The 72,089-nt window shown below is 36.0% G+C and overlaps 2 protein-coding genes and 3 pseudogenes across 2 annotated transcripts; 1 reads left to right on the forward strand and 4 right to left on the reverse strand.

Moving 5' to 3' along the window:
• Window positions 1-4,575: 4,575 nt before the first annotated feature.
• On the reverse strand, window positions 4,576-5,524 carry LOC103547509 (olfactory receptor 5P76-like). Its single transcript, XM_070626734.1, has one exon. The coding sequence runs from the start codon at window positions 5,518-5,520 to the stop codon at window positions 4,576-4,578; it is 945 nt and encodes a 314-aa protein (XP_070482835.1). The 5' UTR covers window positions 5,521-5,524.
• Window positions 5,525-14,472: 8,948 nt separating this feature from the next.
• Window positions 14,473-16,131, forward strand: LOC139084277 (olfactory receptor 10J4-like; annotated as a pseudogene).
• Window positions 16,132-29,367: 13,236 nt separating this feature from the next.
• LOC103547230 (olfactory receptor 5P76-like) lies at window positions 29,368-30,312 on the reverse strand (annotated as a pseudogene).
• A 23,021-nt stretch (window positions 30,313-53,333) lies between these two features.
• Window positions 53,334-54,278, reverse strand: LOC103547222 (olfactory receptor 5P76-like). The gene has a single exon (XM_008514309.2). It carries the CDS (start codon window positions 54,276-54,278, stop codon window positions 53,334-53,336), a length of 945 nt encoding a protein of 314 aa, XP_008512531.2.
• Window positions 54,279-66,455: 12,177 nt separating this feature from the next.
• Window positions 66,456-67,418, reverse strand: LOC103547502 (olfactory receptor 5P76-like; annotated as a pseudogene).
• Window positions 67,419-72,089: the final 4,671 nt, after the last annotated feature.

Below are 72,089 nucleotides of genomic sequence, written 5' to 3' on the forward strand. Positions count from 1 at the left end.
TTTGCCAAGTGGTGCCATGTCCGCACCCAGGATCCGAACCTGTGAACCCCAGGTCGCTGAGAAGTGGAACGGGCAAACTTAACGCTGCACCACCGGGCCGGCTCTGCTTCTATCCCCTTTTAAGAGAACATTCTTGGTATTTTAGCAAACCCTCTGTATGATTCTGATGTATGCTACAGTTTGAGAATGACTGCCTCAGTGTCTCAACCTCAACTGAACATCAGAATTACCTGGAAAATTAAAATATGCTCATATATCAATCTCATCTCAAAGATTTTGATCTAATTGATTTGTAGTGTGGCCTGGGCATTGGGATTAATAAGTTCCTCAAGTGATTTTGTATGCAGATAATGATGCAAACCACTGATTCTGTCATTCCAGTTTGTAAAGCTGGAAAAGCACTGTATGCAGACTCCTCTTTCTTCTGCCTCAGAGGTTTGGTTAGTGGGAATTCCTTCTGGAGTAAAAGATCATTGACCAACATTATCACTCCCCCAGCTAATGGAATTCATGACCCCCTTTTCATGCTTTCATGATTATTTCAGAGGGAAAACTGTGAGAGAATCCTGACACATGTGTGACTCACCTGCTGTGATTGTAATCCATAGTCTTGAACTGATACTTGAAGTGGGTCATGGAGAAATTCAATAGGTGGGAAAAGTACTTCCTCTATTCATTCATTCATTCATTCATTTCTCAGATATCTATTGAATGTTGACAGTGTTTCAGACTGTCTTCCAGGCAGTGGGGATAAAATGGTGAACATGACAGACAAAGTTCCTGCCCCCATGGAGCCTATATTCTAGTGGGCAAGGCAGATAGTAACCTATAAACAAATGTGTAATAAGACAATGATCAATTACAACGGCTAAGGAAGAAATAAACATGGCAGATTCTTATAATAAGTAACTTTCTGTCACAGCATTTTGAATTCACTCAGAAAGCCAAACTCCCCCATATATATGTATATATGTATATGTGTGTGTGTGTGTGTGTATATATATGTATACTTAATACATATCAAAAAGACAGCAGTGTTCAAAATAAGGCAAACACAGAGAAGTTCAATAATCTGTCTGAGGTAACATAGAAAATGACAGGACTGGGATCTGAATGTTAAAAGTTTGATACTGAAAACTGAAAACTACGTTCTTAACACTTTCACCAGTGCTTCGTCGAGTGTACCTTTCATCATTTGAAAATTTTTTGTGTGTTGTTTTAAACAATTTTTGTCTTAAAGCATATTTTACTCTAAACATATTTACATGCTTTATTATTTTATAATTTACTCAGTGATATATTTTTTAACCATTTATTTTCCACCTTCCTCTTCCAAGTTACAACTAACCTTCCAAGTTTTCTTTTATTCTCTTTTTCTTCACAAGTTTTTGGGAAGATATATATCCTAGTTCTAGTAGTCTAAGATTATATTATGACAAAGAGCAGTAGATTTAACATAACCATTCCCACAACCGCAGCAGAATACACATTCTTCTCAAGTGCACATGGAACATTCTCAAAGATAGACCTATGCTGGGAAATAAGGCAAGCCTCAGTAAATTTAAGATGATTGAAATCATATCAAGCATCTTTTCTGACCACAATGCTATAAAAGTAGAAATCAACTATAAGAAAAAAGATGAGAAAGTCACAAATATGTGGAGACTAAACAGCATTCTACTGAATAACCACTAGTTCAGTGAAGAAATCAAAGAAGAAATTTAAAATACCCATAGACAAATGAAAATGAAAATACAATATACCAACTCTTGTGGGATACTGCAAAAGTGGTCCTAAAGGGAAAATTCATAGCAATACAGGCTCATCTCTACAAATGAGAAAAATATCAAGTAAGTAAACTTAAACTACTACTAATAGAACTAGAAAAAGAAGAACAAACCAAGCCCAAATTCAGCATAAGGAGGGCAATAATAAAAATTGGAGCAGAAATTAATCAAATAGAGACTCAAAAACAATAGAAAGAATAAATGAAACTAAGAGCTGGTTCTCTGAGAGATAAACAAAATTGACAAACCCTTAGCTAGACTCACTGAGAAAAAAAGACAGAAGCCTCAAATAAATAAACTTAGAAATGAAAGAGGAGAAATTACAATGGATACCACAGAAATACAAAGGATTATAAGAGAATATTATTAAAAACAATATGTCAACAGCAGATTTCATCAAGTAGAAGAAAGAATCAGTGAACTCAAAGTCAGGTCATTTGAGATTATCCAGTCAAGGAGAAAAAAGAAAAAAAAATTAAAAAGAGTTAAGAAAGGCTGAGTAATTCATAGAACAACAGAAAAGGAATGACTACAAGCAATATGAGAGTCAAAGGAGAAGAGAAAGAAAAAGTGGCAGAAATATTAGTTAAATATTAATAGCCAAAACTTCCTAATTCTGGGAAGGAAATTAAACATCCAAATTCATGAAGCCCCCAAAATTTACAAATATGAAATAATCCAAAAACTCTACACAAAAATACATTACAATAAATTGTAAAAGTCAAAGACTAAGAGAGAATTTTGAAAGCAGTAAGAAAAAAGCAACTCATCACATACAACAGAGCACCCCTAAAACTGTCAGCAGATTTCACAGAAGAAACCTTCCATGTCTGAAGGTAGTGGGGTGATATATCCAAAATTCTGAAAGAAAAAACTGTCAACAAAGAATACCATTCCTGGCAACACTAATTTTAAAAAAATGAAGGAGAGATGTAGCCTTTCCAGACAAACAGAAGATGTGACAATTCATCACCACTAGCTCTACCTTACAGGAAATGCTAAAGGGAGTTCTTCAAGTAGAAATATAAAGACACTAAAGAGCAACTCAAAAGTATATAAAAGTATAAAACTGACTGGTAAAGGTAAATATGTAGACAAATAAGGAACTGTTATACTATAATGGTGGTATATTAATCATTTTTTATTATAGTACAATAATTAAAAAGCAAAAGCATTAAAAATAACTATAACTAAAAAGGCATGCTAATACATACACTATATAAAAAGATATAAATTGTGACATCAATGACATAAAGTGTGGAGAAGACAAGTTAAAGTATACAGTTTGTATGAGCTTAAAATAGTTTGTATGAGCTTAAAATAGACTATTATCACTATAAGATTTTTGTATGTAAACCTCATGGTTGACTACAAAGGAAACACGTATAGGAGATACATGAAAGAAAAAGAGGATGGAATCATAGAATTTCAGTACAAAAATCAGCAAATCATAAAGGAAGTCTTCAAAAGAGGGAAAGATGGAAAAAGAATTATCAAGCAGATAACAACAAAATGTAAATAGTAGGTCTTTATGTATCAACAGTTACTTTAAATAAAAATGAATTAAACTCCTCTCAATTAAAAGACATAAGAGTAGCTGAATGAAATAAAAAGCAAGATGGAGCAATATGTGACCATGTTCAACATTACTATCAGTGAAATGCAAATCAAAAGCACAATGAGATATCTCCTCACTCCCATCCAAATGGCTATAATTAACAAGATAGGAAACAACAAGTGTTGGACAAGATGTGGAGAAAAGGGAACCCTCATACACTGCTGGAGGAAGTGCAAACTGGTGTCGCCACTATGGAAAACAGTATGGAGATTCCTCAAAACATTAAGACTAGAACTGCCATAAAATGCAGCTGTTCCACGGCTGGATATTTATCCAAAGAACATGAATGCACGAGTGTGTAAAAATGCATGCTCCCCATCTTCATTGCAGGATTATTCACAATAGCCAAGATTTGGAAGCAACATAGGTGCTCATCAAGGGATGAATGGATAAAGATGTGGTACATATACGCAATGGAATACTACTCAGCCATAAGAAATGATGAAATCCAGCCATTTTGACAATATGGATGGATCTTGAGGGTATTATGCTAGGCCAAAGAAACCAGAGCGAGAAAGTCAAATACCGTATGATCTCACTTATAAGTAGAAGATAACAACAATCAATCACATAGAGACATGTATTCGATTGGTGGCTACCAGAGGGGAAGGGCAGAGGGAGGAGGGCGAAAGGGGTGATTAGGCACATGTGTGTAGTAATGGATTGTAATTAGTCTTTGGATAGTGAAAATGATGTAATGTACAAAGAAACTGAAATATAATGATTTACACATGAAATTTATGTAACGATATAAACCAATGTTACCACAATGAAAAGTAAATTTAAATAAAATTAATAAAAGAAATCCCAAAGGGAAAAAGAAAGATTATTTTAAATGCACCTCCTTTAAAAAATAAATATTGACATTAAGTGGCTTGAAAAAAAGAGATATGAATAAAATTTTAGGATTTTTGGCAGATTAAGTAATTCTTCCTACTAATCAAATTTTGTTGCTAATTATAAATTTATTTTAATTTTACTAAAGGTTATTAACTCTTGCCCTCTGATTTACAATTTCACACTGAAACTCCATCCCCCACCTTTACCAAAAATCTCCACACTGGCTAGTGACATATGGACTGAAATACTTAGATCAAAGCACTCAATTTCCTTTTATTATTACATTTATGGTACATTATTATATCAAAACCTACCAAAAACTAGGCTTCACTAAGAAAATATTTTTCTAGCAAGCTGTCTCTTCAGAGCCCCCTTAATCTCATTGTTCCTGAGGCTGTAGATGAGGGGGTTCAACATGGGGATCACCACCATGTAGAACACAGACACTACCTTGTTCTGGTCACTTGAGTAGCAGGACTTGGGTGTTACATAAACGAATGTGATGGTCCCATAGTACAGAGTGACAGCTGTGAGGTGTGACGCACAGGTGGAGAAGGCCTTGTGGTGCCCCTCAGTGGAGCGCATCTTCAGGATGGTGATGAGGATGTAGATGTAGGAGACGGCTATGACAAACACCGTGAGCACAATGATGGAGCCAGAAGTAAATGAGGGAACAACTGCAGAGATACTGACATCAGAACAGGACAGTTTAACTAAAGGAGCTAAATCACAGAAAAAATGATTGACTTGGTTTGCTCCACAGAACAGTAAAGTAAAGAAGGATATAGCAACAGTGCAAGCATTGAGAAAACCACCTCCATAAGCCACTATGAGAAATTTAATGCAAACTTCTGTGGACATTTTAGTGGAATAAATCAATGGGCTGCAGATTGCCATAAAGCGATCATATGCCATGGCAGCCAGAAGGAAGCATTCAATTGTTCCAAAAAGAGCAACAGAACCAAGCTGGATGCCACATCCAAAATAGGAGATGGTGTTTCTCTCCACCAGGAAGTTTACAAGCATATTGGGTGTGACAGATGATGATAAGCCCATGTCAGCAAAAGCCAAGTGGCTCAGAAAAAAATACATAGGATGATGGAGCTGAGAAGATATTCTAATAAGAATGATTGTGCTGAGATTGCCAGTTGTGGTCACCAGGTACATAAACAAGATGGTCATGAAGAGGATGATTTGAAGGATTGGGTCATCAGTTAAGCCCAATAAAATGAACCCTGCCACTTGAGTGTGGTTTCCATGTCCCAGGGCATCCATGTCACAACACAGCTTCTATCACAACAAACCTGTAATGAAATATTACATTAAAGAAGTTGTAAATTTGAAGATTTCATTTTCCTCATTGATACACATAGAGGTTATTAAAATAAATAAAATGTTCAAGTTAAGTTTGGACCTTTTTTTTACTTCAGAGTCCAGCGTTTATATATTCATGTGTAATGAATCTTCTATATTTTAAAAGTTGTTTTTAGCAGAAACATGAGAAAATCTACTTTAAATAATGCATATTTATTTTTCTTTATATTATACATCTAAAAATGTACTTAAATTGGCTTTAAAGCTAAAGATGAAAAACATAAGCATTATGAGAATAACAAAAATGAATGACATATTAAAAGTGATAAAAGTGTATAAATATAGAATTATTCAATGGAGATTTGAGTAATAACCAACAGTTATTGAATGCTTACTAAATTGTATGGGCACAGGCTGAAGAGTTTTATATTTAGAGTTCTATTTAAATTTCCATGAAATAATATTAACTAACTTAATGTTATTTATACGCGAAGAAACTGACTTTGACAATGGTACGAAATTTATCTAAATTTACATAGTACGTTGTGGAATCGAGATGTGAATCCCAGGTAGTTTGAATCCACTCCATTCCTTTAGTAAATGTGCTGTAAACGAAATTGAATAATATGAGGTCAAGTCTCTTGGAAATTGGTGGATAATAAATGAACATTTCTACTTTCTTGCAGCTATGTATAAAAGAGGTGCCTAGTAAACCACAAATTTACAATTTATGTCAGAAAAACAAGACCATTTTTTAAGGAGAGACACAATTTTCCTAATTGGTCAAACAAGAAATAGAAAGGAACAGAAATAGAAAGGAATTGAAATTAGGGTTCTGAATGAAGGTACCTATTGTAAATTTATTATAGATTTTTACTATTGACAATTAAAATATTGTTTTGTAAAGTAGTTTGAAATATCAATCTAATTACAATGCAAAATATTAAATGTTTAATATCTAATGTTTAATATCATGGCACTGCTCATTTATTCAACAAAATCAAAACATTTCCTAATGTAACAATCTAATTATGTGATAGTTTTCTAATTGGAGTAATATAGACCAAAATAATATTAGTTTCAACAAAATATACAACTGGATAACTTTCCAGGATAAAAAGTTAAGAATTTTACCATGGGGCCAGCTCTGTGGCAGAGAAATTAAGTTCACATGCTCCACTTTGGCAGCCTAGGGTTTGGCAGTTAGGATCTAGGGCATAGACCTATACACTGCTCATCAAGCCATGCTGTGGCAGCATATGACATAGAAGAACTAGAATGACTTACAACTAAGATATACAACTATATGTTGGGACTGTGGAGAGAAAAAAAGAGGAGGATTGGAAACAGATGTTAGCTCAGGGCAATCTTCCACACCAAAAAAATTTTTTTAAAAAGAAGCTTACCCTGGTTCACCCAGCAAGTGGCCAGGTTGAGTCTCACCTCCAAGTTTTCTGACTTTATATTCTCGACTTTGTCCAAAGTATCTGGTTGCCTGTAAACTACAGCATTCAGAACAATAAACAAAGAAAGTCTTTCCGCATGATATTTACTAACAGAAAGTCTCCAAAACATCTCAAAGTTAGTGAATTTATTAACTCTATGGCTGAGCACCAAGTTTAGATAGTGTAGAAAGACCATGTGAGTTTTTGCTCTATTGGGTGGAAAAATGAGGAATCCTGATATCTTCAACTGTGCTTCTTTTAACACACTCAGTAGACTGTAGAAAGTTAGGCTAATTCAGCTAGGGTTCCTCGCTAGCTGATGCTGGTTTACATCTGCCTTGTTTCTCAACTATGGCTGTGAGTACAGACACAAATGTAGAGAATAAAGTCTTCTCAAATGGCAAATGATCATCAATATATCAGATTAACTCACAATAGCCAAAATCTTACCTCTTGAAATAAGAATTCATTCATCTTGCACCAACAAATTCAAAGTCATTGTTGTTATATTGCAGCCACATTATCCTATAACTGTTTGGCTTTGAGGATAAATCTCTGAAGATTCTAGAGCTTCAAATGTGAAGTCAAAATCACCCGGGATCATTATCACATTCTCAAGTGAATATTGAGCAGTTCACTTCACACAAACATAGCTAATCTTTAAGGGTTCTGTCAATTCTCATGTGATCAGTAATTTTTCCTTTCTTCTAAATGTTGATACCCTTTCATTTCATAATTATTGAGAGTATAACATAATACCTCATACTTAAATATTGGTTCTAAGTTTAATTTGATATTTCAGGTTAAGGAACTTATATTCTAGAGGGCAACGCAGATAGTCATGGCATTCTGAATTCACTCAGAAACCCAAATTTCCCCAAAAAGACTATATATTTATATATATTAATGATTAATACATATTAAAAAAAAGAACTTAGCAGTGATGAAAATAAAGTGAACACAGAGAAGTACAATATCTGTCTGAGGTCACATAGAAAATTATGAGACTGGGACTTGAATGTAAAGGATTTCATCCTGAAGTCTGTATTCTTAACACTTCCAACAATTCTAGCCCACTGTACCTTTCATTTTTAAGAAATATGCTTTTGTGTTGCTTGAAACAATATTGCCTTAAAATTTATTTTGCACTATATATATTTCTATGCTTTCTTCTTTTATAATTTTCTCAGTGATATGTTTTTTTTAGCCATTTATCTCAACTTTCCTCTTACAAGTTCAAACCAATTTTCCAAGTTTTCTTTTGTTTTCTTTTTCTTCACAAGTGGTTGGGAAGATATATACCTATTTCTAGTATTCTAAGAATATTTTATGACAAAGAGCAGTAGAATTAACATAACCCAGGTCAAATTTATAAATGTATATAGTGGTTGTCCCACATGAGTCCTTCTTTCTGATAAGAATGGAAAGGAATTGGGGAAGGGATGTTAGCAAGATAGCATAGAAGGAAGTCTCAGCCTTTGGTTCTCCACAGAGACACTTTATTTTGGGAAAATTACAGACAAAAATATCTTTATAAGATGTCTAGAATCCAGTTGAGAACTTGCCATACCTTAGTCAAACACAAAACCAAGTACAGTCACACTGAAATGGATAAGAAGAGCACTTTTGCTTTCTCCCTGTTGTTCCCTCCCAAATGCTGTCACAGCTTAGTGCTGAAAAACATCATCGCAGCCCATAAGTTCTCACTGGTTAAAGGAGTAACTGGAGCATGCATACAGCCCCCTGGTCTTTCAGTGAGAGGCCTGAGGGTTTGGTTTCAGTCTTGTTTCATCCACAGCACTGATGGAAGTAAGATAGATTGGTGGGGACAGTTAACAACAAAGGAAAAGGCGCAGTCTTCTGACTGCACTTAACACAGCTCTTCAAGATTGGGAGAAGGTGTGGAAGCTGAATCTACTCCCATAGGAGGGAAGGAGAAGACTAGAGTGTACCTCCACATCCCAGACTTTCAAAGTGCTCCAGAATGATCAGTTTCTGTCCCTTCTGACCTTCAGTACAGACAGAGCCAGCACATTTTGTTGGGGGCAGCTAAGTACAAAGGAGAAGTTGTCGGATGATTGATGTTCCTGACAAAGCTCTGCTAGAATAGGAGCAGGTGAAGAAATTTAAATAACTTCCCCATGAGATATGGGAGAAAGGAAGCATGCATACAACGTCCTGACCTGTGTTACAGCAGTAAGACAGCAGAAGAAGCCAGACAGGACACATCCCTAAAAAGAGTTGGAACACCTTCCAGAATCTCCAGTCAGGCAGATGGGGGAAGGTCTTTCCCTGTAAAAGTCAGTGCACAGGGACTGGAAGCAGAGGCTCTTTCCTAAATTCTCAGACACCAACAAAGCCAAAAGGAATACAAAGAATCAGAGAAATATGATACAAAGAAAGGAAATATATCTCAAGTAATAGACCCTAAAGAAAAAGGAAATGTATGTATTGCCTGCCAAAAACTTCAAAATAATCATCTAAAAGAGGATGAGTGAGATACATGAGTTTGAACAATGATAGACAATAAAATGAAACATGAAAAAAAAAAAACACTAACAAAAGGAGAATATCAATAACAGATAGAAAATATGAAATAGAAGCAAAGAGATTTTCTGAAGCAGAATACTACAATAACAACTGAAATATTCAATAGTGGGTTCAACAGATGATTTGCTCAAAGAGAGGAAACAATAAGTGAATTCAAAGTCAGGTCATTTGAAATTATCCAGTCAAGAAGCAAAAAGAAAAAACATTTAAGAGTAAGGAACGCCTAAGGGACTAGTGGAACACCAGAAAGAGAAACAATATATGCAGTATGAAAGTGAAAGTAGGAGAAGAGAAAGAAGAAGGGGCCAAAAGATTAATTAAATATTAATGGCTGCAACCTTCTGAATTCTGGGAAGGAAATTAAACATTCAGATTCATGAAGCCCAAAAGATTTCCAAAGCTGAAATAACCCCTAAACATTACAACAAAACACAGTAAAATCAAATCATCAGTATCAAAGACTAAGACAGAATTTTGAAAGCAGTAAAAAAAAAGAAACACATCACACACAATGGTTTGCCTCCAAAACTGACAGCAAATTTTGTAGCAGATATGTTGCATGCCAAAGGGAGTGGGATGATATATTCAATGTTCTGAAATGAAAAAACTGTCAACCAAGAATACTATATCTGGCAGAACTGTCCTTTAAAAAGGAAGGATAAATAAAGCCTTCCCAGACAAACAAAAGCTGTGGGAATTCATCACCACTAGATCTACCTTACAAGAAATGCTAAAGTGAGTTCTTCAAGTTGAAATAGAAAGACACTAAAGAGCCACTCAAAAGCATATGAAAGAAAACTCACTGGTAAAAGTAAATATATAGACAAATGAAGAGTACCATTATACTATAGTAGTGTTATATTAATTACTTTTTATTATACTACAAAAGCTAAAAAATAAGACCATTAAAAATAACTATAACTTAAAAAGCATGTTAATGGATACACAATATAAAAAGATATAAATTGTGACATGAATAACATAAAGTGTGGGGAAGAGAAGTTAAAGTATACAGATTTATACAGCTGAAGTTAAGTTTGTATCAGCTTACAATAACTGTTATAAGATTTTTGTATGTGTATGTAAACCTTATGGTAACAATGAAGAAATCATCTATAGAAGATACATAAAAGAAAAAGAGGATGGAATCATAGCATATCAGTACAAAAATCAGCATATCACAAAGTAAGTCTGCAAAAGAGGGAAAGATGGAAAAAAGAAGTATAAGGCAGATAATTAACAAAATGGAAATAGTAAGTCTTTACATATCAACGGTTACTTTAAATAAAAATGGATTAAATTCCCTGAATCAAAAGACATAAGAATAGCTCAATGAAATAAACAGCAAGATTGACCAATATACCTCCGACAAGAGACACTGTAGATATAAGGACAAACATAAGCTGAAAGTGAAGAGATTAAAAGAGATAGTCCATGAAATAGTATCCAAAAGACACCAAAGTTGGCCATACTTACCAGCTAAAACAGACATTAAGTCCAAAATTTTCACAAGAGAAAAAGAGAGACATTTTATAATGATACAAGGATCAATCCATTAGGAAGATACAATTATAAATATATATACACCCAACATAATAGTCCCTAAATAAATAATGTAAACATTGGCATAACAGAAGGGAGAAACAGAAATCAATACAATAAAAGTAAGAGGCTTGAATACTTTCTTTCAATAATTAATAGAACATCCAGATAGAAAATTAATAAGAAAACAGCAATCTTGAACAACATCATAGATCAAATGGACCAAACACACATATACAGAACATCTCACCCAATAGCAGTAGAATACACCTTCTTTTCAAGTGAACATAGATCATTCTCCAGGATAGAACATATGTTGGCCATAAAACAAGTCTTAACAAATGTAAGAAGATTTAAATCATACCAAGTATCTTTTCTGACAACAATGAAATGAAAATAGAAATGAACAACAGAAGAAAACTTGGAAATCCACAAATACATGGGGAAATTAAACAACACAGAGCTGAACAACCAATGGGTCAGAAATAAATCAAAAGGGAAATTAGAATGTATCTTGAGACAGATGAAAATTAAAACACAACATACCAAAACTTATGGGGAGCAGCGAAAGCAGTACTAAGAGGCAACTTTATAGTGATAAATGGCTCTATTGAGAAAAACGAAAGATTTCAAATAAACACCCTAACTTTAAACCTCAAGGAACTAGGAAAACAGGAACAAACTAAGACCAATGTTAGCAGAAGGAGGAAAATGACAAAGATTGCAGTAGAAATAAATGACATTTAAAACTTCAATGAAACTAAGAGTTCTTTTTTGACAAGATAGTCAAAATTGACAAACCTTTACTCAGACTAACCAAGAAAAAAGGAAAGAACAAAGAAAGAAAATTAGAAGTTAAAGAAGGGACATTACTACAGACTTCACAGAAATAAAAAGTATCATAAGAGACTGCTATGAACAATTATAACCCACTAATTCCATAACTTGGAAGAAATGGATAAACTTCTAGAAACATACAACCTACTAAGTCTGATTCACAAAGAAATAGAAAATCTGTTCAGGCAAATAATGAGTAAGGAGATTAAAGCCATAATCAAAAATCTCTCTACAAAGACAAGTTCAGCACTAGATGTCATCACTCATGAATTCTACCAAACACTTAAATACAAATGAACTCCAAACCTTCTCAAGTCTTCCAAAAAATTGAAGAAGAGGGACTTCTTCCAAACTCATTTTATGGGGCCAGTGTATCCATATAGAAAACAAAACAAAACACTTCATAAAAGAAAACTACAGGTCAGTATCCCTGATTTACATTGAACATAGATTCAAAAATCCTCCACAAAATACTAGCAAATCTAACTCAACAGCACGTGAAAAAAAAAAGATCATACACCATGACCATACGGGACTCTCTAGGATGCAAGAATGGTTCAACATATGCAAATCAATTAATGTGATACACCAAATTAACAGAATCAAGGATAAAAATCACATGATCATCTCAATATACGCAGTTAAACTATTTGACAAAACTCAACGTCCTTTCATGACAAAATCTGAACAACTAGGTCCAGAGGAATTTACCTCCACATAATAAAGGCCATTTATGAGAAGCCCACAGCTGACATCATACTCAATGGTGAAAAACTGAAAGCTTTTCTTATAAAATTAGGAACAAGACAAGAATTCCCACTCTAGCCACTTCTATTAAACATAGAAGTCCTAGCCAGAGAAATTAGGCAAGAAAAATAAGTCATCCAAATAGGAAAAGAAAAGGGAAAATTATCTCTTTTTGTAGATGACATGATCTTATGTAGAAAACCATAAAGATTAAAAACATTCTTAGAATTAATGAACAAATTCAGTAAAGTTGCAAGATACAAAATTAACACACAAATATCACTTGATTTTCTAATCACTAACAGTAAATTATCTAAAAAAGAAATTAAGAAATCAATCACATTTATAATAGAATTAACAAGAATAAAATACTTAGTAATAAATGTAAACAAGAAGGTGAAAGACTTGTACTATAGAAGTTACAAAATGCTGATGAAAGAAATTAAAGACACAGAAACAGAAAGACTTGGTGTTGGTGGATTGGAAGAATATTGCTAAAATGTCTATACTACTCAAAGCTGTATCACAATTCAAGGTAATCGCTGTCAAAATCCCTATGAAATTATTTACAGAAATAGAAAAATCAATTCTAAAATTTGTTTGGAAACACAAAAGATCCTTAACTACCGAAGAAATCTTAAGAAATACGTATAAAGCTGGACATCAGACATCCTGATTTCAAATGTATTAGGAAGCTACATTAATCAAAACCGTATGGTACCAGCATATATATAGAAACATAAACTAATGAAATAGAACAGAGCCCAGAAATAAACTCACATGTGTACTGTCAAATGATCTCTGGGAAGAATGGCATGACTATAAAATGGGAAAAGAATTGTTATTTCAATAAATGGGATTGGAAAATGGATATCCACATGCAAAAGAATACAAATGGGCTCTTGTTCCATACACAAAAATCAGCTCAAAATATATTAAAGTCTTAAAAATAATACCTGAAACAATGAAACTGCTAGAAGAAAACACAGGGGGAAACTTCATGACTTTGATTTCTTCATGACTTCATGATTTCTTGGATATGCCACCAAAAGCACAGGTAAAAAAAGCAGAAATAAATAAATAGAACTACATCAGACTAAAAAGCTACTGTAAAGAAAAGGAATCAATCAACAGAGTGAAAAGATAATCTACTGAATGCTAGAAAATATTTCCAAAGCATATATCTGATTAGGGGGTCATTTCCAAAATATATAAGGAACTTCTACAAATCAATAGCAAAAAACCTAATACCGAAATAAAAACTGGACTTAAGCCTTGAGAAAATATTTCTCCAAGGAAGATCTTTGACAACATGCTAGTCAATAGGAAGATTTATGTGGCAGGGACATAAGAAAATATTACCTTTAAAAGTGACAGAATTTAAAATCAAAATTCTATAGAGTGTCTTCACATCACTTTTCTGCCCTTACCTCCCACAAGACTGGATGTTTAATGAAGAATCAAAATAGAAATATAATTTGCCAAAGTGTTCTGAGAAATATGGGTTGATTCTATTTAGTTCCGTAATGCAAAGCAAACCACATAACAGGTATACCGTCTAGAAAATGTCGTAGAAGTTCTGCTAAAAACCCTAACTTCATTACAACATAATGACCAGAATATGCCATTCAAGAATGACACAGTACCTTCAAAATCATTACTCCAAGCTCGTCTGTTATGTCACATTAGGCATCTGAAAAAGAACGTCAATAAGAAGTTTTCAAGAACTTAAAAATTATTGATATGTATTAAGAACTAATGATATTATGGATCTCAAGCTCCACTTATTACCATGGATAGGAACCCAGCAGAAGTTACAACATGGTAAAATCATGTATGTGGTCTAATCATTGTCACAATTATCACCTTTGTAGCTGCTTCATGGTGGTGCACTGATGAATATAGGATTGCATTGAAAGAAAGTCAAAGTTTGTTTGGAACATTTCACTGATCTTTATAAATTTTTTTAAATGTTGTATTCATTCTAAATGATTCAAAGGATTGAATTCCTTTCTTCATTCATACAATAATTTATTAAGCACTCCGAGTACCAAAGTACCATTAGATCCCAAAAGCAGTTGAAAAATGTGACATCACAGATCCAGTGGGTCAGAGAAAGCAATTTTATTCCTACTTTCCCTCTTACATGAAAATCCTGATTGGAAATGAGAGAGATAAAGAGTGGTTTTGTGAGTAGAATCCAAGAAGATCTTGCCCCCTCCTTGTCAGTTATGCAGATGCTCATGCTAGAATCATTCTCCTCGCTCTGATTCCCAAGCTTGACTTCAGGCAGGTGTATTTAGCATCCGTTTCTCAGGTTCTCTCGTGAAGAGTTGCCTGCAACGTACCTATGTGCCCTTCATTAAACTCCAGTGCATATGGATCTTTTTAAAATTATCTCAGAATCTTAACCTCAAGGATCTCTGCATCTTTGAAGCAAAGTTTCTCTGTCCACCAGGAGGATTGGCAATTATACCACAGGAAGCACATTCCCTCTGTGGGGTTTCTTTAGTTTCCCAGACCTGCAGAGTCTCCTCCTCCTTATGATTTTCTTCTCCCAAGAGACCATCTTAACTGCAAATGTGTCCATAATGGGAGTCATCCAGCTCAGTCACAACCTTCACACCCCCATGTACTTTTTCCTCTGTGGCCTGTGCTTTTCAGAAACTAGTACCACTATAGTAATTCTCCCCCATGTTAGCAGACTTGCTATCAGACAGCAAGACCATTTCTCTTCCTGAGTGTATCACACAGATGTTTTCTTAGGCTTACGTGGAAATAACTGCTTCATCATGGCTGCCATCCCCTATAACTATTACCCTACCATTCACAACCTACTGCGTTATGCTGTCCAAATGACCCATAAGATCTGCTTTCAGCTGATTTTGGCCTCTTGGATGGTTGGGTTTGTGGTTTCTCTGTGCGTCATCATCACCATATTCAACTTGTCTTTCTGTGACTCCAACACTTTCCACCATGTCTTCTGCAACATCTCGCCTCTGGTCTTCCTTGCTTGTGATTACATTTTGTATCATGAAATGGTTATTGTTCCCTGGTCCTGTGTTGGTGTCCAGCTTTATTTTAATTATGGTTTCTTATGTCTTCTTTGAGTCCGTAGTTTTGAAGATGTCTTCCGCAAAGAGGAAGTATAAGACCTTCTCTACTTACTCCTCTCACCTCACTGTACTGTGCATCCACTATGGATTTTCTTGCTTTGTTTATTTGAGGCCCAAGGACAGTGACTCATTCCATGAAGATATGCTGATGGCTGTGACATATACAGTGCTGACATCTCTATTTAATCCTGTCTTTTATGTCTAAGAAACAAAGAAATGCAGAAGCCCTAAGGAAGATATTAGACAATGCAAATATGTTTATCCCTCAGATCGAAAATAAAAGAACCCTTAACATTTTAAAAATTTACATAATTTTAATAAGTAAAAGTGGATAAAGCTGTGGGGGCCAGTCTGGTGATGTAGTGGTTAAGTTCATGTGCTCCAATTAGGAGGCCCAGGTTCGTGGGTTCAGATCCCGGGCATGGACCTAGCACTGCTCATCAAGCCATGCTGTGGCAGCACCCCACATGAAATAGAGGAAGGCTGGTGCAGATGTTAACTCGATGACAATCTTCCTCAACAAAAAATAGGAAAGATTGGCAGCAAACGTTAGCTCAGGGCCAATCTTCCCCACACATAAAGAAGTGGATAAAGTGGAGTACTTCACTAAAAATCATCACTTTGAGTACAAAGTAAACAGAGTATTACCTAATTACCTGATATTTCCTGGCATCACTATTTTTCTAGTACAAACAGGATATAGTTTTAAAATATTGTTAATATGTGGATGTGGATGCTTGTGTGCATGCTTGTATGTGTGTGTGTGTATAAATATATATGTGCACAGATATATATACATATAAGCAAGCAGGAAATAAATCAAAACACATTTTGGAACACAGTATTTTCAGAAGATTAGTTGGATAACCTTTCCATTTATGGGTTTTCTTCTTAGTATCAATTCCCAAAACTTTTGACTAGTCTTATATCTTCAATATTTTCTCCTCTATTTTCTGAAGGTATATAGTTTATAATTCTATATTTTACATTTAAGTATATGGCCTATTTTGAGTTATCTCTTGTATGAAGTGTGAGGCTCAGGTTGAGGTGCTTCCATCCTCCATGGATGTCTAGTTGTTAGAGCATCATTTTTGAAAAGTCTTACTTCTTTCAGTGGATTGTTTTGCACCTTCTGAAAAGATCAGTCAGGCATACTTGTGTGGGTCTCTCTCTGGGTTCTGCAGTCGCCCTCATTGATCTTCACTGATCTTGCACCACACTGTCCTGATGACTGTAGCTACATACTAAGCCTTAGCATCAGGCAGAGTGATTCCTTCCACTTGATTTTATATCTTCTCGGACCTTTTCTCTTTAGAAATGTAAGCATTTAGTGCAGTAAATTTCTCTCTCAGTACTACTCTACCTGAATATCATATGTTTTCATATGCTGCCTTTGAAAATTTTCATTCCATTCTATGTATTTTTTAAATACCAGTGTTCCAAGCCTTCTTTTTACCATTTACTTTCTGAATAAAGAACTTCCTTTAGCCATTAATTGAAGATAGATTTGTTGAGAACAAATTCTCTTAGCTTTCCTTCTTTGGAAATGTCTCGATCTCTCCTTCATTCCTGAAGGCTATTTTTCCAGATATAGAATTTACATTTGGAAATCCTTTCCTGTTAGTACTTGAAAAATCTTGTGTCACTTCCTTCTGGCCTTCACAGTTTCATGAGAAACCTGTTGTCTTTATATTGCTTCTTCTAATGAGGGATGATTCCTTTCCCCCTGGGACTTTTTAGATTTTTCTTTTTTATAACTTCAGTGATTGTATTTTCAGTTCTAGAATTTTCTCTGGATTATTTTTTTAACTTCTATTTCATTCATGTTAATATTTTATGTTTTTTTATTTGTATCAAAAAATTTAATGATAGATTGTTGAAGCACTTGGTTGATGGCTACTTTAAAACCCTTGTCAGATAATTTCAACATCCTATTCATCTTCGTGTTGGCATATATTGTCCTTTCTCATTGAAGTTGTAATTTTTCTGCTTTTTGGTATGACAAGTGACTCGTGATTGTATCATAAACATTTAGGATATTATATTACGAGACTGAACTATATTCAATCATTTTAGAAAGAAGTTCCCCTGTGAAGTGTCTATTCAACCACCAGCTTCCTGCTGAGCACTATTCTGACACAAATCTGGCAAAAATGAAGTGTTGACTCACACTGCCTCTTTACAGATAAGAGAGATGGAAGCTCAGCTCCCTCCTCTACCCTGTTGTCTCCTTCCTAGTGACAGTATTACCATGACTTCTATGCCTCAACGCCTCTAATAAAGCTCAGCTCCTTGTTGGGCCAGAATGCCACTAGGGAAGGGGGAAGTGGAGAGCTGGTTCACACTGCTTTGTTGTTGAATGGTGGAGGAGGAAGCTCAGTTCCCCACTTCTCGACTTACAGAGGTTTGAGGGAGAATGCTAGCAGAAGGAGCAGAGTACCAACTAGCCCCCCTTCACTCCCTCAAGTCTCATTGGTGCCACATAGCAGAGGAGGTTCATTTCCTCACTGGACCCCACTGACACTAACCATGGATGGAGAATTGGAGGGTGGGTGAGGTGAAGATCAGTTCCCTGCTTGGCCCTATTGAAACCTGGGGCTGGGAAGCATGTGTGATTTTTCCATTAGTGTTTGTCTTCTTTAGGGCAGGTACTGCCAAAAGGTCTTTTGTTCTCTTAAGGCCATCATTTTCCCAATTCTTTGGCTAGAAGGAATAGGCTTTTCTAGAGTTCTTCCTGTCTCTGTCTCTTGGTGGTTCAGGGTTGCAGGCTTATGCAGCAGTCTGTCCAGCATATACAGGAGCAAGAAGGAGACCGAGGGACTCATTGCTAAATGGTTCCTCAGGTCCTGAGGTCCTTAGGAATCCGCATTCCTTTTCCTTCTTTCAGAGTCTTCTTATGCTTGTTTGTTGTGACACATCTATGGATATTTTTGGTAATACTAAGGAAGATCTGGAGGAATAGAGCTGCTTCATCTTCAACGGAAGGAGAAGTCTATGCCTTCAAACATTTATAGATATTTATCAGACATTGCTGGGAATATGGCAGCATATGCAGACTGAATTCACTTCCTCCCGTGGACACAACAAATTTACAACTACCTTTGGTTCAATTAGCCCTGAGAGAGACCTGAAAACTGCATTAAAAATCCTCCACAAGAAGGAACAGTGCTGACTGAGATGGAAGAGACAGAAATTCCTTTCTGGAGAGTAAAAGCCTACATTCTATCCACAGCACTTCACAGCAGTGAGAAATCTTAAGGTAAAAAATGTTCCCTGGATGAGCGGGGGACCTGAGAAGGAGAGCTTTGCTATAATAAGCAGCTTTTGGACTCAGCACAACCAAGAGGAGTGTCATAATATCATGTTTTGCTGGTTATTAACAACAATAGGAAATATCACACAAAAGCTATTGAAAATAAGGGAAAGCAAAGCTTGCTCTTAAAGGGCCCATGCACAATTCACCCATTTCAGAAAACAATCTAAAATCACCAGAAAGAAAAGTACACAGTCCTTTGGTGAAAAGACACTCACTTTATAGGCTCTGGATGAATCTTGGTGAGAGATGAGACCTCCCCAGACTGGGACCACCTGCCCAGGAATGGGACATTGGTGGCAGCCATTGTTGTGACCTAGTACAGGCATGCTGACATAGATGCTGGCAGATGCCATTGGAGTTCTTCCCCTGGCCTGTTAGCACAGAGATCTGCCCCTCTCACTAGAACAACGATTTAATTCAGTTCAGCTAGGGCAGGCAGCCCTAGAGATTGGCCTTACCCAATATCAAGCCCTCTAGCAACTTGTGGGCCAGCATAGGTGGGGTGTGTGGGACATTTGCAGTGGGGTGACTGGGTCCACCTCTGCAGGTCAAGAGATGCATGAGGGGCACAGCATGTGCAAGGGGCAGGCCTGCATTGGTAGAGTGTGTGGGGCCTCTGCAGCATGATGAGTGGGTCCACATCAGTGGGTTGGGACATGCACACAGGGCAGAACTGTGTTGACAAGGTGTGTATGCCTGCAGGCAGTGGCGCTCATGAGCTGCAGCAGACTTGTGCTTCTCAAACAGCTACATAGGGGATCAGCCCCACCTTGAAATGCCTGAAACCTTTGTGTGCTGCCATATCTGGGCCTGGTCCTACCCAGTTGCACTACTGAAAGAGCTGAGAAAAGATTTTCAGCCTAGAGGGCTACAGTAATTGTAAGCCAATGAGTGTAGCAACAAGCCACGCTGAGGGCCAAGTCATTTAATGGAAAAACTGCAGCAGGAATCTTCTATTAGGCCTTGCAGCCAACTGTACTAGGGCTCTCCACACACAATAAAGAGACTGAAGGGACCATAGCAGCCACACACACCTGAGCGTTACAACCATCTGGCCAGGGGGACAGCCTAGCTTCCTCAACACAGCAACACAGTTGCTCCCTGCAACACAGAAGGACAGATGTAGCCCACACAGACTGGTGATGGGAAGCAAGCACACTGCTGGGCATCATAAGGCATCTCTTACATAAAGCTACTTCTCAAAGATTGGGAGACATAGCTGATCCACTTAATACATAGATAGACGCACAGAGAAAGAGGCAAAATGAGAAGACAAAGTAATATGTTCCAAATAATGGAACAGGACAAATCCTCAGAAAAAGAACTAAACAAAACAGAGATACACAATCTACCTAATAAAGAGTAGAAACTAGGGCTGTAAGAATGCTCACTGATCTTGGGAGAATTGTTAAATTCAGTGAGAACTTCAACAAAGAAGTAGAAAATATAAAAAAGAATCAATGAGAAATTAAGAATGCAACAATGGAAATGAAAAATTCACTAGAAGGAATCAATAGCAGAGTAGATGATACAGAGGAATGCAAGAGTGAGATGGACAAAAGATTAGAAGAAATCACCCAAGCTGAACAGATAAAAGCAAAAAGAATTAAAAAGAATGAAGACAGTCTAAGGGACCTCCATGACAACATCAAGCATGTAGGTGTCTAGAAGGACAAGAGAGATACAAAGGGGCAGAGAGTCTATTCAAAGAAATAATAGCTGAACACTTTCTTAACCTAAGAAGGAAACAGACATCCATCTATAGGAAGCACAGAGAGCATCAAACAACATAAACTCAAAGAGGCCCATACAAAGAGACATTATAACTAAAATGTCAAGAATTAAAGACAAAGAAAGAATCCTAAAAACTACAAGGGAAAGGCAACAGGTTATACACAAAGGAAACGCCATAAGGCTATCAGCTGACTTCTCAGCAGAAACCTTACAGGTTAGAAGGGAGTGGCAAGATATATTTAAAGTGCTGAAAGAAAAAAATCTACAGCCTATAATACTCTACCCAGAAAGGTTCTCTTTAAGAATGGAGGGAGACATAAAGACTTTTCCAGGGGCCAGACCAATGGAGCAGAGGTTAAGTGAGCATGTTCTGCTTCAGCGGCCCAGGGTTTGCTGGTTCAGATCGTGGGTGCAGACATGGCACTGCATGACAAGCCATGCTGTGGTATGTGTCGCATATATAAAGTAGAAGAAGATGGGCATGGATGTTAGCTCAGGGCCAGTCTTGCTCAGCAAAAAAGAGAAGGATTGGCAGCAGTTAGCTCAGGGCTAATCTTCCTCAAACAAACAAACAAAAAAAAGACTTTTCCAGACAAGCAAAAGCTGAAGGAATTTATCACCAAGAAACCAGCCTTACAAGAAATGTTAATGGGACTTATTTATGTGGAAAAGAAAAGACCACAAATAGGAATGAGAAAATTGCCGAACAAAATAAAATCACTGGTAAAGGCAAATATACAGTAAAGGTAGCAGATAAACCATATATGAAGTTAATATGAAAGCCAAAAGACAAAAGTACTAAAATTATCTATTTCCATAATAAGTGGGTAAAGGATAAACACTCAAAAAAGAGGTTAAATATAATATCAAAAACATAAAATGTGAGAGGAGGGGAGCAAAAGCTCCCTTAGAGCTTTTAGCAAGAGGTGAAACTTAACAGACCATCAACTTAATATAGATTTCTGTGTATGCAGGATATTATACATGAATCTCATGGTAATCACAAACCAGAAACCTATAAAGAACACAAAAAAATTAAGAGAAAGGAATCCAAATATAGTACTAAAGAAAGCAATCAAGCCACAAGGTAAGAGAGCAAAAGATGAAAGGAACAGAGAAGAACTACTAAAACACCCAGAAAAAAAGTAACAAAACAGCAACAAGTACATACTTATCAAAAGCTACTTTAAATGTCAACGGACTAAATGCTCCAATCAAGAGACAAGGTGGCTGAGTGAATAAAAAAAGAAGACCCATATATATGTTGCATACAAGAGACACACTTCAGACCTAAAGTCATTCACAAACTGAAAGTGAAGGAACGGAAAAAGATACTCCATGCAAATGACAATGAAAAGAAAGCTGGCGTAGCAATACTTATATCAGACAAAATAGACTTTGAAACAAAAACCGTAATAAGAGACAAAGAAGGGCACCACATAATGATAAAGGGAGCAATCCAACAAGAGGATATAACACTTACAAATATCTATGCACCCCACATAGGAGCACCTAAATATATAAAGCAATCATTAACAGACATAAAAGGAGAAACAGACACTAACACAACAAGAGTAGAGGACTTTAACACTCCACTTTCACCAATGGATAGATCATCCAAACAGAAGATCAATGAGGAAACGTTTGCCCTAAACGACACATTAGGCCAGAAGGACTTAGTAGGTATATAATATACAGAACATTCCATCCAAAAACCACAGACTACACATTCTTTTCAAATGCACATGGAACATTCTCCAGTATTGATCACATATTAGGCCACAAAACAAGTCTCAATAAATTTAAGAAGATTGAAATAATATCTAGCATCTTTTCTCATTACAAAAGTATGATACTAAAAATCAACTACAAAAAGAAAATCAGAAAAACCACGAATATGTGGAGATCAAACAAAATGCTACTGAAATGCTATTGGGTCAATGAATAAATCAAAGAAGAAATAAAAAATATCTTGAAACAAATGAAAATGAAAATATGACATGCCAAAATTTATGGGATACATTAAAAGTGGCTCTAACAAAGAAGTTTATAGCACTACAGGCCTACCTCAACAAACAAAAACGTCTCAAATAAACAATCTAACAGAACACCTAAAGGAACTGGAAAGAGAACAAAGCTCAAAATCAGTAGAAGGAAGGAAATTATAAGAATCAGAGCAGAAATAAATGAAATAGACTCTAAAAAAAAAAAAGAAAAAAATCAATGAAACTAAGAGCTGGTTCTTTGAAAAGATTATCAAAATTGACAAGTATTTAGATAGACTCACCAAGAAAAAAAGAGATAAGACTAAAATAAAATCAGAAATGAAAGAGGGGAAATTACAGTAGACACCTCAGAAATAAAGATTATAAGAGAATACTATGAAAAGCTATCTGCCAACAAATTAGATAATCTAGAAGAAATGAATAAATTCTTAGAATCATACAACCTTCCAAAACTGAATCCAGAAGAAATAGAGAATATGAACACACCAATAACCAGTAATGAGATCGAAACAGTAATCAAAACTTTCCCGAAAATAAAAGTTGAGAACCAGATGGCTTCCCTGGTGAATTCTACCAAACATTCAAATAAGACTTAGTACGTATTCTTCTCAAACTCTTCCAAAAATTTGAAGAGGAGGGAAAGCTTCCTAACTTATTCTACAAAGCCAACATTACTCTGATACAAAAACCAGACAAGGACAACACAAAAAAAGAAAAGAACAGGCCAATATTGCTGATGACCATCGATGCAAAAATTCTCAACAAAATACTAGCAAATTGAATAGAATAATACATTAAAAGAATCAGAGCCAGCCTGGTGGCATGGTGATAAGGTTCAGACACTCTGCTTTGGCAGCCCGGGGTTCACAGGTTCAGATCCTGGGCATGGACCAGGCACTGCTCGTCAAGCCTCACAGTGGCATCATCCTGCATAAAATAGAGGAGGATTGGCACAGATGTTAGCTCAGAGACAATCTTCCTCAAGCAAAAAGAGGAAGATTGGCAACAGACATTAGCTCAGGGAAAATCTTCCTGACAAAAAACAAGTAAATAAATAAAGATGATACACCACGATCAAGTGGGATTTATTCCAGGGTTCAACATCTGGAAGTCAATCAATGTGATACACCACATTAACAAAATGCAGACTAAAAATCACATGGTCATCTCAATAGATGCTGAGAAAGCATTCGGCAAGGTAGAGCACCGATTTATGATAAGACACCTGAGTAAAACGGGTATAGAAGGAAAGTAGATAAACATAATACAGGCCGTACATGACAAACCTACAGCTAATATCATTCTCAATGGAGAAAACCTGAAAGCTATCCCTCTAAGAACAGGAAGCAGACAAGGATGCCCACTTGAAACACTCTTATTTAACATAGTATTGGAAGTACTAGCAAGAACAATCAGGCAGAAAAATAAGTGAAAGGGGTCCAAATTGGAGATGAAGAAGTGAAACAGTCACTATTTGCAGATGACATGATTTTATATACAGAAAAACTCTAAACAATCCACTAAAAACTTTTAGAAATAAGAAATGAACATGGTAAAGTTGAAGAATACAAAATCAACATACAAAACAACATACTATTGCAACAAAAAGAATAAAATACCTAGTAATAAATTTAACCAAAGAGGTGAAAGACCTGTACAGTGGAAACTATAAAACGTTATTGAAAGAGACTGAAAAAGAAATAGAAAGATGTTGGATGCTCTTGGATTGGAAGAATTAACATAGTTAAAATATCCATACTTCCTAAAGCAATCTTTAGATTCAACGCAATCCCTGTCAAAGTCCCAGCACTGTTCACAGAAATAGAACAAAGAATTATAAAATTTAAATGAAAAAATAAAAAGACTCCAAATGGACAAAGGAATCTTGAGAAAAAAGAACAAAGCTGGAGGTATCACACTCTCTGATTTGAAAATATATTACAAACCTATAATAACCAAAAGAGCATGGTACTGGAACAAAAACAGACACACAGATCAAAGGAACAGAATCAAGAGCCCAGAAATAAACCCACACAACTACGGACAGCTAATATCCGACAAGGGAGCCAAGAACATACAATGAAGAAAGGAAAGTCTCTTCAATAAATGGTGTTGGGAAACCTGGACAGCCACATGCAAAAGAATGAAAATACACCATTATCTTACACCGTGCACAAAAATTAACTCAAAATAGATTAAAGACTTGAATGTAAGACCTAAAACCAAAAAACTTCTAGGAGAAAACATAGGCATTACGCTATTCAACATCAGTCTTAGTAGCACATTGCCAAATATTACGTCTGACCAGGCAAGTAAAACAATAGAAAAAAATTAACAAATGGGACTACATCAAACTAAAAACCCTATGCACAGCAAAGGAAACCATCGACAAAATGAAAAGACAATGTAACAATTGGAAGACGATATTTACAAACCATGTATCTGATACGGGGTTAATATCCAAAATATATAAAGAACTCATACATCTCAACATCCAAAAATCTAAGAACCCAGTTAAAAAATGGGCAAAAGATCTGAACAGACATTTCTCCAAAGAAGATATACAGTTGGCCAGAAGGCACATGAAAAGATGTTCAACATCACTAATTATCAAGGAAATGCAAATCAAAACTACAATGAGATATCATCTTAAACCTGTAAGATGGCTAGAAATAACAAGTGTTGGAGAGGATGTGAAGAAAAGGGAACTCTAATACACTGCTGGTGGGAGTGCAAACTGGTGCAGCCACTGTGGAAAACAGTATGGAGATTCCTCAAAAAATTAAGAATAGAACTATAGCTATTCCACTGCTGGGTATTTATCCAAAGCATATGAAATCATGAGTGCATAAAGATACATGCACTCCTATGTTCACTGCAGCATTCACAATAGCCGAGACTTGGAGGCAACCTAGGTGCCCATCAGGGCAGGAATAGAAAGAAGATGTGGTATATATACACAATGGAATACTGCTCAACCATTAAAATGGATGAAATCTCCCCATTTTTGACAAGGTTGGACCTTGAAGGTGTTATGCTAAGAGAAATAAGTCAGAGGGAGAAAGACAAATACCATATGATCTCACTAATTAAAGGAAATCAAAACAACAACAACAAACAAACACATAGATACAGAGATTAGATTGGTGGTTATCAGAGAGGAAGCGGGGAGGAAGGAGGGTGAATGGGGTGACTAGGCACATATGTATGGTGATGGATGGTAATTAGTCTTTTCCTGGTGAATATGATGTAATCTACACAGAAATACAAATATAATAATGTACACCTGAAATTTATATAATGTTATAAACGAATATTACGTCAATAAAAAACAAAAACAGCTAATTTAACCCCCTGCAAAAAATGATGTTTATCCACCTTCTCACTTATTTTGTTCCACAAAGTTAGTCTAATACAAATTAGCCTGACATATCCAGTTATAGAAGTCTTTATACTATCTTTGAACAGAAAGGGTTCGCTAGAATAGAATGCGTCAGAGACAAATGAATGTCCTCTGGTGAAATCTTCTCAGAGGCCTTCACTCCACCCCTTTGCAGAGAGGATACGCCCTAAAAGAGGTCAAACTATTAAGATGATATTTGTGACCTTAAACTTTTGTTTGTCTTTTATATAAGTGCCTCAGTTACATCCTCTGGAAAATACGATTGAAAAAAACTTTATAGGATTATTGTAGAATTTTAGGACTTTCTATGATTACTCTGAAGATTAATTGGGTCAATACCTGTAAATCACCGGGAGCAGTGCCTGGAATGTAGTGAGGAAGCTCATGTTATAGTTCCTATTGCTATTCTCTTACTACTACTACTACTACTACTACTGTTACTACTACTACTACTACTACTGTTACTACTACTACTGTTATACTACTACTACTACTGTTACTACTACTACTGTTACTACTACTACTACTGTTACTACTACTACTGTTACTACTACTACTACTACTACTACTACTATCACTAACATTTGGCTTCTCGGTCTTCTAACTCTCCCACCATGCAAACACATAAGGGAGATATGTGTTCTCTAGCAGACGGTGATTACCAAAACTTTTCCTGAACTGGCTGGGATTCCAGTTGCCAATCTGAGTTAAACAATGTGAAGGCAGTGGCATAATTTTGGTGAGCATGGGTTTGTGTAAAAGCCCATAACAGTTGTAGGAGGATCTGACACATCCAGTCACTTGAGTCAGGCGGACATGCAACAGATTCAAAGGCAGCACAGTCATTAGTTCATGCCAGAGCAAAAGCTTCATTCAGCCATCCATTCATTTAGTATTTTTTTTCATTCATGTCAAATATGCATTTATGCTTACTATGTTCCAGGAACTGGGTGAAAATTAGATGCATGGGGAAAGAAGAAAGACATTGTAATGTCTGTAAGAAGCTTCCAGCATTGTGGAGAAAACAAATACTGATTCTGTAACTACATGCACACTGAGTATTCCATAGAAAATACACAGTGTTCTATGAGGGGTAACACGTGTCCTTAATTTGGTCTCAAGGCTCAAGAAGGCTTCTGAGAGGATGGGAAACAACATTTAGGTTGGTATCTATAGCATAACTAGTTGTTACCCAGCTGAAGGGAAAAATACATTCAGGTAGAGTTAGTACATGTGAGAGGATGCTGAGGAAGGAAAGAATATGGATGTGTTTAAGGATTTTAAAAAGACCAATGACTGATTCTCAGAGTTTGGACATTGGAGATTGAGGGAAGAATGGAGAGAGAGAGAGAAATAAAACATGGGCCATACTCAGGACTTTGTAAGCCCTGTTAAGACGTGTTGCCTTTATTCTAAGATCTTTGGGTGTTATTAACAAAATAATCTATTGAGACTTATTGTCATGATTGGTGTACAGAGAATGAATTTGAAGTGAGTAAGGTAGGGAAGAGGAAAACTTGTTACGGTTCTACTTGTCAGGATTCTCCAGAAAAAGAATAGGATATATATTGATAGATAGATAGATAGATAGATAGATAGATAGATAGATAGACAGATAGACAGATAGATATTTTTTAGGGAATTTGCTCACACAATAGTGGGTGCTAGCAATTCCAAAATCCAGGGGGCAGTCCAGCAGACTGGACATTCCAGTAAAAGTTGAGACTCCTGATTTGAATCCAAAGTCAGCCAGGAGAGAATCCCTCTTTTACAGAGAACCTCAATTTTTTTCCTTAAGGCTATCAACTGATTGGATGAGGGCCACCCACGTCATGGATGGTAATTTCTTTTACTTAAATTCTACTGAGTTAAATGTTAATCACATGTAAAAAATACCTTCACTGCAACCACTAGACTGGTGTTTGACCAAAGAACTAGTCACCATTCTCTAGCGAAGTTGACACATAAAATTAGCTATCATAGAACTACTAATGTAAAATAAATGTATGAATTGGTAGCTTGAAATAGAAGGACTTACAATGAAAATGAAGAGAAATAGGAGATAAACATTGGACATAGAATGACAGGACTTTGTCATTGAAAGTAGGCAAACGGAGGTGGAAAAAGAAATACATTTCTCTCAGGTTTCTGAATCAATAGATTGACTGAATGATAGTGACTCTTACTTGGATAAGGAATACTGAAGGCAAGCAACTTGGCAGTTGAAGGAGATAATTACTTTAGGTTTAGGTAATTTGCGCTTGAGATGCAATACACAAAAATACTTTTGTCTAAAACACTAAATAAAGGAGGAGAAATGAAAAATAACCATAGTAGTCATCAGGATATTGAGGTCAACTAAGCTTCACAGAGGAAACACCACCCAGTTCCCTCAGTCTTCCTTAACAGGATGTGAGTCTGACCATGCACAGGTCTCTCCAACAGTTTGTTAACCCAGCCCCTGAGGATTTCAGGAGCGCTGCTCATTCCCACAAGCAAGTCACCTGTTTTGACCTAACAGAAGAATTCACAGGTTAGTCGTCCTGTTCTTTTAAGGGGTCTCCTATATCTAGGCTGGAACCAGAGACTAGGAACACGGGACAGCATTTGTGGGTCCAAAAAGCCCATCACCAGCAGATAACCTTATTGCAAATAGAATGTCTGCAATAATTTTACTGTCTGGTTCCATTTGGTCATTTCCCTTCAGAATGTACTCAGTCATAACTATATGCTCATTTCAGGAAAAGATGCAATTAAAAATGGACACAGTCCTAAAGGTTCATAGGTACAATAACATAAACTTACAGCAGAGAACATCTTTTGAAAAGATATAAATAAATAAAGTGTTAAAATGATTTTAGAGATTAAGTATTTTCATGTTAACCAATTTGTGTTATTAATTAAAAGTTTTATTTTGTTTTATTAAATATTACTCACTATGGCCCTCTGATTTACAATTTGATATGAGAAAATCCACCCCGTACCTTTAGCTGCACACTGGCTAATGAAATGACATATGGATGACATATTTAGACAACAGACATTCAATTTCCTTTTATTATTATATTTATGGCAAATTATCACATAAAATCCTACAAAATAATGGGTTTCACTAACAAAACACTTTTCTAGCAAGCTCTTTCTTCAGAGCCCCCTTAATTTCATTGTTCCTGAGACTGTAGATGAGGGGGTTCAACATGGGGATCGCTACCATGTAGAATACGGACACCACCTTGTTCTGGTCAGTTGTATAGCAAGACTTGGGCAGCACATAAATGAATGTGATGGTCCCATAGTACAGAGTGACTGCTGTGAAGTGTGAGGCACAGGTGGAGAATGCCTTGTGGCGCCCCTCAGTGGAGCGCATCTTCAGGATGGTGATGAGGATGTAGATGTAGGAGACAGCTATGACAAACACTGTGACCACAATGATCGAGCCAGCCACATATGAGGGAACAACTGTGGGGACACTGATAGCCAAACATGAGAGTTCAACTAAAGGAGCATAATCACAGAAAAAATGATTGACTCCATTTGGTCCACAGAAGACTAAAGAATAGACACCAATAGTAAAAGCAAAAGCATTGAATTAACCACCTATGTAAGACACTATGAGTAACTGAACACAAACTTGTGTGGACATTTTGGTGGAATAAAGTAACGGGCTGCAGATTGCCATAAAGCGATCATATGCCATGGCAGCCAGAAGGAAGCATTCAGTTGCCCCAAAGAAAGCAACAGAACCAAGCTGCACGGCACATCCATAATAGGAGATGGTATTTCTCTCCACCAGGAAGTTTACAAGCATATTGGGTGTGACAGAAGATGATAAACCCATGTCAGCCAAAGCCAAGTGGCTCAGAAAAAAATACATAGGATGATGGAGCTGAGAAGAGATTCTGATGAGAATGATTGTGCTGAGATTGCCAGATACAGTCACCAGGTAGATACACAGGATGACAATGAAGAGAATGACTCGAAGTTTCGGATCGTCAGTTAAGCCCAACAAAATGAACCCTGTCATTTCAGTGTAGTTTCCACCCACCAGGGCATCCATGACACAACGTAGTCGATACCAAAATTCACCTGTGATGAAACATTACATTAAAGAAGCTGTAAATTTAGTCGTTTCATTCTCATTACTACACATAGAGATTATTAAAACAAATAAATTGTTAAAGCTAACTTTAAACTTTTTAAATTCAGAGTCCAGATTTTATATATTTATGTGTAATGAATCTTCTATATTTCAAAAGTTCTTTTTAGAAGAAAAGCTAGAAAACCTACTTCGAATAATATATTTTCCCTTTATATTACATATTTATAAAATGTACTTAAATTGGCTTTAAAACTAAAGATGAAAAAATATAAGCATTATGAGAATAACAAAAAGAAGTGGTATGTATATATTAAAAGTATATAAACATAGGATTATGTAATGGAGATTTGAAATAACTAACAGTTACTGAACAGTTACTAAATGATACAGGCACAGGATGAAGAGTTATATATTTAGAGTTCTATTTTAATTTCCGTGAAATAATCTTAAGTACTTTAATTTTATTTATACATGAAGAAACTCACTTTGACAGTAAATCATTTATCTGAATTTACATAGCAAGTGATGGAATCAAGACGTGAATCCCAGGCAATCTGAATTCAGTCTATTCCCTTAGTAACTATGCTGTAAAGGAAATTAAAAAATACTTACAATGAAGTTGAGTTTCTTGGAAATGGGTGGATAATAAATGACGCTTTCTACTTTCTGAAAGCTACGTATAAAAGAAGTGCCTAGTTAACCACAAGTTAACAATTTCTATCAGTAAAACGAGACTATTTTCAAATGGAGAAATACAATTTGCCTGATCGGACAAAGATGAAATAGGAAGGAGTTGAAAATTAAGGTTATGAGAGAAGTCATCTATTGTAAATTTATTATAGATTTTTAATATTTACAATTAAAGTATTGTTTTGTCAAGTACTTTGAAATATCAATCTAATTATTATGCAAAAACATCATATGATTAATAACTAGGACAAAATTAAAGTACATTTATTCAAATAAATCAAATGATTTCCTAATGTAATTAACATTTTCTAATTTAAGTATTACAGAATGAAGTAATATTAGTTTCAACATAATACACAGCTCATTAAATTTCCAACCTAAAAAGTTAAGTATATCCAGGTTCACCCGGTGAATGGCCAGGTTGAACCTCACCTCCAAGTTTTCTGACTTTATATTCTTTACTTAATCCAAAGTATTTGGTGGCCTGTAAGCTAAAGCATTCAGAAAAATAAACAAAGGAATTCTTGCCACAAGATGTTTGCTAACAGTAAGTCCCCAAAGCATCTCAAAGCTGCTGAAGTCATTAACATTATGGATGAGTGCCAAGTTTAGATACTGTTGAAAAATCATGTAAGTTTCTGGTCTTACGGGTGGAAAAATGAGGAATTCTGGTGTCTTCATTTATGCTTGTTTATACACACTAAGAAGACTGAAGAGATCTAGGCTATTTCAGCTGGGGTTACTTGCTAGCAGACTGCTGGATTACATCTGCTTTGCTTCTCAGCTATGGCTGTGAGTACGGACACAGCTTTAAAGAATAAAATCTTCTCAAATGGTAAAAGAAAATCAGTACATCAGATTAACTCACAAAAGACAAAATCTTACCCCTTGAAATAAGAATTTATTCCTTTTATAGCAATTAATCCAAAGCTGTTGTTGTTATATAGCAGCTGTGCTATCTTGTTGTTTGCCTTTGAGGATAAATCTCTGTAGATTCTAGAGATTCACATGTGAATTCAAAAGAACCAGGGATCATTACACATTCTCAAGTGCATACTGAGTAGTTCACTTCACACAATCACAGCAAATCTGTAAGGGTTCTGTCAATTCTCAAGTGATCCATTTTTTTTTTCTTTTGTTAAGTATAGGGAGCATAATATAACAAATTATCTCATAGGCAAATATTAGTTCAAAGTTTACTTTGATATTTCAGGTAAAGGACACTAAATTTCAAATATAAAAGAGTAACCTTAGCTTCATTCATTCTACATGTGTTCATTTCATATGAGTTTTACGCGGTACAAGTAAGGCACTCATTAGGTGCTTTGGGGAATGGGGTGGAATGCCATGTAAACTTGAATTTTAAATAACACAAATATTTAAGACATGTATACTTTTTTTCCAAGCAAAGAGTGAGAAATGAATGTATATCTTTAAAGTTATATAGAGAACTACGAAGTGTAAAGAAGTTTGGATGACTTTCAGATCAGATTTAGTCTACATGCCAAGTCATAATACTGCATTTTCAAAATAACAGAAATGTATCACTATTTCACTCCCTCAAAAATATGAAAACATCTTCAGTCAAAAGCTAATTGTGAAAAAACTATAAATTTGACTTCTAGCAACTTCAAAGGATCAGTGGCCTATAATGATAGGTGGAGGAGATATCTGAATAGAACTGGAACTCAGCTGGTTCTAGAGATCAGAAAACTTATATGAAGAATAACTGAAGTTGAAAGTTTTGGGTTGAGTAGAGGACAATAAAATCAAGCACAGGTAGGCAGGAAGAATCAGAAACCAGCTTTATATTTTTTCATTCACAAAACATATTTTAGATTATTCTAGGGATGAAGTCATATTTGATACTTTCACTGCCATTGGTGTTTTCTTTCTCCATCTCTTTTCCCTGAATCTCAATTTGTCTCCTCTCATGGCATGGGGTTTGTTTACACGTCTGTGTCCCCACAGATGGTGATGTTCTCAAATCCAGTTGCAAAATAGGGGAAACAAGAACTTACATGGCAATGGAGTTAGGGGAAAAAAGTAATCAAAGAGATATGGGGGAAAAAAGTAATCAAAGAGATATGGAGGAAAGAAGCAGAGAAGAAGGAAAGTGTAAGTAAGAGAAGGAGTCAGGGAAGGAGAGAAGATAAATGAGAAGAGGAAGAGAGAAATCCATTGTTGATGCCTCAGCTGTCACAACGCTCTGTGCCCCACATCCAGGAGATTTGCCCTCTTTGTCAATCTCTAACCACATGCTAAGTTCTTCTCTTATCATAATTACCCAATTTGATTCTTACATTGAGCCTCTGGCATAGATATTATTTTTACTATTCCTGTTTTGTAGATAAAGAAATTAAGGCTCAAGAAGTCAAACCATTTGCACAAATTCAAACAGCTAATAACTAGAGGTGCCAAAATATAATATATCTCTTCCAAACCCTACCTTCTGTACAGGACATTCCAATTTGGAGCTCACTTCAAACAATGATTTTCCCATAATTTCCCTTATGGCTTCAAACTGAGATGACTACTATCTATATAAAAAGAAAGAGTTATGGTGATTGGACAGAGAATTTTGAGAGTTGATACTTGGAAAAATGAGTATCAATTTAACAGTAATTTTATATTGGTTGGCTTTAATAAAGAAAAGAAGGGGGTAGGAAAGGAGGAGGGAGAAAGGAAGGAGGGAATGAGAGAAGAAGCCAAGGAAAGAGAAGATAAATGTGAAGAGGAGGAAAAAAATCAAGAAAAAACAATTACGAAGATTTACCCCTATGCTTTCTTCTAAGAGTTTAATAGTTTTAACACTTATATTTAGGTCTTATCTCCATTTTGGTGTGAGGTAAGGGTCTAACTTCATTCTTTTACATGTGGATATCTAATTGACCTAGCACATTGTTGAAAGTACTCTTCAGTACATATTGAGTGGTTTTGGCACCTGTTTGAAAATTACTGACTTTAGCCACATGGGTTTAATTCTTGACTCTCAGTGGTCCTCCATTGATCTATATGTCTCTCTATAAACCAGTACACACTGTTTTGAACTCTTGCTATATACTAAGTTTTTAAATTGGGAAGTGTCAGTCTTCAAACTTTGTCTTTCTTTAAGATATTTTCAATGTTCTGGATCCTTTGTAATTCTATATGAATTTTAGAATTGGCTTGTTAATTTTAACAAAGAAGACACTGGAGATACTGACAGGGATTGTGATCAATGTATACATCACTTTGGGGAGTTTGGCCATCTAAACAACATTATTTTCTTGAACTATGAACATGGGATGTTCTTCCTTTTTCTAGGTTTTCTTTCATGTTTTCAACACTTTCTAGTTCTCAGAGTATACTTTTCCTCCTGTTTGGGTAAATTTATTCCTAAATATTTTATATGTTAATGCTATTAATGGCATTTCTTAATTTCATTTTTGCATTATTCATTGCTAGTATATAAATATACAATTTTTATATATTAATCTTGTATCCTGAGTTTATTTATTGGTTCAATGAGCTAGTAATGCACACAACAATATAGATAAAGTTCAAAAACATTGTGCTGACTGAAAATAACCTTACAGAGAAAAGGAATATCATTTGAGTCCATTTTTATGAATATCTAGAATGAAGCTGTGGTAAAAAGAATAATAATAATAATCAGCACAATGGGATGTCTCTGTAGGATGTAAACTAAGTGTGAAAAGATAGGACTATGGGGGAACTTATGAAAGGACAGCAATGTTCTATATCATGATGGGTACTTGAGTTACACAGGTGTATTCAGGAGTCAACACTTAATAATTGTACACATAATATTAGCAAATTTCTTTATGTAAGTTTTACACAGTAAAACTTTAGTAGGTGGCAGAAGAATTTAGAAGGAAGGATGCTATGTCTATAATTAATTGAGTGAATAATGTTCTACAGTGGACATGGCCTCTCAAAATAATGTGCACCTCCTAACCCCAGAAAATGGGACTACGTTAGTTTACATGGCAAAGAGGGATTAGGGTTACAGATGAAATTAAGGCTGCTATTCAGATGACCTTAAAATAGAGAGATTACCTGGATTATTCAGTTAGGCTGAATACAATTACAACCATTTTTAAGAGTACAGAGGGAAGCTGAAGAGTGTCAGTTGAAGTTGTAACTAGAAAAGGAAGACACAGGGAGATGTAATATCACTATCTGAATATAAAGGAAGGAGGCCACCAGCCAAAGAATGTGAGTGGCCTCTAGAATCCTGAAAATCCAAAGAAATGGATTCTCCCCCAGACCCTAGAGAAAGGAGCCTAGTCCTTACAATTCCTTAATTTTAGCCCAGTGAGAACCATATTGGACTTCTGACATCCATAACCATGAGACAATAAATTTGTATTGCTTTTAACACTAGGTTTTCAGTAACTGGTAACAGCAGCAATAGAAAACTAAACTAGCATGTTGTTTAATGTAATAGTAAGGGAGACCACTCCTATCTCCACTCTCTTGGAAACTGGTACCATCCGTTCTGGCTCATATATTTTTTAAGGCACATTTCTCATTCTGTAGGACAGCAACCCAAACTTGCAAATGTTGTCTGTTACCTGGCACCGTAACCAAGCCTTCAACAGGCCTGATGTAAGGAGTCAAATATAATCAACCTGCCACCAGGTGGCCAGCTGGACCCCTGGGGAATGATGCTGTCCCAGGGTCAAATTGAAATATTTTGTTAGCATGGTGGCACTCAGCAATGGTGGTAGCCAGATCAGCTTTGGTGAGGGAAAGTCCAGAGAAGACTTAATCTTGAGAATTTTTAGTATCAGAGGCAATAGAAATAGAAGGAGGAAATGGTTCAGCAAACATTCAGCAGTTTGCTACATAGATTGCCAAGACTGAAGTACCCTAACTTAAAATATCCTTACTTCTTCACTCCCCCAGGAGCTAGGTCTTGTGAATCAACTTTGAGTAGGCTGTCCTTTGGGGACTCTTTAAAGTATGTGGTGGAATAGATTCCTGAAAGGGAAGAACTACTAGCTAAAGGGACATTTCAAATATCTTCTGAGTTGATCAGTGCAGGTTCATCTGCAGTGGTAGGTACCGTGGGAGGGATCCTGTTTTTCAGGTCCACGTCACAGGACCACAGAAGCTTTCAACCATCAGTATCACTGGTTCAACCTTTAGATTCTCTGTATAGACACCATCTCTTTCAGATGATGAGATCTTGGATACCAACCCTACTCTTTACTTACCATTCAAGGAGTCTCAGATGCTTCCAGCTGTTAATTCCAAACACTGAATTCAAAGAACACGCAACTTATTTGAAGAAGTCTTTACTTATAGATGCAAAAATGGTGAGTGGTGGAAGGATAAAGCAAATTTTTTTTTGCTAGATGTTCCTGTCTTAGTGAATCCATATTTACTTTTACATCGAAAATTTTCTTGAGAATGACATAACGAAATTTGTGAGTTTAGGGTACTATGAATATAAACTGAAATTTACTTATTACATCACCCATTCATCTGCAGAAAAGGTCCTCATTATAGGGTGCCTATTATTAAAATCAGGACCACCAATGTTTTCTAGTCATCAGTCTTCCCATGGCCTCTTGAACCTCCTTGTTCCTTGGACTGTAGATGATGGACTTCACCATGAAGATCACGACTGTGTAGAACACAGACACCAATTGTTTTGTTCAGTTGAGTAGCTAGACTTGGGCATCACATAAATGAATGTAATGGTCCCATAGAACAGAGTGACCACTGTGAGGTGGGAGCTACAGGTGGAGAAGGCTTTGTGCCACCCCTCAGTAGAGTGCATCTTCAGACTTGAGAAAAGATTGGAGACACCAGAGAGTAATGATAAACACAGTAACCAAAATGATGGAGCCTGAAGAGATGGCTGGAATTATTTCGGAAGTAAAATCATTAAAACAATAAAGCTTCAAAAGTTGTAAATAGTTACAGAAAAAGTGATTGATTTATTTCATCGACAGAAGGACCAACTTAATAAACGGCTAATAAATGTCCAAGCACTCACACATACACCAAGACTGAAAGAAACAAATACAGAACAAAGAAATAAAGCTGTGAGACTTAAAATTCTACAGGCTGGAAGCAGCCTGTTAAAACCACTCAGTATAATTATGTGCCATCCTTCAAGAAAAGGAAGGCTGTCTTCAATGAAAGAAAATTTGGTCCAGAAACTGAAGCCTTGGATCCAGGGTAAAGAGCCATGGGCACAGAGGCTGGAGTTGTGCTCACAGAGATCTGAGCAACAGGACCATGGGGTGGAGTGATAGGCACAGAGGGTACACAGAGGATTATTCCTAAGCCTTGAAATCTAGTGGATTTGTGGTGTTTGATTACAAAGTAGCTTGGGATTGGTGACCTTTTCTTTCTTTCCAATAAGTCAGAAAAACAATTCCATACTTCATAGAACTTACATTCCAGTATTCTAGTGTTGGGAGAATGATGATAATAAATTATATAACTGAATGAAGTGAGCAAAAAAATCAAAGTAGGTTTGGAGTAAGAGTTTTCAAGTAACTTTGCTCTCTTTAGATTCATAAGAGTAATTTAAAAGTCCATGAGAAGAATGAGCCAATGAGGCTGGAGAAGAGTAAGAAAACATTAAAATAATTATATATATATCTGAGACAAGCAAGTGTCTGAGAAAAAGTTACTCTTACCTATTACGGTAAAACTATGGATTTGCTAGAAATTTGGGGGAAGTAATCAGACAAAATTTGTTAAAGTTTTAATGTTAGCCTCTAAAATTCCACTTTGGGAAATCTATCCTACAAATAATAATGATCTAAAGGATATAAATATACATATAAAATGTTTATTACATGATTGTTTAAATAGTAGAACTATTGAAAAGAGTCTAGTGTACATCAATAAAGAATGGTTAAAAGAAATTGACACCTTCATTGTATGGATTAGTATGCAGCCGTTGAAGTGATGAAATGGCTCTATGGATTAAGCCTCTGAACCAAGGCCGAGATATATTCTTATATTTTTCCTCTCCACAATGTCTAATGTATTTTTTCATTAAAAAACATTTTTCACTAACATTTTGTTAATATATCATAACAATCTACTCTTGTTTTATGTGTGTAATATTTTCCACTATATCACTAAAGATGTTCATTATATTTACTTCAATATAGTATCTTGTTATGATAGCTTTAAAAATTCTGTTTCTTTGGGTTCATGTCTGTTGTCATTTGAATTTGTTGACATTTTCATGTAATTCTGGAAATCTTAAAACATTTTGGGAATGTATATTATGAGTGCCTCTTTACAATTGAGATTTTGTGCTAAACTGCCCACTGTTTCAGTTTGTACAACACACATGGAAAAGTACAAAGGCAGCTTCATTGCTCCCTGTTTTCAGTTAGAGATGGAAGTGGGCAAGAGGTATAACCAGACAGTGTACCTCAGTTCCTTGTCTTCTGGGCTTACTTCCTTCCCTTGATTCTACAGAAAAGACCCGTTCTTGTTTGGCAACATACACCCCAATCAGTATCTCTGTCTCTTTCCCTTTGGAAGAATTATTAGGCTATAAACAGAGGTAAGCTAGCCCGGCTTCTCTCCCCAAAGGACTAATATTTATCCACTTGTTAGTTGTATGGAGAACTTCAAGCTTCTATCCTCTTTTAACAGGAACATTCTTGGTATTTTAGCAAACCCTCCATATGATTTTGATGCACACTAAAGTTTGAGAATGCCTCATTTTTCTCATTTTCATTTGGCTGAACATCAGAATCACTTGGAAAACTAAAATATGCTTATATCTGAACATCATCGCAAAGAATTTGGCTTAACTAATTTGGAGTATGGCCTGGGTATTGGGATTAATAAAAGTTCTTTCAGTGATTACTTAGATAACTATGCAAACTACTGATTTTGTCATTTCAATTTGAGAAGCTGGAAAATCTCTGTATGCAGAGTGCTCTCTCTTCTGTCTCAGATGTTTGTTTAGTGGGAATTCCTCCTGATGTCAAAGATCATTGACTAACATTATCACTCTCCCGAGATAATGGGATTCACGCGTTTCTTTTCAAGCTTTCATGATTATTTCATAGGGAAAACTATGAGAGAGTCTGATATATGTATTATTCACCTGCTGTTACAGTAATCCAAAACTCTTGAACTGATACTTGAGGTGGACTATAAACTAATTTGATAGAAAGGAAAAGTAATTTTCTCTATTCATTCATTCCTTTAGCAGATATTTATTGAACATTAACAGTCTTTCATGCTGTCTTCCAGGCAGTGGAAATAAAATGGTGAACTAGACAAAGTTCCTGCCGCCATGGGGTTTATATTCTAGTGGGCAATAAAAATAGTAAACTATAAACAAATGTATACGATAATGATCAGTTGCAATGGCTATGGGAGAAATAAGCAGAGCAATATCTTATAATAAGTAACTTTCTGTCAGGGCATTCTGAATTCACTCAGAAACACAAACCTCCCAAAGGTAGACTATATATATATACACACACATACGCAGGTATGCTTGCTACAGATCAAAAAGACTTAGCAGTGTTCAAATGAGGTAAACACAGAGAAGTTAAATAATCTGTCTGGGATCACATAGAAAATAATGAGATTGGGATTTTAGTGTAAGTAGTTTGATTCTGAAACCTGCATTATTAACACTTTTCACCATTCCTTGGTCAAGTGTACCTTTCATCACTAAAAAACGTGTTTTTGTGTCACTTTTAACAATTTTTGCCTTAAAGTCTACTTGGCACTAAATTTATGTTTCTATGCTTTCTTTCTTCTTTTATAATGTTCTTGGGTTATCTTTTTCCAGCCATTTATTTTAAGCTTTCCTCTTCCAAGTTTCAACCAATCTTCCAAGTTCCCTTTTGTTCCTTTGTATCTTCATGTGTGGTTGGGAAGATATATATCCTATTTATAGCATTCCAAGATTAAATTATGACAAAGAGCAGTAGAGTTAACATAACCCTGGTCAAATTTATAAATGTATATTTTGTCTGTGCCACTTTAGTCCTTCTTTTTGATAAGAATGGAAAATATTTGGGGAAGTGATGTTAGCAAGATGGTAGAGAAATAAGTCTCATCCCTGGGTCCCACACGGACACACCTTATTTTTTGAGCAATTACTAACCAAAATACCTTTATGCAATCTCAAGAACCCAGTTAAGAACTTGCTGTACCCTAACAAACACAAAACCAAGTAAACCAAGTAAAGTCACATTGAAATGAGAAAGTAATTTCACTTTCCCCATGTTGGACCCTTTCACATGCTGTCACAGCTCAGTGCTGACAAAAATCACCACAGCCCACAGCTTCTTGCTCTTGGGAAAGGAGAAACTGGAGCACGTATCTAACCTCCTGGTCTTTCACTGAGCTGCCTGAGGGTTTGGTTTCTGTCTTGCTTCATCCACAGAACTAATGAAACTAGCATAGCTTGGTGGGGACAGGTAAGAACAAAAGAAAAGGGGTAGGCTGCTGCCTGTACTTGGTATAACTCTGCAAGATTGGGAGAAGGTGCAGAAGCTGAGGCTGCTCCCCTAGGAGGGAAGGAGAGGAGTAGAGCATGCCTCCATGTTCTAGCCTTTCAGTGTGCTCCTGAATGTCCAGTCTCTGTCTCTCCAGACCTGGAACCCTGACAGAGCCAGCATATTTTGGTGGGGGCAACTAAGAACAAAGGAGAAGTTGTGGAATACTTCGTGTTCCTGGCATAGCTCTGCTAAATTAGGACAGAACAAAGAAATAGAAGTTTATCCCCCACGAGTTAGGAGAGAATTGAAGCATGCATACAATTTCCTGACATGAGGTACTACAGTAAGACAGCAGAGGGAGCCAGAAAAGACACAGCAATAGGAAAAGTTTGAGAGTCTTCCAGAATCTCCAGCCAGGCTGATTGGCCAAAGTCTTTCCTGTTTACAGCCAATCCATACAGACTGGAAGAGGGAGCTATTTCCTAAATTCATAGACACCAACAAATCTACAAGGAACACGAAGAATCAAAGAAACATTACCCAATCAGAGCAACAAAATATATCTCCAGTAATTGACCCTAAAAAAATGGAGATCCATGTATTGCATGACAAAACATTCAAAATAATCATATTAAAGAGGATCAGTAAGTGTGAAGACAACACTGATAGAAATTTAACAAAATCAGAAAAAAACATATTGACAAAATGAGAATATCAATAAAGAGATAGAAAATATAAAATGGCAGCAAACAGAAGTTCTGAATCAAAATAAAACAATGAGAAGAAAACATTCAACAGAGGAGTTCAACAATAGATTTGATCAAGCAGAGAAAGAATAGTTGAATCCAAAGTCAAGTCATTTGAAATTATCAAGTCAAGAAGCAAAAAGTTAAAAAAAAAATTTTTAAACATGAAGAAAGCCTAAGAGACTTGTGGGACACCAGAAAGTGAACTAATATGTGCAATATGAGTGCCAAAAAAGGAACAGAGAGAGAAAAAGAGGCATAAAGGTTAATTAAATATTAATGGCCAAAAAGCTCTCAGTTATGGAAAGGAAATGGAATGCCAGATTCATGAAGCCCAAGGGGTTAATTCTAAAAATATATGAAGAATTCATACAACTCAAAAACAAAAAAGCAAACAATCTGATCAAAAAATAGGCGGGGGTGGGGGAGGGGCTGGCCCCGTGGCCGAGTGGTTAAGTTCACGCGCTCCGCTGCAGGCGGTCCAGTATTTCACTGGTTCGAATCCTGGGCACGGACATGGCGCTGCTCATCAGGCCACACTGAGGCAGCATCCCACATGCCACAACTAGAAGGACCCACAACAAAGAATGTACAACTATGTACTGGGGGGCTTTGGGGAGAATAAAGGAAGAAAAATAAAATCTTTAAAAAAAAATAGGCAGGGGATGTGAACAGACGTTTTTCCAAAGAAGATATATAGATGGGAAACAGGCACATGAAAAGATGTTCAACATCACTAATTATTATGGAAATGCAAATCGAAACTGCAATGAGATATCACCTTATACCTGTCAGAATGGGTATAACTAAGAAGACAAAAAAATGGCAAATGTTGGAGTGGATGTGAAGAAAAGGGGACCCTCCCTCAGACACTGCTGGTAGAAATGCAAACTGGTACAGCTGCTATGGAAAACAGTATGGAGATGTCTCAAAAAATTAAAAATAGAAATACCATATGATCCAGCCATCCCTCTAATGGGTATTTATCCAAAGAGCCTGAAATCAACAATTCAAAGAGATTTAGGCACCCCCTATGTTCATTGCAGCAGTATTCACAATAGCCAAGATGTGGAAACAGCCCAAGTGCCCCTTAACTGATGAGTGGATAAAGAAGATGTGGTGTATATGTATAATGGAGTACTACTCAGACATAGAAAAAGACAAAATTATTCCATTTGCAACAAGATGGATAGACCTTAAGGATATTATGTTAAGTGAAATAAGCCAGACAGAGAAAGACAAACACAGCATGATTTCACTCATATGTGGAAGATTAAAAAAACCCATGGATAAATAGAATGAGATTAGTGATTACCAGAGGGGAAGGGTGTTGGGGGTGGGCAAAAGGGGTAAAGGGGCATATATATATGGTGATGGATAAAAATTAGACTATTGGTAGTAAGCATGATGCTGTATATATAGAAACTGAAAAATAATGTACACCTGAAATTACACAATGTTATAAACCATCATAACTTCAATAAAATAATTGAAAAAAATTTCCAAGTATGAAATAATCCAAACTGTGCCAAAATACATTAATATCAAACTGTAAAAGTGAAGAGTAAGAGAATTTTGAAAGCATCGAGAGATAAGCAACTCATCACATACAATGGAACACCCCTAAAAATGTCACTAGATTTATCAGCAGAAACCTTGCATGCCAGAAGGGAGTGGGAAGAGAGATTCAAAGTGCTGACAGAAATATCTTTCAACCAAGAATATTATATCTGTCAAAACTGTCCCTAAAACATGAAGGAGAGATATAGTCTTTCCAAACAAACAAAAGCTGTGGGAATTCATCACTGCTAGATCTACTTTACAAGAAATGCTAAAGGGAGTTCTTCAAGTTGAAAGAAAAAAAACACTAAAGAGCAATCTAAAAGTATATTAATGTATAAAACTCACTGGTAAATGTAAATATATAGACAAATAAAAAGTACTGTTATACTGTAATGGTGCCATATTAATCACTTTTTATTATACTATAAAAGTTAAAAAATAAAAGTATTAATAATACTTTATAATAATATAATAATAATATATAATAAATATAATAATAATACTTAATAACTAAAAAATTATGTTAATGGATACACAATATAAAAATATATAAATTGCAACAGAAATAACATAAAGTATGCAGGGGAGAAATTAGAGTATAGAGTTTTTGTATACAATTGAAGTTAAGTTTGTATAAGCTTAAAACAGACTGCTATCACTATAAGATTTTTGCATGTAAACCTGGTAACTACAAAGAAAACACCTATAGAAGATACAGACAAAATTTAAAAATGTAATCTAAGCATTCAGTACCAAGAATCAGAAAATCAAAAGGAAGTCAGCAAAAGAGAAAAAGATGGACAAAAGAAGTATAAACTAGAAAACAGTTAACAAACGGCAATAGTAAGTCTTTACATTTCAACAGTAACTTTAAACAAAAATGGAATAAAATCTCCTCAAATCAAGACTTAGAGTAGCTGAAAGGGATAAAAATCAAGATGGAGCAATATGTTGCCTACAAGAGACACACTTTAGATTTAAAGACAGTCATAGGCAGAAAGTGAAGGGATGGAAAAAGATATTCCATGAAATATTACCCAAAAGAGGAAAAGGGTGGTCATACTTATCAGACAAAATAGGCTTTAAGTCAAAAATGGTCATAAGAGACAAAGAAGCACATTTTATAATGATAAAAGGATCAATCTATTGGGAAGATATAACAATTATAAATATATATGCACCCAACATAAGAGCACCTAAATATATAAAGCAAACATTGACAGAACAGAAGGGAAAAATTAACATCAATAAAAGAATATTAGGAGACTTGAATACTCCACTTTCAATAATGGATAGAACATCCAGACAGAAAATCAATAAGGAAACAGCAGACTTGAACAACACTATAGACCAAATGAACCTAACACACATGGATATAACACTCCATCCAATAGCAGTAGAATACAATTCTTCTCAAGTGAACAAAGATCATTCTTCAGGATAGAACATATGTTGGTCATAAAACAAGTCTTAATGAGTGGAATACAATTCAAATCATACCAAGTACCTTTTCTGACCAGAAAGGATTAAAAATAGAAATAAAGAACAGAATAAAAATTGAAAAATACACAAATATATGGAATTTAGACAACACACAGTTGAACAACAAGTGGGCCAAAAAAGAAATCAAAAGGAAAATAAGAATACATATTGAGACAAATGAAAATGAAAACACAACATACCAAAACTTATGAGCAGCAAAAGCAGTAGTAAGAGGAAAGTTCATAGTAAGAAATGCCTTCATTAAGAAAAAAGGAAGATCTTGGGGCCATCCCAGTGGTGTAAGTGGTTAAGTTCACATGCTCTGCTTCAGTGGCCCAGGATTCACAGGTTCGGATCCTGGGCATGGCCTACACATCCTTCAACAAGTCACGCTGTGGTAGCATCCCACATACAAAATGGAGGAAGAGTGGCACAGATGTTAGGTCAGAGCTAATCTTTCTCACCAAAAAAGAAAAGAAAAAAGAAAGATTTCAAATAGGCAACCTAAGTTTATACCTCAAGGAGCTAGTAAAGGAACAAACTAAGCACAAAGTTAGAAGAATGAAGAAAGTAACAAAAATTACAGTAAAAATAAATACAATAGAAAAACTCATTGAAACTGAGTTTTTTTTTGAAAAACAGATAAAATTGACAAACCTTTACCCAGACTAACCAAGAAAAAAGGAAAGATTATTCAAATAAATAAAATTTTAAGTTAAAGAAGAGACAATCCTATTGATTTTACAGAAATAAAAAGAATCATCAGACTGCTACGAACAATGATAAGCCAACAAAGTAGATAACCAACAAAGGATATAACCTGAAAGGAATGGATCAATTCCTAGAAACATACAACCTAGCAAGTCTGACCAAAAAGAAATAGAAAATCTGTACAGATGAATAACAAATAAGGAGATTGAACCTATATTCAAAAATCTCTCTGCAAAGAAAAGCTCAGGACCAGATGTCATCACCAGTAAATTCCACCAAACATTTAAAGAAAAATTAACTCCAATTCTTCTCAAAACCTCCCCAAAAATTGAAGAAGATGGACTACTTCCAAACTCATTTTGTGAGGCTGTACTACCCTTATACAAAGCCAGACCAACAAAACTTCACAAAAGTAAACTACAGGCTAAGATCCCTAACGTACATTGTAGGTAGATGCAAAACTCCTCCACAAAATACTAGCAAATATAACTCAACAGCACATTAAAAAAAACCAAGGATCATACACCATGACCAAATGGGATTTCTCCCTGCGAAGCAAGGATGGTTCAACATATGAAAATCAGCTGATGTGATACATTACATTAAAAGATTGAAGGATAAAAATCACATGATCATCTCAATATATGCAGTTAATTTGACAAAATTCAACATCCTTTCACGACAAAAACTCAACAATTAGGTACAGAAGGAATTTACCTCAATGAAATAAAGGCCATATATGATAAGCCCACAGCTGACATCATACTCAACCGTGAAAAACTGAAAACTTTTCTTATAAGATTAGGACAAGGCAAGAATGCCCACTCATGCCACTTCTATTAAACAGAGGAGTCCTAGCCAGAGCAATTAGGCAAGAAAAATAAGTCATGCAAATAGGAAAGGAAGAGGCAAAATTATCTCTACTTGAAGATGGAGTGATCTTATGTAGAAAACCATAAAGATTAAAAAAAAACTCTTAGAATTAATGAACAAATTCAGTAATGTCATAAGATATGAAATTAATGCAGAAATATCAGTTGCTCTTCTAAACATTAACAATGAACTATCAGAAAAGAAAATTAAGAAAACAATCCCACTAACAATGGAATGAAAGAGAATAAAATACTTAGGAATAAACTTAACCAAGAAGGTGATAGTTGGTACCATAAAAAACTTCGATGAAAGAAATTAAAAGCACAAATAAATAGAAAGAAACCCAGTGTTCACGGATTAAAAGAATTTTGTTAAAATGTTCATATTACTCAAAGCCGTATACAGATTCAATGGCACTGCTATCAAAATCTCTACGGTATTTTTTTCAGAAATGGAAGAGTCAATTCTAAAATTTGTTTGAAAACACAAAAGATCCTGCATAGCCAATGAGATCTTTAGAAATAAGTACAAAGCTGTAAGCATCACACTTCCTGATTTCAAACGTATTAGGAAGCTACAGTAATTAAAGTACTATCAAAGCAGCATAAAAGTAGATATAGAGACCATATAAGAATGGAATAGAACAGAGAGTTCAGAAATAAATTCACATGCATATTGTCAAATGATCCTTGAGAAAAGCGTCATGACTACAAAATGGAAATAGGACAGTCCTTTCAACATGTGGTGTTGCAAAAATGGATATCCTCATGCAAAACAATGAAGTTGGACTCATACCGTACAGAAAAGCCAACTCAAAACATATTAAAGACTTAAATATAATACATGAAACTGTAAAACTCCTAGAAGAAAACATAGGGGAAGCTTCATAACTTTGGTTTTGGCAATGATTTCTTGGATACAGCACCAAAAACAAAGGCAAAAAAAAAAAAATAGACAGGTGTACTATATCACTAAAAAGCCTCTGCAAAGCAAAGAAATGAATCAACAGAGTGAAAAGGCAACCTCCTGAATGGTGGAAAATATTTGCAAACCACATGTCTGATAAAGGATTAATATATTAAAGTCTTTAATATATTTTGAGTTGACTTTTGTATGTGCTATGAGTCCAACTTCATTGTTTTGCATGAGGATATCCATTGTTGCAATACCATATGTTGAAAGGACTGTCCTATTTGTATTTTGTAGTCATGACACCCCTCTCAAGGATTATTTGACAGATATGCCATTCTAGAATGAGGAGTACCTTCAAAACCATGTTGACTCCAAGCTAGTTCATTATATTATATTAGGCATCTGGAAAATAACATCAATGAGAAGTTCTTAAGCACTTAAAAATTATTGATATTTATAAAGAAATAATGATATTATGTATCTCAAGCTTCAATCATTCCATGGATGAGAATGCAGAAGAAGTTATAACATGTTAAGTTCATTTACATGGGCTAGTCATTTTCACAATTATCACCTGAGCCACTTTATGATGGTGCACTAGTGAAAAGATGATTGCATTGAAAGAAAAAAGTCCAAGTTATTTTGGAAAATTTCACTGATCTTCCTAAATTTTTAAAAACAATATATTTATTTTAATGATTTAAATGATTGAACTATTGATTTCATTCAATTAATAGTTTATTAAGCACTCCTGAATACCAGGGTAACACCAGATCACAAAATGTGTTTGAAAAATGTGGCATCACAAATCCAGTGGTCACAACAAAGCAATTTTTTATTTTTTTTATGTGTATCAAGAAATTTAACCATAGGTTGTTGAAGCATTTACTTCATGGCTGCTTTAAAACCTTTGTCAGATAATTTCAATGTCCTATTCATCTTGCTGTTGGTATACGTTGTCTTTTCTCATTGAACTTATGATTTTTTCTGATTCTTGGTATGACAAGTGATTTGTGATTGTATCATAGATAGTTAGGATATTATACTATGAGACTCTGGATCATAGTCATTCTTTTTTTATAAGTAAGTTTCCCTGCTGAGATGTCCCTACAACTACCAAGTGAGTGTGGATGTTCAGCTTCCTGCCGAGCACTATTGAGAACAACTCTGGTGAAAATGGAGTAGTGCCACACATTGCCTCCTTGCAGAAGAGTGAGATGAAAGTTCAGCTCCCCCCTTTCTCCTCTTGTCTCTTTCTCAGTGATAGTGTGACACTGACTGCCTGCCTCCTTACCTCCAAGTAAACTCAGCTCCTTGTTTGGCCCAATGAAAACCACCAGGGAAGGGAAACATGGAGAGCTGGTACACACTGCTTTGTTGTTGCAGGGTGGAGGCAGTTGCTCAGCTCCCTACTGGTCCATTTACAGAAGGTTGGGGGAGAATGCTAGCAAGGGAAGCAGAATACCAACTAGCCTCACTTCATACTCCCTCAAGTCTCACTACTGCCAGATGAGAGTGGAGGTTCATTTCCTCACTGGACCCCACCAACACTACACTAGCGGGGGAATTGGAGGGTAGGTAGGCTGAAGATAAGTTCCCTGGTTGACCCCACTAAAACCTGGAGGTTGGATAAAGGTATGATTTTTCCATTGGTGTTTTTCTAGAGCAGGGCACGTATTGCCAAAAGGGTTTCTGTTCTGTAAGGTCACCCTTTTCTCAGCAATTTGGCTCAGAGGAACAGTCTTTTCTTAGAGCTCTTTTTGTCTGTGTATCTTGGTGGTTCTTGGTGGGAGGCTTGTGCAGCAACTTATTCAGGATATATAGAAGCAATAAAGAAACCCAGGTACTCACCACTGTGTAGTTCCTATGGTCCAGAAGTCCCTAGGAGTCGCCTTCTTCTTCTTCCTTTCAGAGTCTTCCTATGCTTCTTTGTTCTGTATTTTTAGTAATGAGAGGGAGGACCTGTAGGAACGGAGCTACTTCGTCTACAATGGAACCAGAAGTCTATGCCATTAAATATTTAAAGTTATTTATCTAGCTTCTTATTTATCTTGTGTCAGAGAGTTAGTCTAGTACAAATTAGCCTGACGTATCCAGGTATAGAAGTCTCCATACTTACTTCAAACAGAGAAGGTTGGCTCCAATAGAATGTGTCAGAGAAAAATGAAAGTCCTCTAGTGGTGAAGTATTCTCAAAGAGGCCCTCACTCTACCCCTCCACAGAGAGTATATGCCCTAAAAAAAGTCAAAGTATTAAAAGGATATTTGTGACCTTGAGTTTTTGCTTAACCTATATGTGCCTCAGTTACATCCTCTGTAAAATTTATGGATTGAAAAAAAGTTTATAGTGTTATTCTGAAGATTAATTGGGGCAAAACTTGTAAATCACTGGGAACAGTACCTGAAATGCAGTGAGCAACCTCATATTATAATTCCAATTGCTAATTTTCTGAATAATGCTACTACTACTATTACTAACATTTGGATTCTAGCTCTTCTAACTCTCCAACCACGAAAACACATAAGGGAGATATTTGTTCTCCAGCAGAGGGGGATTACAAAACTTTTAGTGAACTAGGCTGGGATTCTAGTTACCAATCTGAGTTAAATACTGTCAAGACAGTGGCATAATTGTGGTGAGCATGGGTTTGTATAAAAGACTGTCACAGTTGTTGCAAGATCTGACGCAAATTGGCATTGTTTCTGTTTGTTTCTGGGATTCAGTCACTTGAATCAGGCTGACGTTAAACAGATTCAAAGGAAGCACAGTCAATGGTTCATGCCAGAGCAAAAGCTTCATTCAGCCAACCATGCATTTATTAATTTTTCTTTAATTCACGTCAAATATGCATTTATGCTTAGTATGTTCCTGGAACTTTGTGAAAATTAGACATATGGAGAAAGAGGAAAGACATTGTACTGTCTCTATGAAGCTTTCAGCATTGTGGAGAAAACAAATGCTGATTCTGTAACTACAAATGCAGTGAGTATTCTAGAGAAAATACTCAGGGTTATACAGGGGATAACATGTGTACTTAATTTAGTCTCAATCTTCAGGAGGGTTTACGAGAGGATACAAAACAACATTTAGGTTGGTACCTATAGCATAAGAAGATGTCAGCCAGGTGAAGGGAAAAATGCATCCAGGTAGAGGTACTGCATGTGAGAGGGTCCTGAGACAGCAAAGAAGATGGGCATATTTAAGGATTTAAAAGAACCAGTGATTGCTTCCTAGTGATTGGGTGTTTAGGGATGAAGAGAAGAGTGGAAAGAGAGAGAAATAGAACAAGTGTTATGTTCAAGACTTTGTAAGCAATGTTAAGAATGGTTGCCTTTATTCTAAGACCTTTGGGGCACGTTAACAAATGAACTAATCTGTTGAGATTTATCACCATGGTTGCTGTATGGAGAATGAATTGAGAGAGAGTAAGAGAGGGAAGAGGAAAACTGGTTTAGGTTCTATTAGTTAGGATTCTCCAGAGAAAGAGGACCAATATGATATATAGATATCATATATAATATATATATATATATATACACACACGCACACATACGTGCTTTTTAAAAGATTTTGCTCACACAATAGTGGGTGCTGGCAATTTCAAAATCCAAAGGGAAGTCCAGAAGACTGGAAATTCCAGTAAAAATTGATGTTGCAGACTTGAGTCCAAAGGCAGCCAGGAAACATAATCCCTCTTTATCAGAGGAACTCAGTTTTTTCTCCTAAAGCTTTCAACTCTTGGAGGAGTGGCATCCACATTATGGATGGTACTTCCTTACTCAAGGTCTAATGATTTAAATGTTAATCACATCTAAAACCTACCTCACAGAAACATCTAGACTGGTGGTTGACCAAACAACTGGTCACTGTTCCCTAGCCAAGTTGACACATAAAGTCACCATCTCAGAAGTACTATTATAAAATAAATGTATGAGTATATATGTTGAAATAAAAGTACTGACAATGACAATGAAGAGAATTAGGAGATAAATATTGGACTCAGAATGCACAAGACTTTGTGATTGAATGTAGAGACGGGTGAGGGGGAAAAAGAAATAAATTTCTCTCAGGCTTCCAAATCATAAGTTAATTGAGTGATGGTACCTCTTACTGGGAAACAAAACATTGGAAGGAATCAAGTTGAGAGTAGAGGGAGATAATTACTTTAGATTTAGACACTTTGTGCTTGAGACTCAACAGATAAAAATACTTTTGGCCTAATGACATTCTTTACAGAAATTGAAGAGAGAATCCTAAAATTCATATGGGGCAAGAAAAGACCCAAAATTGCTAAAGCAATCCTGAGAAAGAAGAACAAAGCTGGAGGCATCACAATCCCTGATTTCAAAGCATACTACAAAGCTACAGTAATCAAAACAGCATGGCACTGATACAAAAACAGGTGCACAGATCAATGGAACAGAATTGAAAGCCCAGAAATAAAACCACACATCTATGGACAGCTAATCTTAGACAAAGGAGCTGAGGACCTACAATGGAGAAAAGAAAGTCTCTTCAACAAATGGTGCTAGGAAAACTGGACAGCCACATGTAAAAGAATGAAAATTGACTATTCTTTTTCACCATTCACTAAAATAAACTCAAAATGGATCAAAGACCTACAGATTAGGCCTGAAACAATAAGTCTTCTAGAAGAGACTATAAGCAGTACACTCTTTGACATTAGTTTCAAAAGAATATTTTCGGACACCATATCCCCTCAGACGAGGGAAACAATAGAAAGAATAAACAAATGGGACTTCATCAGACTAAAGAGCTTCTTCAAGGCAAGGGAAAACAGGATTGAAACAAAAAAACAGCCCACTAATTGGGAAAAAATATTTACAAGTTATTTATCTGACAAAGGGTTAATCTCCATAGTATATAAAGAACTCACACAGCTCAACAACAAAAAAATCAAACAACTCAATCAAAAAATGGGCAGGAGGCATGAACAGACATTTCTCCAAAGAAGATATACGGATGGCCAATAGACATATGAAAAGATGCTCATCATCACTAATCATCAGGGAAATGCAAATCAAAACTACACTAAGTTATCACCTTACACCTGTTAGAATGGCAAAAATATCCAAAACCAAGAGTGACAAATGTTGGAGAGGCAGTGGAGAAAAAGGAACCCTCATACACTGTTGGTGGGAATGCAAACTGGTGCAGCCACTACGTAAAAAAGTATGGAGATTTCTCAAAAAGTTAAAAATAGAAATACCTTATGACCCAGCCATCCCACTACTGGGTATCTATCCTAAGAACCTGAAATCAGCAATTCCAAAAGTCCCATGCACCCCTATGTTCATCGCAGCATTATTCACAATAGCCAAGTCATGGAACCAACCTAAGTGCCCAGCAACTGATGATTGGATAAAGAAGATATGGTGTATATATATATATACAATGGAATACTACTCAGCCATAAAAAGGACAAAGTCGTCCCATTCACAACAACATGGATAGACCTTGAGGGTATTATGTTGAGTGAAATAAGCCAGACAGGGAAAGACGAACTCTGTATGACTCCACTCATAGGTGGTCGTTAACACATAGACAAAGAGAACTGATCGGTGGTTACCAGGGCAAGTGGGGGGTGGGGGGAGGGCACTAAGGGTGAAGTGGTGTACCTACAACATGACTAATAATAACGTACAACTGTAATTTCACAAGGTTGTTAACTATCATAATCTTAATAAAAAAATACTTTTTGCCTAAAACACTGAAAAGAGGGCAGAGAATGAGAATTTACTTCAGTATGTAGAGGTAAATTCAGCTTCACAGGGGAAATACAATCAAGTACCTTCAGTCTTCCTCTATGGGATGTAAGTCTGACCATGAGCAAGTCACTCCAAGAGTTTCTCCCACATAGTCGTTGATGAGTTCAGGAACCCTGATCATTCCCACAGGGAAGTCATCCGATTCGACCTGACAGAATTCACAGGTTGATTGGGGGCATCTCATCCTCTTCTTTCCTAGGGTCCCCTTTAACTAGACTGGAGCCTGAGACCAGGAACACAGGTCAGAATTTATGGGTGCAAGAAATCCCTCTCCAGCAGGTAACCTTATTGCAAGAAGAATGCCTCCAGTCATTTTACTGTTTGATTCAACTTGGTCATTTGCTCTCATAATGTTCTCAGTCCTAACTGTGACTATCATGTTCATTTCAGAATAAGTTGCAGTTAAAAATGGGCACAGTATTAAAGGTATGGATGTATACTAACGTTAACTTACAACAGAGAACAACTTTTGAAGAGATATAAACAAAATTTTAGACAGATTTTCAGCAGATTCAGTATTGTTTCATGTTAACCAATTTGTGTTACTAATTATAAATTTATTTTAATTTTATTAAAAGTTATGCACTATGGCCCTCTGATTTACAATTTGATACCTGAAAATCCACCCCATACCTTTACCAAAAAACTCCACACTGGTTATTGACATAAGGACTGAAATATTGAGACCACAGACAATTTCCTTTTATTATTTATGGTATATTATTATATCAAACCCTACCAAATAACTGGCTTCACTAAGAAAACATTTTTCTAGCAAGCTGTCTCTTCAGAGCCCCCTTAATTTCATTGTTCCTGAGACTGTAGATGAGGGGGTTCAACATGGGGATCACCACCATGTAGAACACAGAGATCACCTTGTTCTGGTCAGTTGTGTAGCAAGACTTTGGCATCACATAAATGAATGTGATGGTCCCATAGAACAGCGTGACAGCTGTGAGGTGTGAGGCACAGGTGGAGAAGGCCTTGTGGCGCCCCTCAGTGGAGCGCATCTTCAGGATGGTGATGAGGATGCAGATGTAGGAGACAGCTATAACAAACACTGTGACCACAATGATTGAGCCAGCTGTAAATGATGGGACAATTGTGGAAACAGTGATATCTGAACAGGAGAGTTTAACTAAAGGAGCAAAATCACAGAAAAAATGATTGACTCTATTTGGTCCACAGAAGACTAAAGAATAGACACAAATAGTAAAGGAGAAATCATTGACAAAACCACCTACATAAGCTACTACAAGTAATTGAACACAGACTTGTGTGGACATTTTGGTGGAATAAAGCAATGGGCTGCAGATTGCCATAAAGCGATCATATGCCATGGCAGCCAGAAGGAAGCACTCCATTGTCCCAAAGAAAACAACCGAACCAAGCTGGATGGCACATCCAAGATAAGAGATGGTGTTTCTCTCCACCAGGAAGTTTACGAGCATATTAGGTGTGACAGAAGATGATAAGCCCATGTCAGTAAAAGCTAGGTGGCTCAGAAAAAAATACATAGGATAATGGAGTTGAGAAGAGAGTCTGATAAGAATGATTGTGCTGAGATTGCCAAAAATGGTCACCAGGTAGATACACAGGATGATCATGAAGAGAATGATTCGAAGGATCTGGTGGTCAGTTAAGCCCAATAAAATGAACCCTGTCACTTCAGTGTTGTTCCCATCCACCAGGGCATCCATGATACAACGTAGCTGTTACCAAAATGAACCTGAGATGAAACATTACATTAATGAAGATGTAAATTTGATGGTTTCATTTTCATTAATATATACAAAGGTTATGAAAATAAATAAATTTTTCAAGCTGAGTTTGGACCTCATTTCAGAAACCAGAGTTTATACACATATGCGTAATGCATCTTCTTTATTTTAAAAGTTGGTTTTGAAGAAACACTAGAAAGCCTACTTCAAATAATGTATATATATATTATATATATATATATATAACATATACTTATATTGGCTTTAAAGCTAAAGATGAAAAAAATAAGCATTATGAGAATAACAAAAAGGAATGGTATGTATAACACAATGATAAAAGTGCATAAATATAGGATTATACAATGGAGATTTGAGTCATAACTAACAGTTATTGAATGCTTTCTAAACAATATGGACACAGGATTAAGAGTTTTATATTTATTCTATTTTAATTTCCTTGAAATAATATTATGTTCTTTAATTTTATTTATAGATGAAGAAACAGACTGACAATGTTAACTAATTTATCTAAATTTATACGTCAAGTTGTGGAATCAATATGTGAGTCCCAGGCAGTTTGAATCCAGTCCCTTCCTGTGGTAACTATGCTATATAAGAAATTAAATAATGTTTACAATGAAGTCAGTCTCTTGGAAATGGGTGTATAAAAAATTACCCTTTTTACATTCTCACAGTTATGTATAAAACAGATGCCATAAGTTTACAATTTCTATCAGTAAAACATGACCATTTTTTAAAATGAGAAATACAATTTTCCCGACGGGACAAAGATTAAATAGAAAGCAATTTAAAATTAGGGTTATGAATGAAGTCACCTATTGTAAACGTACTATAGATTTTTAATATTCATTAGTAAAATAGTGTTCTGTAAAGTAGGTTGAAATATCAACCTAATTACTATGCAAAATGTCATATGTTTAATATCTAGTACATAATTAAAACACACTCAGAAAATCAAATCATTGCCTAATATAACTATATAACAATTTAATAGTTTTCTAATTGAAGTCTTATAGAACAAAATAATATTAGATTCAACATAATATACAGCTGAATAAAGTTCTAGCCTAAAATGTAAAGAAGTTCACACAGGTTCACCCAGTGAGTGGCCAGCATAAACCTCATCACCATGTTTTCTGACTTTATATTCCTGACTTTGTCCAAAGTATCTGTTTGTCTGTAAGCTAAAGCTTCAGAACAATAAATAGAGGAAGTCTTTCCACAAGATATTTACTAACAGTAACTCCTCAAAGCATCTCAAAGCAACTGAATTTATTAACATTATGGCTGAGTGCAAATTTAGATAGTGTTGAAAAACCATGAGTTTCTAGTCTTATGGGTGGAAAATGAGGAATCCTGGTACCTTGAATCATGCTTCTTTATAGACATTAAATAGACTGTAGAAATTTAGGGCAGTTCAGCAGGGTTACTGGCTAGCTGACAGTGTGTTACATCTGCCCTTTTTCTCAGTTATGGCCGTGAGTACAGATACAACTTTAGAGAATAAAGTGTTCTCAAATGGTAAATGAAATTTAATACATCAGATAAACTCACAAAAGCCAAAGTCTTACCTCTTGACATAAGAATTCATCCTCTCGCAGCAACAAATTCAAAGTCATTGTTGTTATACAGTAGCCAGCCTATCTTATTGTCATTTGCATTTGAGGATAAATCTCTGAAGATTCTAGAGGTTCAAAGGTGAATTCCAGTTACCCAGGATCATTACACATTCTCAAGTGAATATTGAGCAGTTCACACAATCATAACTAACCTTTCAGGGTTCTGTCAATTCTCAAGTGATCAGTGTTTTTTTCTTTTTACCGAGGTGTTGACACACTTTCATTTGGTAATTATTGGGAGTAAAATATAATATATTATCTCATAGATAAATATTAGTTCTAAGTTTTCTTTGATATTTCAGGCTAAGGAATACTAAATTTCAAATATAAAAGAGTAACTTTAGCTTCATTCTTTGTATGTGTTAATTTCATAAGCATTTTATGTGATTTATGTATGGCACCCTATTCCCTGCCTTGGGGATTAGGGTGAAATGCCGCATAAAGTTGAATTTTAAATAACACAATTATATAAGATATGTATATAATTTTTTCTAGTAAAAAGCATAAAATGAATGTATATCTTTAAAGTTGTATATAGAGAGAACTGTGAAGTAAAAGGAAGTTTGGATGAATTCCAGATCAGACTTAGTCTACATGCCTCAGAGGTATGATTACTGGCTAGTGGCTTACTTGACTAGATGGATGATGGTAGAAACAGCTATTTTCAAGCTAAACACAATCAAATTCTCTTGCTAATTCTAACAGTAAGTCCTATCTCATCCTCCAGATGCACCTCCGGATGGATTTTGCACTAATAACACCAACCAACTTTCATTCAGGCCTAACTCTCTGCCAAGCACTGCACTTAACACTTTACTTAGATTTTCTCATTAAATCCTCACAAAATTTGATGAGCTAAGTATTATTATTGTCCTAATTTTACAGGTAGAGAGCTGAGGCTTATTGCAATATACTTGTCCAAATGTGCTCAGTGACTTAAACTTAATCCAGCATTAAACTTCAGGTCAGAGTGAATGCTGGAATGCATAATCTTCAGCACTGCTGTCGTCTAGTCAACTTCAAGACCTAAGTGCTAAGTCATGACCACTAGTCCCCAAATAGTCCCTGATTCACAGTTTCCTCTCCCCAACCCCAGCAGTCTGCCTAATTCTCCAAAACTGACTAGGCCTACAGTCTGGCCCTGAGCTCCAGGGCAGTACTCAGGATCCTAATTTCCTCTCATATGCTCACCAATGACCAACTCCTGCTGATCTTACTTCCTAATTCCTATCAAATGAGTCCACTTCTCTCCATCTCAACACCACAATAGCTGTCTTATTTGATTTTCCTATATGCATTTTTGGCCTTCCACACAACAGCCAGACTGTTAGTTATTTATTTAAAATTTTAGTATTATTCATTTTTAGCACTATCAAATTATTACATGTGCTTAGTTAAAACGGCTCATAAGAGAAAACAATGGTCCTTTGCCTCATCCTTTACAAATTCAAAGTCCAACTCCCCATAAAAATCACTTTTGACTCTTTAAACTGTTTCAGGATTGAGATAATTCAGTATGTGTAAATAACATACTTTACTAAGAAAAACAAATTGGAATTTCTCTCTGCGTTCCTGCTATTTTTTCTACGTATTTAACTTGAACATAATTGGTACAAGGAAAAAAAACACCATTTTTTCCTAGCCTGAGAAGATCATTGCAGACATTATTCACTGAGTTTATTATAACAAGATCAGAACAGAAAATCAATGGGTTAAATACCAAAAAGGAGACTAAATTTTAATTCAATACTCAATTTTAAAAACAAAATAAAAATTAATCATCTCACAGCTAACAAGCAATAGAATGTGGTGGTATCAAGTTTGAAACTTATATAATAATAAACAAAGAGGGTTAAAGTGGAATCTCACAAGCAAGTTTATTACAAATAAGCAATCCAGCTTTATTCTAGTAAAGTACAGAATAAATTCTTACCCCTTAAAGAGCATGTTTTTAGTTTCTTTAAATAATGATCATATATATTTTTTCCAACATTTTATTCATATCGGTGTAACAAGATATAATAGCTACCTTAGTTCATTGTCATCTCAAATTCTATTATGAAATAATTCAATTTTTAATCTTTCAAGTTCCAGCTATTACTATGAGTCCTCTGGTTATAATTTTAATTTTATTCAAGGCTGTATTAAATAACTTGCAGTTTAAAATTTGTATTTCCACAGCTTACGCCCTTCTTTATCGATCCAGAATTTTTATATATTCATCTATTGACATCCTGCACACCTCCACCGTTCACATTAATACACACACACAAATGCACATGCAAACTCACTCATATATTTTCCACTCCATTAGTGCTGTAGCTATAACGGAGATAGATCAGTCAAATTTTAAAATATTAAAACAATCCAAAAGAAAGCAAGAAGGGGAAGAGAGGAACAAAACACAACCTGACAAAGGGCATCTATGGAAATCATTCAACAAATATCCTTAGTGGTACAAAATTAAACGTTTTCCCCCCTTAGTTTTGGAAATAGGAAGGCTCACTCACCACATCTATTCAACAACTGACTGAAATTCCTAGGTATTGCATTAGGCAAAAGTTATAAAATCAAGAAAGATCCGATAGGAAGAGGTAAAATTGTCTCTATTTGCAGATAGCACCACTGTTCCACAGAAGATTTTGAGAGATTTCTAAAGCATGCGCTAGAACTAAATGACAAGGTTGCAGGACATACACCTAAAACATAAGAAAATAATTATATGTTAGATACTTGGAGCAAATGATGGAAAACGAGAAAAGTCCACTTACAACAGGTCAAAAAACATAAAATGCTTAGGAATAAATTCATAAAAACTCACACAAGAGCTCTTCACTAAAACTTATAGAATCCTGATGAGAGAAAATGAAGATCTAAATAAATGCCAAACATATGTCATGTTCACGGATTAGAAGACATTATACCATTAAAATGTCAATTCTGAAAAAATTGACATATAATGAAGGAAATCCACTTCAAAATTATTTTATTAAATTTTGTAGAGACTGAAAACCTAAACCTAAAATTTATGTAGATACTGGCTGGAATAAGAAAAACACTTTTACAACGGAAGAAGAAAGTTGGAGTATTTGCAATACATCATTTCAAGACATCGTAAACCTGCAGTAATCAAGACAGTGTGGTATTGATGAAAGGATGGGCATACAGTTCAAAGGAACAGAAAAGAGAGTCCAAAAATAGACTCAAAAATATATGGTCAATTGAGTTTAGACAAATGTCAAAGCAATTCAGTGAGCAAAGAACATGTTTTCAACAAATGTTACTCAAACAAATGGATATCCACATGGAAAAAAAATAACACAAACCATTACTCACAGTGCATATGAAAATTAACTCAAAATGTATCATAGCTACAAATGCAAAAGATAAAACAATAAAACTTCTAGAGGTAAATATGTGAGAACATCATCACATTTTGTCAAATATTTCTCAGGCATTACACAACAAGCACAAACCAAAAATCAAAAAAATATATATTGATTTATATGCACTGAACGTTTGTTTCCAAAAATATTCATCTGTTTAACTCTTAAATCCCAACGTCTTAGTATTTGGATTTGGGGTTTGGGAAGGTAATTAGGGTTAAATTAGGTCATGAGCATGGGGCTCTGGTCTGATGGGATTAGTGCCCTCATAAGAAGAGGCACCAAGGAGCTTGCTCCTTCTCTCTCTCTAGGTGCAGACACTGAGGGAAGTTCATGTGAGCATACGGTGAGATGGCAGCTGCCTACAAGCCAGGAATGAGGCCTCACCAGAAACCAACCATCAAATGACACCAAATAAATACAGGATGGATATAATATTTGTAGTGCTTATATCTGACAAAGGACTCGTATTCAGAAAAGAGGTTGGCAAATTACAGACTGTGGGGTGACCGCCTGTTTGTGTAAATGAAGTTCTACTAGAACACAGCTGTGCCCTTCTGTTTACACACTGTCTGTGTCTGCTTTTGTAGTACAATGACAGAGATTAATAGTTGTGACTGAGATCATATGGCCTGTAACCCTATAATGTTTACTCTCTAGACTTCAGAAAATGTTGCCAATCTTTGATCTAGAATATATAAAGAACACTTAGAACTTAATAAGAAGTAAAACAGGCAATTTAACAATAGATGAAAGACTTGAACAGGCACCTAAAGGAAATGCATAAATGGCCAACAAACAGTGAGAAAATGCTTAATTATATTAACCAGTAGGAAAATGCAAGTTAAAAGCCTAAAGAGAGATCACACACCCACTAAGTGGCTAAATTTAAAGAAGTCTAACTATACCAAATTTTGGCAGGGTTTTGAAGTATTTTGGAACTCTCACCACAAGTGGGAATATAAAACAGTACAACCACCTGGAAAATAGATTGAAAATTCTCAAAAGCTTTAACATCATTTCTCTAAGCAATCCCACTAGGAAGTATTTACCCAAGACAAAGGGAATATATATACACACAGAAATGACTCCAATCTTCATAGCATCTTCATTCACAAAAGCCCCAAATTGGAAACAACCCCAAAGTCCACCAATTAGTGTGTGGATAAAAAAGGAGGTATATCTATATAATGAAATAGTGCACATAATTAAAAAGAAATTGCTGATGCACACATTATTAATGAATCTCAAAATAATTATGCATAGAGAAAGAAGTCACATGAAATAGTTACATGCTTTATCATTCTCATTTTATAGAATTATAGATAAACACACTAATCTATATTGTTCAAAACCATATCAGTAGATGCCAGGCGCCAGGATCAGAGAGAAGAATGGAGTGCAAAGGGGCACACAGAACCATTGGGAGGTGATTGAAATGCTCTTTTGCTTGATTGGAGCTGTGGTTTCAAGACTTGTATACAACAGACAAATCTGATGAAATAGTACACTTTATCTGCATGAGTTTATTAAAGTTTATTATACTTCAAGAAAATTTAATAAAATGAAAACGTCTGCACAGTGACATCAGCAACACAGTGATGCAGGAAGTCCTGGACCTTCCTTACCCCCACAAAAATACCAATTCAGCAACAATTAAAAGACAAATTATCTTTGTTAAAACTCATAAACTACTGAAAAGATTCCTGCACCCTGGGAGAATTCAAAACCAGTCTCGCTGAAGCTGGTAAGGAGATTCGACTCACCCTCTCATCAGAGATCCTGCCCCCATCACAGCGCCATACTATCAGGAGAGACTCCCAAGCTCCCCAGGTAAGGGAAGGGGTTGGTTCACACATCCAAAACCCCAACTTTTCCACAAGACCTTCCAGAGGACTGTTTTCTGTCTTGCCAGCCTTGGAGCTCTGAAAGGCAGGCACAGTCTAGCCACCCAGGGGATAACAGAGGAAGCAACTTGAGTTGGTAGACACTGTTGATCCTTTTCCCTGCTCAGCACAGATCTAGGGGACAAAACCACAGCTGCTTGCTTTCCTGGGGAGGGAAAGTGTTGATAGAGGGCCCCTGAATCTCTGGCCAGGTTGATTGGTGGTGTAGAAAGGTCAAGATATTTTGAAGTTACTTTGTCCACATGGTTATAGTGAGGGTAAAGTGTAACACTGTGGTTTTGAATTTCATTTCTCTGATGTCTAATAATTTCCAGCATCTTGTCAAGTAATAATTGGTCATTTGTATATCTAATTTGGATAGAAGTCTATTTGAGTCCCTTGTCCATTTTTTAATTGGGTTATTTGTATTGAATTGTAAGTACTCTTTATAATTCTAGATACAAGTCCCTAATCAGATATATGATATGCAAATATTTTCTCCTACTCTGTTGTTGTTTCTTCACTTTCTTGACAGTTTCCTTTGAAGCACAAAAGGTTTAACTAATGAAATCTGATTTATCTACTTTTTCTTTCATTGCTCATGGTTTTGTTGTCTTTTAAAATTTTCATTCTGTTCTATGTATTTTTTAAATACTGGAGTTCCAAGTCTTCTTTTTATCCTTTACATTCTGAATAGAGAAATTCTTTTAGCCATTACTAAATGTAGATTTTTTTAGGAACAAATTCTCTTAGCTTTCCTTCATCTGAAATGTCTTTATTTCTCCTTTACAACTGAAGGCCATTTTGCCAGATATAGAATTTATATTTCAAAATTCTTTGCTTTTAGTACTTGAAAAATGTTGTGCCACTTCCTTCTGGTTGTCATGGTTTCAAGAGAAACTTGCTGTCTTTCATATTACTTTTTCCAAAAGAAATGATTCTTTTCTCTCTAGTCATTTCAAGCTTTTTCTTTTCTTTTCTCTTTAACTACAGTGACAGTATATTCACTTCTAGAATTTTCAAATTGGTTATTTTTTATAATGCATATTCATTTGCTGAAATTTCCTATTTCCTTCACTTGTATCTAAAATGTAATGATAGCCTATTGAAGCATTTGTTTGATGCCTGCTTGTCAGGCAATTTTAACATCCTATTTATCTTGGTGTTGGCATATACTGTACTTTCTCATTGAAGGTGTTATTTTTCTGATCCAAGATATGACAAGTTATTTGTGATTGTGTCAAAGACAGTTAGGACATTATATTGTGAGACTCTGGATCATATTAAGTCTTTTTTTAGAGGGAAGTTCACCTCTTGAGGTGGCCACCCAACCATCAGCTGAGTGTGTGTGTTTAGCTTCCTGCTGAGCGCTCTTGGCATATCTCTGGCAAAAAAGGAGGTCTGACTCACACTGCCTCCTTACAGATGAGTGAGATGGAAGTTCCACTCTCCCCTCTGTCCTGTAATTTCCTTCTCAGTGACAGTGTGACCATGACTTGCATGCCCTCTTTCCTCCAAGAAAGCTCATCTCCTTGTTGGGCCTCACTACTACTAGGGAAGGGGGAAGTAGAGAGCTGGTCCACACTGCTTTGTTGTTGCAGGGTGGAGGTGGATGCTCAGCATCCCACTGGTCCATCCACAGGGAGCTGGGGTGAAATGTTAGTGGCAGGAGCAGAGTACCAACTACCCCACCTCATACTTCCTCAAGTCTCATTGTCCCTGATAGCAGAGGAGGCTCATTTACAAACTGAACTCCACTGACACTACCTGGGCAGGAGAATCGGAGGGTGGGTGAACTGAAGATCAGTTCCCTACTTGGTCCCACTGAAACCTGTGGGTGAGAAGCAATACAATTTTCCCATTGGTGTTTGCATTCTGTAGGTCAGGTATTGCCAAATGTTTTCTATGCTGCTAAGGTCACCTTTTTTCCCAGTTCTTTGGCTAGAAGGAACAGGCTTTCCTGGGAGCTCTGTTTCTCTGTGTCTCTTGGTGGTTCTAGGTTGGAGGCTTCTGCAGCACCCTGTCCAGGATAAATGGAAGCAATAGAGAAACCTAGGGACTGACCGCTATGTGATTCCTCAGGTCCCAAGTGGGTAGGAGTCTGCCTTCTTCTTCCTCCTTCCAGAGTCTTCCTGTGCTTATTTGTTGTGTCACATCTAGGGGTATTTTTGGTAATAAGAGGGAGAACCTAGAGGAATGGAGCTACTTCGTCTACAATGGAACCAGAAGTCTATGCCATCAAACATTTACAGATATTTATCCAGCTTCTTATTTATCTGGTGTCAGAGAGTTAGTCTAGTGCAAATTAGCCTGACATATCCAAATGTACAAGTCTCCATATTCACTATGGGGTTGACTAGAATGGAATGTGGCAGAGACAAACAAAAGTACTTTAGTGGTAAAGTATTCTGAAAGAGCCCTTCCCTCCATCCCTCCACAGAGATTATAACCCCTAAAAGAAGTGAAAATATGAAGATGATATTTGTGACCTTGAGCTTTTGCTTCACATTTAATATATATATTTTTATATATATATATATATATATATATTACATCCTCTGTGGAAAAAAAGATTGAAACAAAAAAATCTTATAGTGTTATTCTGAAGATTAATTGGCTCAATACTAGTAAATCACTGGGAACAGTATCTGGAATGTAATGAGAAATCTCATAGCTCCAATTCCTAATGTTCTTACTACTGCTACTGTTACTATTATTAACATTTGTCTTCTAGATCTTCTCATTCTCAAACCACACAAACACATAAGGGAGATATGTGATCTCTAGCAGAGAGTGTTTACAAAACTATTACTAAACCAGGCTAAGATTCTAGTTGCCAAACTGAATTAAACAGTGTGGACGCAGTGGCATAATCTTGGTGAGCACGGTTTGTGCTCTTTTACACTGTTGCAGCAGGATCTGACACATTCAGTCACTTGAATCAGGCTGATACTCAACAGGATTCAAAGGCAGCACAGTCAGCGGGCCATTCCAGAGCAAATGCTTCATTCAGCCACCCATTCATTTACTAATTTTCCATTCATTCATGTCAGTACGCACTTATGCCTATGATGTTCCAGGAACTGTGTGAAAATTAGAGGTATGGGCAAAGATGAAAGACATTGTAGTCTCTGTATGAAGCCTCTAGCATTGCGGAGAAAACAAATACTGATTCTGTAGCTTCAAGTGCAGTGAGTATTCCAAAGAAAATATGCAGAGTACTATGGGGGATAACAGGTGTCCTTAATTTGACCCTGAGTTTCATGAAGGCTTCCAATAGGATGAGAAACAACATTTAGATTGGTACTTAAGCACAAAAATGTGTTACCCACATGAGGGGAAAAATGCATCCAGGTGGAGGTAGTGCATTTGAGAGGGTCCTGAGGTAACAAAGAAATGGACATGTTTAAGCATTTAAAAGAAGACCAATAATTGATTCCTAGAGGTTGGGTGTTTAGGGACCATGGAAAAATGGTGAGAGAGACAGAAATAAAACAGGGGCCATATTAAAGACTTTGTAAGTCATGTTAAGAATGGTTGCCTTTATTCTAAGTTCCTTGGTGCATATTAACAAAGGAACTAAACTATGGAGATTTATGACTATGATGTGTGGAGAATGGATTGGAAGAAAGTAAGAGACGGAAGAGGAAGATAGGTTGGGGTTCTATTAGCCAGGGTTTTCCAGAGAAACAGGATCAATAAGATACATTTTTTAAAGGCATTTTATCAGACAATAGTAATGTTTGCAATTCCAAAATCCACTGGACAGATGGACCATTGTTAGACAGAGTATCCACAATTTGATGGGTAGATGGCAAGCATAAATCTGGTGGGAGTCTCAAGATCCAGCAGAATGGAAATTCCAGTAAAAGCTGATGTTGCAGACTTGAGCCCAAAGGCAGGAGAGGGAGTCCCGCTCTTTCAGAGGACCTCAGTTTTTTCTCTTCAGGCTTTCAACTGATGGAGGAGGGCCACCAACATTAAGGAGGGTAATCTGCTTTACACAAAGTCTACCCATTTAAATCTTAGTCGTGTCTTAAAAATACCTTTACAGGAACATCTAGACTGGTATTTGACCTAAGAACTGCACTCTATAGCCTAGCCAAGATGACACATAAAATTAGCTATCACAGGAGTACTATTGTAAAATAAGTGTATCAGTTGGTAGCTTCAAATTGAAGTACTAACAAAGAAAATGAAGACAAGTAGGAAATAAATTTTGGACTCAGACTGTACAACTTTTTGAGTGAATGTAGGCAGGTGGAAGGAGGAATACAAATAAATTTCTCTCAGATTTATTTCCGCATCAATAAATTAATTGAATGCTGGTGCCACTTACTAGGTTACAGAATACTGGAGGGGAGCCAGTTGAGGATGGAAGGAGATAATTAGTTTTAGACACTTTGTGCTTGAATTTCAACAGAGAAAAACATTTTTTTCTCAAAGAATAAAGTATGGGGAATGAAAGTGTGTTAGTCAGGATTTAGAGGTAAATAAAGCTTCACAGGAGAAACACCATCCAGTTCCCTCAATCTTCTTTAACATGATGAAGAGTCTGACCATGAACAAATCACTCCAAGAGTTTGTTCCACTCAGTCCGTGAGGAGTTCAGGAATCCTGCTCTTTCCCAGAGGCAAATCACCTGATTTGACCTGACAGAAGAATTACAGGTTGGTCAGGGGCATCTCATCCTGTTCTTTCATGGAGTCCCCTTTAACTAGACTGGAGCTTGAGACCAGGAAGACAAGTCAGAATTTATGGGTCCAAAAAAGCCCACTGCCAGCAGATAATCTTACTGCAAGAAGAATTTCTCCAGTCATTCTACGGTCTGATTACACTTGGTCATTTCTCCTCAGAATGTACTCAGTCCTAAATGTAATTATCACACTCATTTAAGGATAAGCTGAGGTTAAAAACAGACATGGTCTTAAAGACTTGGAGGTACAATAACCTTAACTTACAGCAAGAACAATTTCTGAAAACATATGAATAAAATTTTAGGAGGATTTTCAGCAGATTCAGTATTGTTTCATGTTTACCAATTTGTGTTACTAAATAAGTTTAATTGAATTTCATTAAAGGTTACTCACTATGGCCCTCTGATTTAAAATTTTATATCTTAAAATCCACCCTATGCCTTTACTAAAAAACCCCACACTGGCTATTGACATATGTACTGAAATATTTAGACCACAGACAATTTTCTTTTATTATTATATTTACAGTATATTATTATGTCAAATCCTACAAAATAACAGGCTTCACTGAGAAAATATTTTCTGCAAGCTCTCTCTTCAGAGGTTCCTTAATCTCATTGTTCTTGAGCCTATAGATGAGGGGTTTCAGCATGGGGATCACCACTGTGTATAACACAGACACCACCTTGTTCTGGTCAGTTGAGTAGTAGGATTTGGGCATCATATAAATGAATGTGACAGTCTCATAGTACAGACTGACTGCTGTGAGATGTGAGGCACAGGAGGAGAAAGCCTTGAGGCAGCCCTCAGTGGATCAGATCTTTAGGATGGTGATGAGGATATAGATGTAGGAGACAGCTATGACAAACACTGTGGCCCCAATGATGGAGCCAGAAATTAATGAGGGGACAACTACAGGGATACTGACATCAGGACAGGAGAGTTCAACTAAAGGAGAAAAATCCCAGACAAAAATGATTGACTTGATTTGGTCCACAGAAGATGAAAGAAAAGACACAAACAGCAAAAGAGCAAGCATTGACAAAACCAGCTATGTAAGTCACTATGAGTAATTGAACACAGATTTGTATGGACATTTTGGTGGAATAACGCAGTGGGCTGCAGATTGCCACAAAGCGATCATATGCCATGGCAGCCAGGAGGAAGCACTTATTTGAGCCAAAGGAAGCAACGAAACCAAGCTGGATGCCACATCCATAAAAGGAGATGGTATTTCCCTCCACCAGGAAGTTTACAAGAATATTGGGTGTTACAGAAGATGATAAGCCCATGTCAGAAAAAGCCAAATGGCTCAGAAAAAAATACATAGGGTGATGGAGCTGAGAAGAGATTCTGATAAGAGTGATTGTGCTGATATGGCTGAATGTGGTCATCAGTAGATACACAGGATGATCATGAAGAGAATGACTGGAAGGATTGGGTCATCATTTAAGCCCAATAAGATAAACCCTGTCACTTCAGTGTGGTTCCCAGCCACCAAGCCTACCATGACATAATGTAGCTGCTACCAAAATGAACCTGAGGTGAAACATTATATTAAAGAAGTTGTAAACTTGATGGTTTCATTTTCATTAATACACATAGAGGTTATTAAAACAAATAAATTGTTCAAGCTAAGTTTGGACTCTTCTTTACTTCAGAAACCAGTTTATACATGTATTTGTAATGAATCTTCTAGATTTTAAAAGTTGTTTTTGAAGAAAGACTAGAAACCTACTTCAAATAATGTATATCTTTTTTGCTTTATACTGTATATCTATTATATGTTATTTATCTATTATTTATCTTATATATCTTAAATTGTCTTTAAAGCTAAAGACAAAAAAAATAAGCATTATGAGAATAACATAAAGTTGTTATGTATAACAAAAAAGATAACACCATATAAATATAGGATTATGCCATGGAGATTTGAGAAATAACAGTTATAGAATGCTTACTAAATGATATGGGCATAGGATAAACAGTTTTATATTTATAGTTCTGTTTTAATTTCCATGAAATAATATTAGTATTTTAATTTTATTTGTACATGAAGAAACTGACTTCGACAATGTTAACTAATTTATCAAAATTTGCACCGCAAGTAGTGGAATCAAGATGTAAATCCAAGGCAGTTTGAATTCAGTCCATTCCTTTAGTAACTATGCTATAAATGAAATTAAATAATATGATGAAGTCAAATCTCTTGGAAATGTATGGATAATAAATAACCCTTCCTACCTTCTGACAGCTATGTATAAAAGAGATGCCTAGTTAAGCACAAGTTTACAATTTCTATCAGTAAAACAGGACTACTTTTTAAAAGGAGAAGTACAATCTTCCTAATAGGACAAAGATGAAATAGAAAGGAATTTCCAATTAAGACTATGAATGAAGTCACTTATTGTAAATTTTTTTTCACATTTACAATTAAAATATTCTTTTATCAAGTAGCTTGTCATATCAATCTAATTACTATGCAAATCCCTATATGTTTACCCAAAAATTTCATATGTTGAACTCTTAAACATCAATGTGATGGTATTTGGATGGGGGTATGGGAAGTAATTAGGGTTAAATGAGGTCATGAGGGTGGGGCCCTGGTCTGATGAGATTAGTGCCCTCACAAGAAGAGGCACCAGAGAGCTTGCTCCCTCTCTGTCTCTAGGTGCAGACACTGAGGAAAGCTCATGTGAGCACACAGTTAAATAGCAGCAGCCTATAAGCCAGGAATGAGGCCTCACCAAAAACCAACCATCAAATGACACCAAATAAACGCAGGATGGATATAATATTTGTAGTGCATATATATGACAAAGGACTTTTATTCAGAAGAAAAGTTGGGAAATTGCAGTCTGTGGGCTGACCACCTGTTTGTGTAAATAAAGTTCTACTGGCACACAGCCGTGCCTGTCTGTTTACACACTGTCTGCATCTGCTTTTGCACTGCAATGACAGAGATCACTAGTTGTGGCTGAGATCATATGACCTGTAAACCTATAATATTTACTCTCTGGCCTCCAAAAAAATGTTGCCAATTCTTGATCTAGAATATATAAAGAACTCTTAGAACTTAATAAGAAGTAAAACAGCCTTTAACAATAGATGAAGGATTTCAACAGGCACTTAAAGGAGATACGTAAATGGCCAACAAGCAATGAGAAAATGCTTAATTACCCTGACTATCAGGCAAATACAAATTAAAACCCTAAATAGTCATCACTACACACCCATTAAACAGCTAATTTTAAGGAAGTCTAACACTATCAAATGTTAGCAAGGTTTTGAAGCATTTGGTACTCTCACCACAACAGGTAGGAATGTAAAACTATACAATCGCTTGGAAAATGGTTTGAAAATTGTCAAAAATTTAAACACTTTCTCTCTTAGCAATCCCACTATGAAGTACTCACGCAAGACAAATGGAAATATATATCCACACAGAAATGACTACAATGTTCATAGCATCTTCATTCACAATAGCCCTAACCTGGAACCAACCCTAAAGCCCACCCATTAGTGAGTAGATAAAAAAGCAGTCTATCTACATGATGAAATACTTCTCAGCATTTAAAAGAAACTGCACATACACTGTGAATAAATCTCAAAATAATTATGCTGAGAGGAAAATCATATGAAATAGTATACATACAGTATCATTCTCATTTTATAGAATTACAGAAAAAATACACTAATCTATATTGTTTGAAACCAAATCAGTAGCTGATTGGGGCCAAGGTCATAGAGAAGAATGCGTTGCAAAGGGGAATAAGGAATCATTGGAAGGGAATTCAAATGGCAATGGCTCTTTTGCTTGACTGGGACTGTGCTTTCACAATTTATATACAGTAGATAAATATGATGAAATTGTACACTTTATGAGCATATGTTTATTATACTTGCATTTGATTATTCTTCCAAAAATGTTTTTAAAAAAAAAAACCCTGCACAAAGATGTCAGCACAGGTGTAGGAAACCCTGGACCTTCCTTACTCCCACAAACACAAATTCAATTACTCCCACAAATTCAAGAACAATTCACAGACACATTATCTTTGTTAAAAAATAGAAACTAATTTAAAGACTTCTGAACTCTAGGAAAATGCAAAACCAGACTCACCGAAGCTGTTAAAAAGTTTTGCGACACCCTCTCACCAGAGATCCTGCCCCCAGCACAGCACCATACTACCAGGAAGAGAACCTCAAGCCTCCTAGGTAAGGGGAGGGGTTGGGTCAAACACCCAGCACCCCAACTTTTTCCATAGAGCTCCCCAGAGTCCTGGTTTCTCTCTTACCAGTCTTGAAGTTCTGAAAAGACAGGCACAGTCTCACCCAGGGGACAACAGGGTACGTGGCTTGAGAGAAAGAAGAATTCACAGAGAGGAAGCACTGAGTTCTGCTGGAGTGGAAGCAGCTGAGAAGAGCTCCCAGAGGGTTTCCACCTGGGATTCAAATTGCAGCTACATTAATTATAGGTGATGTCAGAGACTATTGGGTCTCCAGGTCTCATTCTTTGTTCAACATTGGATTATAATTTGGCTGGAAATTCTCTAACCACCCATTCCAGAAACTTCACTATTCCATTTTCACAAACGTCTCCTGCTAAGTGTTAAATCCTCAACATCCTAACTTATTAAATCCTCAACATCCCCACATAATTTCTTCAACTTTTTCATTTCATTAATTATTTTGAGGCTCAATTTTGAACCATATCTAAGTTTTCTATGTCAGCATCAGGTTCAAGTCTCAAAAGGCTAAACACCAGAGCCATGAGGAAAATGAAACTCTTGGTAGCACTCTGGTGTTTCACTTGTTAATTTTATATATAAAGTAGATTATACAAAAAGAATTTATTAAAATGTCTTTTGCAACAAAATAAGAAGTTCTTTTTGGTAGATTTGTACTAATTTTCAGTAAGCCCCTCTTTTATGGTGTGACTATGAAACATATTAGTGAAGTGAAAACGTTGAACATTGGAACAGATATTTAGTTATAGCCAACCATTCTTTCCAAGTCATAACATAGCATTTTCAAAAGAACAGAAATGTATTGTATTCCACCCCTCTCAAAAATAAGAAAACATCTTCAGTCAAAAGTTAATCGTGAAAAAACTATGAATTTGACTTCTAGCAATTTCAAGAGATTAGGTGGCCTATAATGACAGGTGAGGGAGATATCTGAATAGAACTGGAACTCAGCTGATTCTAGAGATCAGAGAACTTACACAAAGAGTAATGAAGAAATTTTACGCTGGCATAGAGGACAATAAAACTGAGCTCAAGTGAGTAAGAACAATTAGAAGCCAGCTTTATATTTTTTCATTCACAAGAACATATTTTACATTTTTATAAGGATGAAGTCATAAACACAATTCATATGTTCACTACCATTGATGTTTTCTTTCTCCATCTCCTTTCCCTGATTCTCAATTTGTCTCCTCTCATGGCATGGGGTTTATTTACATGTCTGTGTCCCCACAGACTGTGATGTTCTCAAATCCAGTTGTGAAATAGGGAAAACAGGAGCTTACATGGCAATGGAGTTTGGAAAGAAAAGTACGTAAAGAGAGATGGAGGAAAGAAGTAGAGAGGAAGGAAAGAATAAGTAAGAGAAGGAGCCAGGGAAGGAGAGAAGATAAATGAGAAGAGGAAAAGAAGAGAGAAATCCATTGTTAATACCTCAACTGTCACAATGTTATGTGCCCCACATCCAGGAGATTTGCCCTGTTTGTCAACTCTCTAACCATAAGACAAGTTCTTCTCTTAAGATCTTCATTACCCATTTTAATTCTTACATTGAGCCTCTGGAATAGGTATTATTTTTATTATTCCTGTTTTGTAGATAAAGAAATTAAGACTCAAGAATTCAAACCATTTGCCCAAATTCAAACAGCCAATAACTAGAGAGTCAAAATCTAGTACAGCTCTTCCAAACCCTACCCCCTGTATACCACCTTCCAATATGGAGCTCACTTCAGACAATGATTTTCCTGCAATTTCCTTTATGGCTTCTAGCTGAGAGGATGACTGTCTATATATGAAACCAGAGTCCTGATGCTTGAACAGAGAACTTTGAGAGTGGCACTCGGAAAAATGAGTCACAGTTTAACAGTAATTTTATATTGGTTGGCTCTAATAACATAAATAAAAGAAGGATGTAGGAAAGAAGGAAGAGGTAG

Source organism: Equus przewalskii, chromosome 6, assembly GCF_037783145.1.
Source record: "Equus przewalskii isolate Varuska chromosome 6, EquPr2, whole genome shotgun sequence".
In the NCBI taxonomy this organism is placed as follows: Eukaryota; Metazoa; Chordata; class Mammalia; order Perissodactyla; family Equidae; genus Equus; species Equus przewalskii.

Coding starts and splice junctions, on each gene's coding strand:
- LOC103547509 (XM_070626734.1), bottom strand. CDS start 5,520: ATGGATGCCCTGGGACATGGAAACCACACTCAAGTGGCAGGGTTCATT.
- LOC103547222 (XM_008514309.2), bottom strand. CDS start 54,278: ATGGATGCCCTGGTGGATGGGAACAACACTGAAGTGACAGGGTTCATT.